Below are 60,948 nucleotides of genomic sequence, written 5' to 3'. Positions count from 1 at the left end.
TCATTAAATGTTTGTTGAATGAATGATTAATTAATGTTAAAACTGTAATTGTTTCATTGATTTACTCATTTGTTTCCCACATCGCCCCCACGTGAATGTAATCTTCGTGAAGACTGGGATCGTGTGCATTTTGTTCACTACAATACCCCCAACCTTTGGACAGGGCTGTAAAAGTGACAAGTGCAAATTGATGTTAAAGGAAGGGGAGGGGCACTAAACTGACTGAAGGGGCTAAGGGAACCTTCACAGATAAAACGACCTCTAAACTGGAAAAGAAACAGGGTAGAAACTAAAAAGACGTAGAAGGACTAGAGTTCAAACAGAAGAAATCTCGCGAGGTGTTGGGCAGCCAAGATGGCTCTGTCACTTGCCGCCACACTTAATATGGCGACCAGGGAGCGTTCCAGGAGGAAATCACGCGAGAGTTGCATCACCGCTACAGTCTGTGAATTGAGCCGGGGGTGTGGAGCAGCCAAGATGGAGCCGGCGGTCGGCAGTCCCGGCCTGCTGATCATGAACAACAAGCAGCCCCAGCCGCCGCCACCTCCGCCGCCCGCAGCGGCGCAGCCTCCAACTGGGGCACCGCGGACCGCCGGGAGCCTCGTGCCCGGGGGCAAAGCCCGAGAGTTCAACCGCAACCAGCGCAAAGACTCGGAGGTCAGGAGCTTCGGGGGGCGAGGCTAACACCAGGCAGGCGGCGGCAGGGGGTCCGGGCCCGGGGCCACTTTCGGGTCCAGGCTGGGTTTCCCGGAGGGTTCGGCAGGGGAGTTGTCATTTACAGCGAAAGGTGCAGGAAGCAAGGCTGGCATTCCCCGAGGCCGGAGGCGTGAAGGCGGGGTCCCCGCCCGGAGCTTGGCAGACCGGGAGAACCTCCCCGAGCCACTGTCGGCTCGTTTGCTCCTCTGCGGCCGGGGCTGTGAGCGCGACCTCCGGGTCCCAGCCCCTGGGGAATCCACCCCCTGCCTCATTTCGGGGTGAAGAGTCAGTGGTCTGCGTGCGCTCCAGAGGGCGGGGCGGCTGCACCCCCAGACCCCCTAGTCATCTCCGGCTTCTGGTCGCGTGGGTTCCGCGGCGGACGGCGTGTGTGGGCAGGGAAGGGACTGGCGAGGGCTGGGAAGGCACCTGGAAGACTGACGGAGCTAATTAGCACTAGTAGTATGCACTGTGCGCCTCGAGGTTGCGAGAGTAGGAGGGGGAGCAGTCCCGTTCACTCTGACCTTAGCCACTGCAGGTTCCGGCCACGGTTTGACAGCGCCCGGTGGTTGGTGTGCCCAGTGCGCCCGATGCTGAACTGTTAAAGATTGGAAATATATATTTAAACATGCGTTAGGGCTCAGCATCCCTCTTCTCTTTCTAGTGGGCTGTTCCTCCCATTCCGTAGACACAGTAGTCTGGAGCTGACTAGTCACCTCACCCCGAGTTAAAGAATTACTCCCACTGCCTCCGTTGTAGAATTCATGAATGAAGACACGCACGTCGCAGCGCTTTAGGGCTTCTTAATCACCTTGTTCCCAGAGCACTTACTGTGAGGTTTTCTTCACCTGAGAGGACACCGAGGCTGATTAGCAGTCAGGTGCTTATTGATGAGAGGGAGAGGGACTTCCTCATTGTCCCGACGTAATGTACCAGGTCATACCAAAGCGTGATGACTCTATCTTTAGACATGTGAAATCAGTTCCTCTCAAGCTTTTGGTTTTTGTTGGCAAGAGCAAACCTCTGATAAAACATCAAAATTTAGCAAGTTACAATTAGATACACTTTGAGCTTGAAGTGAATGACCTGAAAAAGCAATGAAACTGACGTTTTAGTAGCCCTTGCATGGTGGGCTTATTGCACATCAGTGGCGACTTCTTAATAATTTTTCAAGTACGGAGGATTATGAAAGTGGTAGGGGTGAATCCACTTTCATCATGAGAGGAGTCCTAGTTTTAAAATAGTTAAAAAGTTTCCTAAGTGGCCACTAAATGCACTTGCTCTTTCTGCCCTTTAATTTCTATATAGACGCAACACGTGGAAGGTCAGGCAGAGAACACATTTAAGCTGAGAGACCTGCGTAAATCTGTTTTCTTACAGATACTGATGTGGCTCTTTTCTGAGTCATAGCTGAAATCAGTAGGCTGGGAGCATGAGGAATGCCTGCAGGCCAGGGAGGCAGATATTTGATGAGAGTCCACCGTGTGCTACACAGTTTTGATTAGTCCTTAAAAACCTTCAAGATAGATTTGTGTCATCCTCATTCCATAAATGAAGAAACTGAAGCTCAGGAACTTATGAGAGTGTGCACTCTGTTGCGTCGAATAAGTCGTAGAGTTCTTCACGTTATTCACTGTTTGTGGGTATATCGCTTTGTGGGTGGTCTTTGTCTTCCCAAGTAGATTGTAATTAAGTTCGAGGACTACCTTTCTCTTCACCTCTTCTCTTTTCCCAGAACAGGGCTTCCAAGATGGTGTGTTCTCAGTACTCACCTATCCCCAGCAGTAAAAAGATTCTCTTTGTCATAGTCTCTCCTGTGTGTGGGAGGGAACCCATTTCTGTTCAGCCGCTGCCTTCTCTATCAGTTCTCACTGAAATTTGAGAGAAGGGCAGGAAGGCTGAGGGTGTCAATACTCATTTTTTTCTGAGCTATTGGTAGCCCACTAGCCAGAAAGAAATGAGGCTTCCAAAATCTTAGCACCATGTGGAATGGTCATTTCACTGCACAGAGAACATGGAAGCTTCAGTGTTCATTCATCCAACAAGTACTTATTTGAGTATAAGCTATTCATTCATTCAGTCAGTCAGTCATTCATGCCAAGTAGTGTGCTGGGCATTGTGGAATCATTGGTGAGCAAAATGGACAAAACTCCCACTCTCGGGAAACTTGGCAGTCTCATGGAGAGGCAGACACTAAACAGATACACATGCACATATATGATTATGAATTATGATAAGTGCTGTGAAGGAGCAGTGCAAGGTGCTCTGAGAGGGCTTATTAGGGAGACCTGAACTTCCCAGGAGACAAAATACTGTGATACAACATCAGAAAAGTGGAGGCAAGGACGTCCTGTAACACAACAGTGTCTCTGGAAGCATATGTGTTTGTTCCTTTGGAAAACACAGTGATCTTTTGCATAACTCTCCTTTTCTCAGCAGGGCTATTCCGAGTCTCCAGACCTGGAGTTTGAGTATGCTGACACGGACAAGTGGGCTGCAGAGCTCTCAGGTAAAGCACAGGCCTTCGTATTATTTGGGGGTGCTGTTTTTCCTTATTGGTCTTTAATAAAATTAGGAGTGAGTGTCATCTTGGAGTTCATTTTTTCCCCCTAGATAGTCCTAGTGGTGATGTGTATATGTAAAACATGTTAATTATTGGGTTCAGGCCCTTTGTATCTCATAACTTCGGCTTGTCCTTTACTTTTATGAAGCGTCTCTGCATGACCAGCTTACTTGGCTGTGGCCCAGTCCCAGTGTGGACATTGATGTTCCTTGGCCATATGCAATCCCCCTGACAGTGGTCTCTCCTAGAACAGGGGTCCTGAGGAGTGCCAGCAAGTGTGCCTGCATCTGTGCCCATCTGTCGCTGCCACTGCTGCTCACGTGTAATGTGAAGTCAGCCTGAGTTGATTCTCATGCCTCCATAGCTGGAAATGCCTGGCTTTATGCCTAACTGGCATCTGGTTATCGGCTGCAAGGGAAGTCAGCATTCTCTCCTTTGTGCACATCAGAGCACTAAGACCCCGTTAGTAATTAGACAGCACAGTCCAGGAGTCACTGTGACTCAGGGACAGAGCTGGGCCTAGAAGCATACCTTCTCTGCTACATGTGACACCTGCTGTAGGACGTGGACATGGAGACGATGACACTTTGTTCTTGACAGAGCTTTACAGCTATACAGAAGGGCCAGAATTCCTGATGAATCGAAAATGCTTTGAGGAGGACTTCCGGATGCACGGTGAGATGATTCCCCCCACTTCTTGGCTCTTTCAACTTGCGTCATGAGAGCTCTGCAGGGCTTTCCTTAGTCATCCGAATGACTTAAGTCATCCTGGAGTGGCCTGAGAAACCTGCTGAACCATGATTATTCAAGGCCAGATGGGACATTTAGGGTGGGCTTGCAGGTACTCTGGTGGGGCCTTTTCAGAATGTGAGTATCGGGGGAAAAACCTTCATGTGATTCAAATTGCACACAAAAAAGCGGTGTTTCAGGCTGGAAATTCAGATTCACAGGGCAGCAGTGTGACCTCATCCCTTATATAGAGAGTAATTTAGCTTTCTGAGTGTTCTGGTTCTGTGGCAGTCCTGAATTTGATGGGTTAACATGGTGTCCGTCCCACTGTGAGGATTTTTGTGGGCTCCAGTGTAAGTGGTCTCTTGCCCGGCAGTGACAGATAAGAAGTGGACTGAGCTGGACACCAACCAGCACCGCACCCACGCTATGAGGCTCCTGGACGGCTTGGAGGTCACTGCCAGGGAGAAGAGGCTGAAGGTGGCTCGAGCGATCCTCTACGTTGCCCAAGGTCTGAGTGGACACCCAGGGACCCCTGGCACCCACTTCAGTGATGCTGCCCAGTCAGATATGGGCAGGGGCTCAGTGAGCTGTGCCCCGTGTTTGCAGGCACCTTCGGGGAGTGTAGCTCGGAGGCAGAGGTGCAGTCCTGGATGCGCTACAACATCTTTCTGCTCCTGGAGGTGGGCACGTTCAACGCTTTGGTGGAGCTTCTGAACATGGAAATAGAGTGAGTTCTTCTGAGGGGCTAAAGTAGGGAAAGGGCGGCGGAGGGACAGACCTTGCAGAACTGGTTTTGAGAGGGTTATATGCGCCACATGGGGTTCTGTTCTAACCAGCCAGTTTGAATAACGGGAGATGCTCACCCAAACGTTGAAGACCAGTGAGGGGCCTCGCAGGCCGCGAACACCAGAGAGCTCGCCAGACACTGCAGCTCCTGCCCAGGCCCACAGTGCCCCTCAGAAAAATAAAAAGCCTTCTCATTTTGAACCTTCAGACTCCATTGTGTTTGCACCACAGGTTTCCCCGCAGCAGGAAGCCAGGCACAAGTCTGACACGTGGGCTCAAACAAAGCCTGCTGTAGCCTGTGTCTCCACTAGTCCTTTGCTTGGTGAGCAGGTCAGCTGCTGCTCGTCTGAGGAAAACACCATCAAGAATAAAAGCACTCATTGCGTGCTTATATGTCCCAGGCATTGTTCTAAGGACACTACATGTACTAATTCATGTTAATGAGTTAGCTGCTATTACCGTCCCCATTTTGCAGATGAGGAAACTATGGCACCGAGAAGTTGAGTGCCCAGGGGCACATAACTAGTAAGTGTTAGAGCCAAGATTCAAACCTTGGCAGTCTGGTCTTGGGCTTGAGTCCTTATCCACTGGGTCCTGTGGGTTCTTTTGCAATCTAAGCGCATGGCATAGGGTTTTATCCCCCTGTTGGGCGACACTTGTCGGGGGAGCCATTTCTCTTCCTTCCTGGGGGAAGGCACTGACTCTCACATCTCTCCTGCAGCAACAGTGCTGCCTGCAGCAGTGCGGTGAGGAAGCCGGCCATCTCCCTGGCTGATAGCACGGACCTGAGGTGAGGCGAGCAGCAAGTCCGGACTCCCTGAGCTCTAGCTGGAGAGCGAGGGCAGGGCAGGGCATGGGCGGGCACCTTTGGGTTTCCTCGCTGTGTGTGCTCACCCTCTAATTTGCAGGCGTGATGGACTCAGTGTGATCGGTAGGCCCTACTGAGGGCTCTCCCTAGGTGGGGCCCTGGGTTGAGACTCCCAACGGAAATCCAGGGTGAAGATGCTTAACAGAGCCACAGTGAGATGTGGCCTCCTGCCCACACTGCTGCTGGGAAACTCGGTGGAGTGGCATTTTGTATTTGGACAAAGCACATGAGGTGGCTCCTTCTGCTTCTGCCTTTCCGTGCACAGCTTGATACCTGTCTGTGTGGGGTTAGTCCTGACAACTTCATGACGTTTCCTGGCTGTGCCGGAAGTAATAGCAACTGCTAAAGAACAAGAACACCTTCCCATTTTTGTAAGGATTAGAATCTGACTCTTTTTGTGAATTTGGAAGTTTTCAGCTAGATACTGGTGGTGTCCCCACTGTAGTTACGGTCCCTGGCCATCGCCCTGCTTGCTCCTCATTTCCCCTCCATCATGGTAAACACTTCCTTGCTCTCACCTTGATCATCCACTGCTTTGTCTGATCCAACAGGGGCTTCCATAGCTCACGCCTGCCCCTGTGTTTTTCTCATTCCGGGAAGCTCAGGGTAGTAAATGCTTTTGGCCGTTCTTGTTCATATCCATCCATTCAGCAGCCACTTATTAAGCACCTGCTTTGAGCAAGCACTTTGCTAGAAACGGAAGACGATCTGGTCCCAACCTTAGCACCAGAGACAGAGAAGGAAGCACCCACCGCAAGGTGCTCTGTGGGACTCTTGTAGTTTTTTCTACATTACAGCCCTCCCCCCCAGCCAGCCTTGGTGCGCAGGCCTTTCTCGTGTCGTGTGGGATGTGAGGAAGCCAGGGGGTGCTCCCTTGACCCCCCATCCTGCTTCATTATAGCTGGCTTTTGTCGCCAGGGTCTTGCTAAACATCATGTACCTGATTGTGGAGACCGTTCACCAGGAATGTGAGGGTGATAAGGCCGAATGGAGGACAATGCGACAGACCTTCAGGGCTGAGCTGGGTAGGACTCTGGGGATCCTGGCTCAAGGCCCTGCCTGGGAATTGAGGCTGGAGGGCTTTGGGAGGGTCCTGTTCCTACCTGTGGCCCTGATACCTTTGTGTACCCCAGGTTCCCCTCTGTACAACAGCGAGCCATTTGCCATCATGCTATTTGGGATGGTGACCAAATTTTGCAGCGGCCATGCCCCTCACTTCCCCATGAAGAAGGTTCTCTTGCTGCTCTGGAAGACAGTGTTGGTGAGTGCGTCCTTGAAGGGGAATTCCCGTGCTAGGGGACAGGGCAGGAGGGAGCGTTTTCACTGTATATCCTTTTGAGTATTGAATTATATGAATATATAACTGCTTTGGTTAAAAAAAAAGTTCTGAAAGAAGATTCCTGAAAGGTGACGGCAAAAAAAGTGTCACTTTGGCCTCACTGCAGCCAAAGAGGACTTGGCCTTTGAATCAGAATAGACTGTTGGCTCCCTGGCTCCTGGAAGCTGTTTTCTGCATTCATAGGACACGTCTCTCCAGGCAAGCTGCTCTTGAACCTGGAGTTTGCAAAGTGATTTGAGGCAAAATTAGAGCTGGTGTAATTGGGGCCCCCTCAGTCAGATGTCACTTGAAAGAAGAAAGAGTGAGTCCTGTGCCTCCATTTTCCTCAGGGTATGGTGTGAAAGCTGACTCTTTCTCTAGCTAGTGAAGGGGTGGGTCCAGCAGAGTGGGCTGGCTAGCACCCTTGGCTTGGGAGCCGCTGTCAGCAGCCAGGCCCAGGCCAAACCAGGAGCCCTTCCCTCCAGGAGGAGCGACCTGGGGAGACAGCGGAGCTGGGGTCTGGACTCCTGCTCTTGCTGGGACTCACCTTCCCCTCTTTCACAATGGGCCAGCTCTGCGGAGCCAGGGCTCAGTGAGGTTAGGCCTCCTTAGAGTGCTCTACACATTTGACGTTGGCCAGATAAGCTTGTTGATTCCCCACGAAGCCTCACTGAAGCCAGAGAGGAAAGCCGAATTGCTCAGAAACAATGAAACTGAGCAGCCTGAAGTTGCTGAACACTGCTGAGGTTTTGCTTCTGGGGGGATGCTTAGATGAAGGTGGGTTTTTTGTTTGTTTGTTTGGTTTTTAACTTGAACATCCAACAGTGTATTCCCCATTTGACTTTGAAAGACTGGCATGTACAGCTTTTGAAGCATTTGAGTCTCACCTACTTTTCTAGGAACTTGAAGGGTTAAGCTCTTCAGATGGCCTTTGTCTCACTCGAGGAGTCTGTCGTACACACAGAGCTAGGCGTGCCTCTGCACTAGGCTCAGTCAGCCTGCGCATCTCCACTCCTTGCCCCCTGTGCTCCTCTCCCATGTTGATGTCGCTCGTTTCTCCTGGGGGTGCATTCAGTCCCTTGTTGGGAGGTTGTGTGGGTCTCTAAAGATATGGGTCACAGTGTCCCAGATGCTTTTGAGCTTGACACAGACAGGGACCCGCTTATGGACATGTCATCCCGGCTCTGCACCTGTCTGTGACACAGTGCACACTGGGCGGCTTTGAGGAGCTGCAGAGCATGAAGGCCGAGAAGCGTGCCATCCTGGGCCTCCCCCCACTGCCTGAGGACAGCATCAAAGTCATCCGCAACATGAGGGCCGCCTCTCCCCCAGCGTCTGCCTCTGACCTGATCGAGCAGCAGCAGAAACGGGGCCGTCGGGAGCACAAGGTGAGGGCGACAAGGTCCCTACGACTCCTGAGAGTTCTCAAGGTGCACGGGTGCAGTGGCATAGTCACTGGATGAGCCCCAGGTTGTTGGACGGTTGTTGAGGTCTCCCCTGATCAGCAAGTCAGAATGAATGCCTTTAGGGCAGGGACACTGTGTCCCCAGCCCAGGGCCCAGTTTATAGTGGGCACTCAGGATGTGACACTTCGGCAAGGACTGATTTGTCACTTGGGCCCAACCTTGACTTCCTCTCAGGTTTTTCCACTGCTCCTGGCTCTCTTCCTACCACCTTTCTGTGTGATCACTTCTTTAGCCTCCATGCCCCTTTTTATCTAGTTCGTCAGTTGGCACTTGTCTGCTCTCCCGTCCCTCTGCTCTCAGGCTCTGATAAAGCAGGACAACTTGGATGCCTTCAACGAGCGGGATCCCTACAAGGCTGATGACTCTCGAGAGGAGGAAGAAGAGAATGATGACGACAGCAGTCTGGAGGGGGAGACATTCCCCCTTGAGCGGGATGAGGTGATGCCTCCCCCACTACAGCACCCCCAGACTGACAGGCTTACCTGCCCAAAGGGGCTCCCGTGGGCTCCCAAGGTCAGGTGAGTCTCAGACCTCCGCAACACTCTGTGCTCCTGAAACCAGTGTTGTCACATCCCCATGCCTGGCACCGGGCCTGAGTTGTCACGTGAGGTCCTGTGCAGGGCCATGCTGGCCTTGGCTCTGCGATGAGCCTCTCTTAAAGTGCCCAGTGCTGGCCCTGGGGGTGTCAGGGTGCTGGCCTTGCACAGAGAGGCCCTTATATGGCTCTTGAGTCAGTAACGTGGGTTAGCTCTTGGTTGGACATGATACTAGTGAAAGGGAGCGGGAAAAAATTAAAACAAGGACATTTAAGTGAACCCATCTCCACCCACCCTGGGGTTGTATATGATTTTTTTTGCGGTACGCAGGCCTCTCACTGCTGTGGCCTCTCCCGTTGCGGAGCACAGGCTCCGGACGCGCAGGCTCAGCGGCCATGGCTCACGGGCCCAGCCGCTCCGCGGCATGTGGGATCTTCCCGGACCAGGGCACGAACCCGTGTCCCCTGCATCGGCAGGCGGACTCTCAACCACTGCGCCACCAGGGAAGCCCTGTATATGATTTTTGACAGAATATTATAGATTAAGGAAGAATTTCTTTAGAACCATAATTAAGATGTTTGAGATATATGTGCGTGAATCGGTGGATGTCAAGGTTCCTGGATGTATATAAATGGTATCTGTTTGAAAGGGCACCAACTTAAGAAATAGATGGACATGTGAAAAGATATAGGGGTCATTTTCTCGATCCAGGCTAAAGCCCCAGTTTTCAGTCATCTGTGATGGGAATACAAAACAAGTCATCAGAAAATGCAAGCTAGCCTGATTGTCTGAGACAGGACAGTATGACTCATATGAAAAAATCAGTAGCTTACAGCTCTAATTGTAAAAATTGTGAATATCTGAGAAATTCTGTTGTGACAAACTTGTTATTAATATCTGAATAAAGTATGCTTTTAAGTTTGATGTATCACCTTAATCTAATGAATAAACTAGTTACACATTTTTAGATTATTGATCCAACAGCATTATGAAGGACCTTAAAATAGTCTGAAGATTTCAGTTCTTTGTTTTTTTATTTTCTTTTTTCCAAAAAGAAAAACAATTGTGGGAGACTTTTTCTTTTGGCTTCACAGTTTCTGGACATTCTGTGTTTTGTTAACCATGATGACTTGAGATAACATTTAAGAAAGCTGCAGTCTTTTCCTTTGGCAGAGAGAAAGACATCGAGGTGTTCCTCGAGTCCAGCCGCAGCAAGTTCATAGGTTACACTCTGGGCAGGTGAGTGTGATCCGAGTTCCTTTTAAAGAAAGGTAGTGGGGTCACCCTCCCAGCCTTTGGTGTGTGGGGACCCAGGCCTAACACAGGGCCTCTGTTATTCTCCAGTGACACAAACACAGTGGTGGGGCTGCCCAGGCCAATCCACGAAAGCATCAAGACTCTGAAGCAGGTAGGTGGCTTTGGGTGAGTTTTTGGCCTACGTTGGTCCCAAGTGAGTAAAGTGAGACCAGCCCTTTGGGAGAAGCCTTTTTAGACTTCTGTCTGCCTGAAGGAACTGGGGGTGGAGGAATAGGTGGACAGTGGCGGCATCCTTTAAAACAGTTTTTCATGCGTTTTACTTATTTTAACTGAACTTTTGTTTTGGGCACTTACCGGGGGTTCATGAAAGGTTATATTACCTGACAGTTGGGTTTTAAGGGGCTTAGTAAGTAGCCTGCCTTTTCCTTGCCCAACTTCTAAGGCAGTTGAGTTAGGGGAGTAGGCAGAGGGAGATTGAAATGCCAGCTTTATTGCCCATGGAGTGATTGGAGAATGAGGCATGAGAACACAACAACAATAGGTGTCCGGATACCTCACTTCCAGAGTTAGGCAGACTCGCCTACCCAGACCAGGCAGTGCTAGAACCCTGCTGAGCCTGGTCAAGGAGCAGAGGAGTTTACAGGCTTTTCTTTTTTCTGAAGAGAGAAGAGAAAGAGGGGCTGAGACTGTCCTGTTCCTCCTCCTGTACTGGCCAGCCCGGGAGGGGAGGAGTGAGTGTGGGGGGAGGGGCGGGGAGGGGCCAGGAGTGCTCTGTGCACTCGTGTCCCTCCACCTGGGAGGAAGCAGCACGAGTGGGGAAGAGGTGTGGCCCCTAATAGCATGTCTGGAATGTAAATGTTTATATGTTTTTGAAATTTGTGGTACCAAGTGGGCTTCGTGCAGGGGCTTTCTGAGCATTTGAGTCCTTGATTCTGAGTACTTGGGTGCTTGATTCTGCTTTTGTTTTCTTCCTGTCATTGTCACTATCTGCAAAACCCCTTTTCTTCTTTAATTTGCTTTTTTCCTGATCTATTGTGTGCTTTTTTACACTGGTTTTAAGAGGTAGGTGCCCACTTAGAAAAATATTTCAGGTTTGGGATTTTAGTTCGGGATCTGTATGGTGACTTAGCGCTCTTTGAGAAGATGGTGTTTGAGGAAAATTGTGTGGGGTCTTTGCCAGGTGTGGGCATTTGGCCAGAGAATGAGGGGTGTTTTCCCCGGCGCCTCGTTCCCTCTCTCTCCAGCACAAGTACACGTCGATTGCAGAGGTCCAGGCGCAGATGGAGGAGGAGTACCTTCGCTCTCCTCTCTCAGGGGTGAGTTGGAGGCCTTCCTCAGCCGTAGGATCCCAGCTGTTCCCAGCACTGTGCTGGGCCTAGACCGCAAAATGCCCCAGGCCCGCCCTCAAAAAGCTCCCAGTCTGGCTCCCGCTGCAGGGCTGGCGAGTGTCAGGTCCAGGGCTTAAGAGCCCAGACTCTGGGCCAGCCACCTTCCTCTGAATCCATTTAGTGGGTAGCGACCTAGGCAAGGTACTGGCTCTCCTTCCGCTTTCGTTTCCTAGCCTGTTAAATGGGAATGACAATAGTACCTTCTCCATAGAGTTGTAGTAAGGATTAAATGTGTTTTTACAAGTAAAGTGTCTGGCATGTTGTATCATTCAAGGTTTGCTATCATTATCATCATTTACATCCATACTTACAGATTCTCCTCCAGCCAGCCAGCAAGCTGGCTCAGGAGAGCATCGTCAGGACCGGGCTTTGTATTTGTACCTATTACCCATTTTGTTGAAAGGGAGAAGAGGAAGTCGAGCAAGTCCCTGCAGAAACCCTCTACCAAGGCTTGCTCCCCAGCCTGCCGCAGTACATGGTGAGTGCACTTCTCCTGAGTGTTCTGCCATGGGGTCCCCTCCCGACAACACTGGCCTTGAGAGCATGCCCGCCAGTGTCCTTTAACCCCTCCTCCTGCTGCCTGAGCTCCTCCAGAAGGACCACCTCTCAGGGCCTAGTGCTGCCCCTGGCCCCTCTCATCCACACCGTCTCAACAGTCTGCTCCTCCCCAGATTGCGCTGCTGAAGATCCTGCTGGCCGCAGCTCCCACCTCAAAGGCCAAAACGGACTCAATCAACATCCTAGCAGATGTCCTGCCTGAGGAGATGCCGTGAGTATCAAGTCTTGAGTATTGAGTGTGTATGGCTCCTGTGAACGGAGCAGGTCAGGGGCAGAAGGGTAGAGGCGAAAGGGGAAGTGTTTGCCTTTTGGTCCCACTGTTTGCTAGGTTGTTTGCTGTTGTCATTCTTTGTTTTTGTTGTTGCTGCCGCTGCTGTTGTTTTGGCTCAGCTTCTCTGCAGATTAAGTTTAGGGTATTCCTGGCTCAGACGAAAGAAAACGTACTGGGTGAAATACTCAGTTTTACTGCTTGGGGAGGTGGTTAATCTGGTTGGCCTGGATTCTAGTGTAGACTCTGCCGCTGAGTGAATATCTGAGTGAATTGGTGAAAGTCACTTCCTCCTCTGTGAAATGAATCGGACGGTGTTTGACATTTCCCCAAAGGCTCCTTTGAAAGCTATGTGATTGGGACATCCAGGACGTACAGTTTTAGCTTCTGGACAAAACTCAGCCAACAGCTGGACCTGAGCTGCGTGTAGATTCTTTCCTATTTGCCAGTGAACTGGCATGCAGAATATTTTTGAATGTCTCAGGGTGATAGTAAAATCCTTAGGGGTTCTTCCTCCCTGGAGCACTGACCTCATCTTTTTGATGTGAGAGTACGAACTAAGATCACTTTGTGCTTTGAGAAGGACCTGGGCACTTGATCTCCTGCCTGCCTACCAGTACCACCCAGCTCTGAGGCCAGTTCCCTGGTGGGTGGACCCCTTGCGTCTGGTGGTGACAGCCAAGTGAGGGAGGAGGCAGCGTTGGCTAACACCAAAGGGAATGTCATGGAGCACCAGGCCATCGTGATGGTCCTTGGGAAAAAGCCTCCACAGTCAAATATTGATCTCCTCTTATAAAGATTTATAGTGAAAGCTCCTAAATTTGCAAGAAACTGATTTAAGTAAATGCTTCCTAAATTTTTCTGACTCCAAAACCCCTTTTCCCCATAATATGAAACATGTCAATATACTGGTATTCCACAGAACACACTCTGAGGAGCACAGGTTCATATGGTGGCAGAAGCTTAGGGGAGATCTTGAGATGAGAAGTTCAGTTTTGGAGGAAAAGCAAAGAAATAGGCTAAGAATGTGCTTGGGGCATCACAAGGAAGAAATCAATTATGCTGAGCTAGATTGCTTGTTAGGTGGGTGGGTGGAGCTGGGCGTAACCTCTGAGATGTCCGTAGGGTGGGGGTGAGGTGGGAGCTTCGCCCAGAGAAGGCTCAGGAATCCCATCTCTCCTGGGACCACCAGAGAGGAGGGTGCTGCACCTGCTGGGGGCCCACCCGGGTGATTGTGCTTCTAGCACCACAGTGTTGCAGAGCATGAAGCTGGGAGTGGATGTGAACCGCCACAAAGAGGTCATTGTTAAGGCCATTTCTGCAGTCCTGCTGCTGCTGCTCAAGCACTTTAAGTTGAACCACGTCTACCAGGTACCTGCAGCCCCTTCCTTCTGTCCACTGGCCAGGGCCTCAGGCAGTGCTGCTCCTCTAGCCCCAAAGAACAGAGGCCTTGGCCTTCAAACCTCCTTGAGCTCTGCATGAATGTTCTAAGACACAGTCCTCCAGCCAAGGCCTTTTATCCCTGGAGGAAGGAGGGTGAGGTCCCACGGGCATGCTTATATTTCTTCCTGTTGCTTGCAGTTTGAGTATATGGCACAGCACCTGGTGTTTGCCAACTGCATCCCTTTGATCCTGAAATTCTTCAATCAAAACATTATGTCTTACATCACTGCCAAGAACAGGTGATAAGGACCAGGGATCAGGAAGGGGTGGGTATGGCCAGATGGCAGGGCTCCCAGCTGGCCTCTCCCACCGAGTCCATTCAGCACCCACAAGCCAGTGCTCTGCCAGGCGTCAGGACCCAAAGATGAATGAGACATGGTGCCTGCCTGTAGAGAAGGCCAGTTTGTCAAACCTGAGTCTAGCTAGTCTAGTGACAGGTGACTCAGTCTGTCTGTGCCTGGATGGCAGGGTTCTCATCCTGGGCTCCAATACCACCCTCACTGCCCTTCTGTGCCCTTTTTTTTTGAGGGGACTGGCTGGGCGCTTGCTCTCAAAGGAGTTTGGCCCCGTGCACTATAATGTCTTGTCCCCACCCCATCACCTGGCGCCAGCTGTACTTGACATTGGCGGCTCATCAGCGTGATAACACCACAAGCTGAGCTGTTAGCCAGACACAGTCTCCAGTGGCGGCTTGGCATAAATTAATTGCCTTGAGAAGTCCGCCCCCGCTCCAGATTTATTGCTGTGAGGGATAATGTGCTCTCTCCACCCCTTACAAGATTACGAGCTTGTCTCTGGCTACAGAGGGATCTTACAAGCTCACTCGTAGCAGGTATTTCCCCGTCTTAGAGCTGGGGAAAGTGGGGTGGTGCGGACAAGGTCGATGACTGCTTCTGCTCCCACAAGTGAGGGAGGGAGGCCAGGAGCCAGCAGCTGCTCCTCCAGACTCCAGCCCTCGCTCAGGGCGGGTGCCTGGGCTCTCTTGCCCTGTGCAGCATCTCTGTCCTAGACTACCCTCAGTGCGTGGTGCACGAGCTGCCGGAGCTGACTGCCGAGAGTCTGGTGAGTAACTAGCCTCTTCCCCGGCGGTCCCTTTGGTGTGAGGGTTGTGGTGGAGAGCCTGCCTCCCCCTCACAGGGGTAGAGGTTCTTCACAGGTGCGGTCACTGTTAAGTGCCGGGCTTTTGAAGCACTGTAATTGCATAGAAGGGCTGAGGGGCGGACCCTGCAGAGTGGGAAGATTTGGATTTAGGGCTTATTTCAGAAGTGTGGTCTTCAGGTGCTGCCGACCCAGAGCTCACCTGGTTGAGTTGTTTCCCTCTCCCCACACTGGAGCTCTCTGGGGCCACAGCTCCGAGGGAGCCACAGCCCCCAGTATCATGCTCCATGTTTCCTGCAGGAAAATTCTAGGGAGCACCCCTTACCCTCTGCCAGCTTCTGGGATGGAGGTCCCCCTGGGCTGAGGGGAGGAGAGGGTTCCTGGTACACGTGTGGAGAGACTGAGCAGTGCTGACGTCACAGATGGGAGGGCCTTGGAAACTGCGGAGCACCTGCAGCTGTGCAAGAGATGATTGTTCCCGGGTTTTCCCTGTAGGAAGCAGGTGACAATAACCAGTTTTGCTGGAGGAACCTCTTTTCCTGTATTAATCTGCTTCGGATCTTGAACAAGCTGACAAAATGGAAGCATTCGAGGACGATGGTGAGTCAGCGCAGTCAGCAGGCATGAATCTTGGAGCTCAAAGCAGCGTGCCACCTGCTGTCCGGTCCCTTCACGTTAGAGGGCAGGGGTCCCCACCTAACTTTCCTATAGCCACATCCTTGCATTTTAAGGGCTGATCTCTGGTGCCTTGATGAGTTGAACTGGAAGCTGGAAGAGGCTCAGTCATGTGCTGAAACAAATCTACATATATAGAAGGAATTTTCTGTAGCCTCTTAATCTCCGCTGGTTCTCCACCAAGGTTCTGAGAGTCTCCTTAACCCTGAGTCTGTGGACCCCTTTGGGGCGGGGAGGTCCATGAATCCTTTGAAATTGTGTATATGTGCACATAGGGATATTTCTGGTGAAGGAATTCATAGCTTTCTTCAGATTCCAGAATGACCCATAATTAGGATGACCAACCATCCAGCTTTGCCTGGGACTTCCCTGGTTTTAGCAGTGGAAGTGTCCCAAGTCCCAGGAAACCCTTCTGGCCTGGCTCTAATCGTAAGTCCTCCTCTTTGGCAAGCTGACATGCCAAGGATCTGTGTGTCTCACAGATCTGTGTGTCTCGCAGGGGGAAACTGCAGCAGTTGGTCACCCTGCCCCTAACCCCAGAAGGGATAGCAGCATGGTGGTGGTGCAGGTGTTTATTTCTGCCCTCGACGTGGGCCTCCCTTTTAACCCTTCCCAGATGCTGGTGGTGTTCAAGTCAGCCCCCATCCTGAAGCGGGCCCTGAAGGTGAAACAGGCCATGATGCAGCTCTACGTGCTGAAGCTGCTCAAGGTGCAGACCAAGTATCTGGGGCGGCAGTGGCGAAAGAGCAACATGAAGACGATGTCTGCCATCTACCAGAAGGTGCGGCATCGGCTGAACGACGACTGGGCTTACGGCAACGGTGAGGCTCCCCACGAGGCGGGGCGGGGCGGGGGTGGAGGGGCGCGGGGAGGTGACAGCTTTCCCTCTAAGCTTCCCTGAGTAACCTGGCAGAGCCCAGCTCCTGCTTCTGTAGCGTCAGGATGGGAGCCCTGGGAAGGACTTGGAGAAGCTGCCGGGCTTGGCATCTGTGATCATACCCATTCGTCTCTGTGCCTCCCCTTTCCTTCTCCAGAAATGGTCACAAGACTTTCTCTGTCCTCTCGTCCTCTCTCCCCCCTGCAGCTGCCATGGTTCTGGTCACTGAAATTCTCACAGCTCCTGATGGATTCCCTGCCAGTTCCTTTCTCTCCATCAGTGCGTCAGACTTTGCTCTAGTGATCTTTTTAAAATACAGATCCAGTGGTGGTACCTCCCTGAGTAAAATCCTTCATTGGCTTCTGATTTCCCTAAGAATTAGTGCCAAACTCTTAACGTATTTAAGGCCCACACTTTGTCCCTCTGTGTCATCTAATCTGTTCCAGCTTCCCCTCAGCCCAGCTTCCATCACACCTATAGGGCTCTGGGCACAGCCAGTGCACATTGGCCATGCTTTCCCCCAGTTTGTACTCTTTCCCGGCAGCGCACCTCCCCGTACCCCCTAATCGTTCTGCATCTGCATGTGTTCCTCCCCTCCGCACCTTGGCCTCCCTGGCAGAGTGGGTCTTCCCGGTGTCCCCTGAGCATGCTACCCGCACCCTTACAATTCCCGGCCACAGCACCAGGACCGTACGGCTGCATCTGCACTCCCAACGCCCTGAATTTGTGCAGAGCCAAGGTGGCCCACAGCACCTGGTCAGGGAATTGAGAGAACAAGCAGAGGAGGGGACCTGCAGGTTCCTGCCTCTGATCCCAGAGAGCCAGGGAGAGCGTGACTTTGAGAGAAGCACGTTGTACCCCTGGCTTTCCCTCACTGGAGCCACATAAACTGCAGTGTAGCCTCTTTCTCCGTAGCTCTGGCTTTTCGCCTTTGACCTGACTTACCTGTGTGTCTAGGAAAGAAGTCCTGTCAGTTTTCCCGAGGATGGGGCTCGGAGGTTTCCCGCTCCTGGTTGACAGTCAACATTCCAAGCCCAGGCTGGTGTGGCCCTAAGCTGCAGTGAACCCCAGGGGAGCTGCCACAAGGGCTTGGCTCCTAACCATGGCTTCCTGCTTTGTCCTAGATCTTGATGCCCGGCCTTGGGACTTCCAGGCAGAGGAGTGTGCCCTTCGTGCCAACATCGAGCGCTTCAACGCCAGGCGGTACGACCGGGTCCACAGCAACCCCGACTTCCTGCCTGTGGACAACTGCCTGCAAAGTGTCCTGGGCCAGCGGGTGGACCTCCCTGAGGACTTCCAGATGAACTACGACCTCTGGTTAGAAAGGGAGGTCTTCTCCAAGCCCATTTCCTGGGAGGAGCTCCTGCAGTGAGGCTCCTGGGCAAGAGACTGAAAATGAAAGAAGGGGTGATCTCCAGGTACCCCAGGGGCTGTCCTGGTTCCTTGCTGCAGTGCTCCCATCCCCCTCCAGGTGGCAGCACAGCCCCACTGTGCCCTTCCCAGCCAGTGCTGGGTTGGCTGGGGAGTCTGCATCTGACCTCTCATTGATTCCCAGCGTCCTGCTCGTGAGTGGTCATCTCTCTGCTTGGGATCCTCTCTTCCTTCACTCCTCCACGCCCTCCTCTCTTGGACATAGTTGGTTGCAGCTCATTTGTCATTCCACCCAAGGCTGGGAAAACCTGGGATGGGCTGGGAACCTGCTGCATCTGAATTTCAGGGGTCACGCTGACTCTTCCTGAGACACACAGATCCTTGGCATGTCAGCTTGCCAAAGAGGAGGACTTACGATTAGAGCCAGGCCAGAAAGTCAGAATCTTGGTTTTGCTTTGGGGGCTTTCTGATGTCATTCCAGCCTCTTGCTAAGTTTCATCTAGAAGCAATTGCAGAGGCTCCTGCAGCTGCCTCAGCAGTTTGGTTTTGGACGGGGTTGGGACAGGAAGAGAAGCTTCCCTTAACCAGAGGTGCCATTATTTTTTTCTTGGTGTGCAAGGGTCTGTAAATATATATGAATCTGTGCGTGTTCTCTTGTGTCATATTGGGGTTTTTAATGTGTTTGTGTATTCTGTTTACATTAAAAGGAAGCAAAAACAATGCCCATTGCCTTGTCTGCAGGAAATATGGCCCCTGAATATCTCCTCCAGGTCTAGAAAGAGCGTTTTCTTGCCAGCATTGATAGGTCACCCCCTTGTCCCTGCCAAGCTGCCCACCTTTCTCATCTGAGGGGGAAGGGGGGGGAGTTGGCACTTATCCCAAGTGTTCTTTGCCCACATCAGTCTGGTTTTGCTCCCGGGCGCCCAGCCCCAGGGCTCTGGGTTGCTGGAGCTGTAAGTTGTCTGCACCCCTGGGTTAGAGGTATTACAGTAGGCGGCCCAGGTTTCTCTGCATCACACCCCTGAGCTGGACTTAGCCAAACCAATTTCAGTATTAGGGAGGGAGGGGCCCGGTCAGAGAGGGGGTCGACTGTGCTGGACCCTCACTGGGGTAGATGGGAACTGAGAGGAAGCTTAAGTGCCCAGAGCCTGGGGAAGCAGACCTTCAGGAGTCCCAGGAAAGGGGGTGTCGGGAGGCCCAGGAGCCCGCGTGGCTGAGGGAGAAGCAAACACCTTTGTGGTCGGTGTCAGTCTGAGGCTTCTGGAGCCTGCATCTGGCCTTCAGATCCCCGGACGTGTCTGCCTCCGCCTTGCTCGATCTTGACGCTCTGCTTCTGAGGATCTTACCGTTCTGATGCTGAGAAAAGGAGTGTTCCCTTTTAGGAATTGCTTCAAGTTCCCTTATCTTCCCTGTAGGCCACCTGTAGGGGGTTTTAAGTCTCCAAGGGGTCTTGACTAATAAAAGAAACGTATTCTGGGGGAAATCTCCCCTTTGTTGGCTCTTCCGTTCAGTACGTGTCCACTGAGCCTCAGTCCAGGCCCTGAGCTGGGCTTCTAGGACAGGCCTTTATGCGCCAGTGTGATTATGAGCAGCCGGGTAGGAGCCAGCAGTGCGTCCGTATGTAAGTCACACGGCCTAGGAGATGGGAAGTCCCTGTGATTGGCCTTTGCCACAAAGTAACTTGCACAGGACAAGGGACTTTGACACAATTTATGTGTGCACAGTGGATCCTCTGCTGTTTCTTACTAGGGTCAATAGGAAGTACGCATCTTGAGGTGGCAATTTGAGTACGTTGGATTTTCACGTTCTTGCTTGACCACGCAGCCTGGTTTACTGAAGCCGTCTGGCTGAGGCTTTGACCTTCCCATTTTTTGATTTCCCCAAATCTCTCCTCTGAAGCTTCTCTGAAGCTTCACCTTAACTAGAGGTGCCATTTTCTCTCTTGGTTTGCAAATGTCTGTAAATATCTCTATATAACTCTGTGCAGAAAGAACACAGAATATCAAAGCTGCAAGGGCTGTAAAGGTTGGGCAGGTGGATCCCGCATCTGTGGGCCCAGGGGCTGGCCCAGGAGGGGAGCTGCCTTACCATTGCCACAGAGGGTGCTCTGGGCAGACTGGCTGTTTGAAGCCTGGCCTTTGTACAGAAGTACCTCTGGAGCATCAGCCCTGCCATCATACCTTGGAGGCCTGTTCTGGCGGTCCCCGTTCTGGGTGCCCTGAGTGTCCAGGTGAATAGGACACCACACTCTTACTTTCCTTGACAAGCTCACAGTTGATGGAGAGCTGGCCATAAAAGCAAGTAAGAGCAGTAGTGTGCTAGGTACTGAGACAGACATCTTCAGGGCTCCACAGGACCCTTTGCTCCCAGCTGGTGCCCACCTACTGGAGAAGGGACAAGGCGAGGGGAGGCTGCAGTTGTTGAGGGCAAGGCAAGGGGGCTCCAGCATCAGGAACAAGGGCTCCAAGAGCGGACGCTTTGTGCTCATGCTGGGATGAGCCCGTGGCCAAGGCTGGAGCAGGGGTGAGGTATGTTCTCCCTCTGCCGGATACAGGAAATGCCCAGTTCCTGGGGATACTGGGCTCTGTTCCTGTCTGTGACTGCAGAGGGTCTGCACTTAGGGGTTGTAATTCAGGTTGATGTGTAAAGGACTGGGGGAGGCCGGGGATGAAAACGGAATGCCTCTAATGAGAAGCGTTTCCTGATGCTGGACTGAGGCTAGAAGCTGGGACTGAAGGGTGATCTGGCTAGGGCCCTCCTCTCCAGGCCTGGTGTCCGGGCCCCTGCCAGGACTAAGATTTAGGGCTTCTCTGGGTGGGCCTCACAGGAGCAGAGAGGAACCTTACTTAGCAAAGGGAGACCGAGCCTAGCACCTCTCTTAGGTTGAGATTCCAAGTGGGGCCACTTCCCTTTTCTTTTTCAGAGGGGCCGACCAGAGCCCCAGCCTGGCCTTGGGAAAACATCGGGCCTAGGCTGAGGGCTGAGGTTGCCTCTGGAGTGAGGCCATGGGGGCAGGGGCGTCTGGAGACCTGGGGGCTGTCTTAGGGGTGAGACGCCTAGGGTGTGGAGGAGGAGGGGAAGATGGAAGGACGGCTAATGGGAAGCAGGTGGAAGGGCTGCCTGAGTCCCAGCCAGGGGACAGGCTGGCTGGGATGGCCCAGTCAGTGGGAGAACCCGTCAACTCACAGATAATCCTAGGGAACAGGCTCCGGGATGCCCATTCATATTCATTATGTGTGAAGTGGGCGGTTGTAAAGTTAGCTTTCTCTTCATTTAGCTGTCACTAGACAGAAAAATATGAGCTGTGGGCAGATGCCCCTGGATGGGAGCCAGTAGCTGGTCTCTGGCCTCCCTGTGCCCTCCCCCACCAGGGCCTCCCTCCCGCACAGGGCCCGCTCTGGCCTCTGCCTGCCTCTCCTGCCGTTGCTGCATTGATCTCTGATTCAACTTTAGTTTCTTCTCTTGCCTGTCTCTTCCCCACTTCTGCTTCCTTTGCTTTCACAGATTCTTTCCTCTTCCCTCTTTCTAAGCTGTGAGAGAGGGAATCATGGTTTTTCTTGACCATCACTCTGTCTCTGGCACCCAGCACAATACCTAGCACGAGTGGGCACTCAGTATTTGTAGAACAAACTAATCTTTCTCTCTGCATCTCTCTTAACTTTTGTGAGACAAAAAGTCCAAAATTTTGCTGGCCACTCCTTGGGTGAAGAAACTTCTAGTGCAGTTCTCTTAGCCCTGGAATTAGAAGGGTGGGTTTGTACCCCAGTTCATTATTGCCCAGCTGGGCGAAGGTGGTTCTGTTCATCAGCAGTAGCTGGGGCTGCCTCTCCTTCCTGCCCAGACTCTTCCCTTCCTGATGCACATGGGGCTCGCACCTGGACCTCAGAAGCCAGGCCCTCAAATGAAGGGAAGGGAAGAGAAGGAGGACACTGGTTTCCTCTGGGTGATGCTTGGGCCTTGTCACAGTAACTGTCTTGGCCGGCAAATCCGATCTGATGGGTTTGCACTCTCCTTGGGAAGAAGCACGGCCCTGGCCACTGGAATCTTTGTGTGCTTGGGTTTCTCTGGGCCTGGAGGAGGAGGCCCGGGGTCGGGGGAGCTGGGCTGCTAGCTGAGGCTGAGCTGCTCTGAGCAATGTGGTTGTGTTTACTGGGAGGGTGGGAGGGCCAGGCCTGCTTTTTTCCTGCCTTCCAGGAAGATAAGGCAGAAAGCGGGGATGAAGGATAGAATGGGTAATACTCTCAAACCACAAGAAAGAGTCCTGGCTTTCATCTCTGCCCTACAGCTCAGACATGCTCCTGGGCGTCTGGGAGCAGGGAATGGCCACACCCCCACTACTCTGGGGTCCCAGCCTAGGGGAGCTCAGAACCCTCGGTGGGCTCCCCGGACTTCCGTTCCATCTCCCCTCCAGTGTCCGTTCAGCCACAATCTTATTTCAGCTCTCTCACTCCCCTTCCCATGCCACATTTTCCCCTCCAGATGAGCCCAGCAACCCTAGAGCCGGGCTTTTCCCCCTTCCTCCCTGTACCAGCCGAAGCCACAGGGACCCCGAGCAGGTGACAGAGCCAGGCGTGGCACACATTGAGGGCTGGCCGCAGGCCCATCTTCCCCTAGCCTCTAGGATCCCTGCTTGGACCCCGGGCACAGACCAGCCTTAGAGCAACCAAGTGCCAAGCCCTGAGGATACACAATCACCTGGCATAAAAAGTACTGCCACCTTTATTATTATGCTGGGCAGCACATTTCTTACAAAAGTACCTTTACAAAAGTGGGGTTTGGAATCTCAGGGGTTGAGTCTGTGGAAATCTGTTTTATTCTTACCAACAGCCAATGAGTAAACCAAGGGAGCCTAAGGTTTCTATGGCATTGCTCTGGCCTGATCTCATGGAAGAGAATCCAAATATTTGGTGATATCTGGTGGAGTTTCTGCCCCTTGGAGGGGTAAGAGGACTCCATAGCATGTTGCAGGAGGGGGCACATGTTGCAGGTCAAGAGTAGAGACGGCTGAGCAGGGGAGAAGGGGTACCTTTTACGCTGACCTCCAGTTTACAGGCCCTTGTCAGCGCCAGATGCTGGGTGCACGCCCCCTTGTGGTGGGAGGGGGAAGTGAGGCCGGCCCTAGGTTGTCATACAAGACTGGTTTCCCCTAAGAGGCAGGGAGCGCCGCCCAGTTCAACCTGTTTCGTCCTCCCATTTTCCTGCATTCCCTGAATGAAGCGCCAGTTAAGTTGTTTCAGCTGGAGGGATGACAATTAAACTCAGACAAAGTCTGAAGGAAGCAGGGCAGTATCTTTTTCCCTCTGGCCCAGGGTTTGGGGGAGGGGACCCAGTGTGTGGTAGGAAGAGTCCTACCTGCTTTGAAGCCCCTTTTCTCCTGGGCAGCCTCACCTTATTCTAACAGAAAAGATTCTGTAGCTTGTTCCCTGCGGAAGCCTGAGGGTCCCAGCTGCTCTGCCGGGGCCTCCAGGAACCATCTGGGCCTTGGAGGCAGAGGTGTGTCCTCTCTGGCATCCAGGCCGGGGTGGGGTGGGAGCAGCTGGAAACAGAAACGGGGTTGGGCAGCTCAGTCTGCATGTCCACGTGACAGATCATGTGGTCCAGTTCAGCAGGCTGGGTGGCTCCTTGGACTTCACCCTGAGTGAGATGAGGCTTGGAGACTTATAGTCACCATCCGGGGAGGGCTCAAAGCTGGGGCCCCCTAGGGCAGGGGAAAAGCCATGGATGGAGTAGATGCCAGGGTGGGCTCCAGGAGAGGCTGGTACCCCCATGAAGCCAGCCACATTCCCATGAGAGTGGGAGTATGGAGACATGCATGGGGAGGGGATGCCCTCTGGAGACATGAGGCAGGGCCCCCTGGGGCTCCCAGACCCTGGACTGGGCCACAGGGAGTTCTGCAGCTGAAAAGAGAGAAAGAAAAAGAAAACCCATGAATCAGGAGCCTGGGGGGCCCTCCTTACCTAGGGACTCTCTCTTTGCCCTTACGGCTCCAGAAACTTTACAAGAAAACTCCACTTGGTCCAGGTCTAGAATCTGCTCCCTCCTGCCCCCAACACTTGCAGTGGCATCTCAGAAGGCCCCTGCCATTACATCTCAAAATGAGATTTCCTCTGGTGATTCCTTTGTACCAACTGCTCTGCATACACCATTCATGAGACTGGTAAGAGCCCATTTTGCAGAGGAAGAAGTGATTTACCCACAATCACTTGGAGCCCTAATGCTGCTCCAGGTCTCCCTGGGACCGCAGTTCACACTCTTGCCGGCTTCCCCACGGAATTGCCAGGCCCCGAGTCTGGGTGGGGAGGGATCTCACCTGGGGATGGCTGTCGGTTCGGGGCAGCATGGAGATGTCATAGGCAGACGTGAAGGGGTTCCGCCCCTCCTGGATCTTCCCATAACGCTCACGCTTCCGCCACTTGGCTCTGCGGTTCTGAAACCAGACCTGGGGGCAGGTTGGGAGAGGTTGAGGGGGTGATAAAGCAGCCCTGAGGCGTGGAGCCCAGCGGGGAGACAGCTGATGGTTGCATCCTCTTGTGGGGTGGTGGGGAGCCGGCTCCAGGCTGGAGGATCTCGAGTTGCAGGAGCTTATAAATTCACATCATCCTCAGGGCCAGCGAGGGAGCTGGGATGGGGCCTAAGAGAGGCCCAAGCCCAGAGCGGGTTTATTGGCCCCATAGGCCCTCCCCCGCTCCCGGGCTGAGTCACTCTCTGGTTCTCCAGCCTGGCTGTGTCGGGTAAGGGTATCGTTGGGGTCCGTGGCCTCAGAGGCCCTGGACCAGTACACATATGCTGGGTGTCTAGCCCCCCTGCCTCATCTCTTTCCCAGTGTTCCCACCTTACCGCATCTGAGAAATCTTAAAGATATTTCTGTTTGGGTCCTGCTTCTGCTTAAACTCTCAGAGGCTCCCTGGAGACCTCGGCCGAGAGCCCAGCTCCTTCACAAGGCCCCTTGGCACTGACCCTGCCCCTCCCCACAGCCTCATCTCCTGTCAGGCAACAACACTCAGTTCTTCTCAATTCTTCTTAGCTGCCTCTCACCCCAGCTCGCCTTTAAAACACTGCTCTCTTACTCCTCCTGCCTTTGCCCACGTTTTCCCTGCCTGCGCTACCCATCCCCACCACACACATACATCTGAGCTGGGCATCCTCCACTGGACTTCCTAAATACGCCAGCATTGCTCTCGTTATACTTACCACATCCCACTACCATTATCTGGTTTGGAATCCGCCTTTCCCATTCATTTGTGAGCTCTTGGCGGGTGGGGTGGCATACCTGTGTGCTGTGCACATATCTGGGGTGGATTTGTCATCTGGTATGTGCCCTATGTGTGTTGGTGCATGTATTGTGTGTTTCTATCATTTAATAAACTTTTATGTGTCAGGCTCTAGGCTAGACATTGGCAATATCAAAACCAAACCAAACCCCCCAAATCCTCCTGCTTTCCAGGGATTTAGCTGGGAGCCACAACAAAAGAAGCTGCGAGTGTGTAAAAGTACCCCTACCTGAGTCCCTCACTCCCCACACCGCCTCTCATGCAGGCAGGATCCCAGAGCAGGCCTGGGGCAAGGCTGAGGAAGGACCCACAACCGGCTCTCCTTTGCCTACTCTCCCTTCCCTGCAGGAGATGAAAGAGCCTGGAGTTGCTGATCACTTTTCTGGGAATTCTTCCCTGTCACCACCCCGCTCTCCCCTCCTCGCTCTGAACCTGCCCCCTGCACTGTCCCGTGTGTGGTCCCCTTATTCCTCCCAACGGGGTGAGGTCTATGGGTGGTGTCATGTGTCTGCCAAGCATCCCTACTCTTGGGCTTCAATCATCACTGAAGCTTCTAGACTAGGTCTGGGGGGCCTTGTGGCCACGCCTCCACGCTTTTAGGGTTGAAAAGGCCTAGAAGAGCAGTGGGGGAAGTGTGCTTCGCTTCCCCAAAGCAGCTGCACCGGGGCAGCTATTCAGAGTCCCCCCCACCCTCACTAAGGCCTGCTGGGGTGTCTGGATAGGTGACATTTGGACTTCTACAGCTTATGTGGTCTGGGGTTACCTTGAATGCTGGGCCTCTTACCCTGATGGCCCCAGGCCCTGAGGAGCCCTGAGGAACAGTTCTGGAAGTCTGGTTTGGGTTCCACCTGGTAGGAACACGGAAGCAGGAAGACCCAGCAGAGGAGGGGAAACAGCCCAACTCCCTCTGATCCTATGTTGAATCCAGCTGTAGGGCCTTCTCTGCTAGGCTGCAGCTGGCCTCTTTATAGACTGACTGCTGGTTCCCATATTCTGCCAGAGCTGGCCCCTGCCCCAGTGCCCTCAGAGCCTCTGGAGGGGCCCCACCCAGATTGTGAGTCTCCTCTGCCGGGAGAGGGACTGTCCTCTGCTTAGAGGTCACCTCCTCACCTTTCCCAGGAGGCCCAGACCCAAGCCTTCTCCCGGTGCCTCTTATTTGGCATCAGGGAGCCTGCAGGTTCAAGCAGGTTCAGAGCAAGGCAGCAGTGACCATCTTCCTCTTGGGCCAGACGCTTACTGAAGCCTCCTTTTCCATCCCCGCCTCCTGTCTGCCACCTTCATGTTCTTGCTCGCTTCCAGCATGCCTTGGACATGGATTCCCTTCCCTTCATCCTTTCCCAGCATTCCTCCATCCTCCCACCCCATCCACACAGGCTGGGCTCCACCCTAGTGAAGCTGGCAACAGCCCCATCCCGCCCCGGGGCCTGATTTCTGTTGGGGAAGAGTTTGTTGTGGGCAGGGGCTCCCGGACAGGCTCTCCCAACCACAGTCTGGGAGTGGGCAGGACTGAGGTCACTGGTTCAGGATGGCTTTAAGCATCACTGATCCTGAGACCCCCCGGCAGGGACCCTCCCCACTCTGGGCAGCTACCTTGGGAGAAGCCCGGATTCGTGTTTTAGCATTTCACGTCTTCCAAAATGCACACATCTGTGATCCTCAAAGATACTCCTTATGTAGGTAGTACTATCATTCCCTTTTCTTAAATTGGGAAACCAAGACAGAGATTCAGTGACATGCCCCAAGTCACCTGGTCAGCTAGAAGTGGCAGAGTTAGGACTCCCATACAGGTCTTTTGACTCCAGGAGCCTGTCACCCCCATCCCATGCAGGAGCCTCAACTTGGGCCGCGAGCCTGTGGCTGCAACAGAGCAGGGCGTGGAGGGGAGCCCAGGAGGGCCGACGGGGGCAGGCCGACTGTGTGTGGAACCAGCGTCCACCTCTCCCAGCCCCTCCGGGCCCGGCTTATGGTCTGGACGGTTGAGGCAGACAGAGAGCCCTGTGGCCGGGGTGCCCTCACCTGTACCCGGGCCTCGGTGAGGTCCGTGCGCAGAGCCAGCTGCTCCCGGGCATACACATCAGGGTAGTGGGTTTTCTGGAAGACTTTCTCCAGCTCCTCCAGCTGGAACGTGCTGAAGGTCGTGCGGTTACGGCGCTTCTTGCTCTTGTTCTTGGCCAACTCCATGGAGTCAGGGAGTCCCGGGGACAGAGGGACACGCAGGCTGGCCAAGCAGGGGCCTGGGGAGCCTGGCAAGTTAGAGGGCCCGTCTCGGGGGCCCCCTCGGCAGTCCAAGGGCAGCTGGGGGAAGCTGGCAGCTTTGGAGGCCTTCTCCTCAGCTGCAATGGAAAACACAAAAAGGAGGATGGAAACCGAACCGGGGGGTTTTGTGGGTGGAATAGAGGGAGGGGGAAGAACGTTGACGCTTCAGTCCCCGCCTCCCCCTTCCTTTTTCCTCCCGTCCTCCTGGCAGCCACCCTTCAAGGGAGCCTGGCATTCGGAGGCCTGCCTGCTGAGCCTCCAGCTGGGGAGGGGGCCCTGGGGAGCCATGTGCTCTGTGGTCTGGGTGGATCTGCTGGGGACGGAGGGGGGTTCATTTCGGGGAAGTATTCTGTGGTGGCGCGTCCCACAGGGTGTGGAGGTACCAGGAGGGATGCCACGGCAGGGCCTAGCACAGGGGCGGGAAGTGGGGGTGGCCTCCTTGACCCTGACTCTGCAGGCCTTGGCTCCCATGCCCGTGCCTCTGCTCCAGGACTGGGTAGGGACAGGGATGCTCAGACCACCTTTGGCCGATCTGGCTGGGCCTTATTCTCTGAACCCCGAGTCTCAGGACAATGTCAAGTCCCCCTGCCCTGGGGTATGAAAGGCAAGATGGGGCAAAGAAGCTTCAAGAAGGATTGTCAAATTCCTCTGAAAATACTGATGTTTGGGCAAGGACTTAAGCTCCAGCATTAGAGAGCAGGAGATAGAGACAGGCTATGCTCGGAAAAGGAGAGGTAGGGGACAGTGGAAACAGGGCACGGTTCCATAGCCCATCGTTCTTGTCATCGTCTGCCCCTCCCCTCCCCAGGAGTTTCTGACCGCTCCCCCACTGCCCACGATTAACAAGCAGCCCCACTCTGACGTGCTAGCCCTCACTCAGGAAACTTGATGGAGCTCTGCCACAACTGGGGCATGGTGAAAAATAGGTCACCCTGATCACCCCGCCCTCTCCCTCTGGCAAGGACCCCCAGCAGCGTCGCCATGAAATCTCTTCTTAACAGTCCTCTGGGATGGCAGAAGCAGCGCCACAAAGATGCCCCACTGATTCACACAGCCTCTTCCCTGGCCCCAGGCCCATCCCCAGGGGGGGCCTGGCCCCCAGGAGGCCCAGTGACCCGGCACCAAGAGGCAGTTTCTTTCCCAGGACTTACAGCTGGGGGGGTGGGGGCGGGGGTGGGGATAGAACTGGAGAGATGGGCTCTGGGGTTCTGGGTCTGACGAGTCCCTGTCTGCCTGTGGAGGACAAGTTGGGCAAGGTCCCCCCGAGCTGGAAGGTGGTGGGTGACCTCCCAGGACCACCCAGGCCGTGAAATAAGCTACGCTTCCTGAGTGTGTCCTGGAGGCCGGGGAGAGTCAGGTAGGGCCTGCTCTCAGGCCAGTGCATAGTGACAGCCCAGACACCAGGCTTCTTTCATAATTCAGGTGGAGCATAGGTGGGGAAAATGCTTCAGTCCCTGACTTCTATTCCTGGGCAACACATTTTGGTTCTGGGGTAGTTCCACCTGGTAGGACCTGAGGAAGGAGGACTCAATGGAAGTTAAACCAAATAATTTTAAATGGTCGGGAAGACCAGGGAGACTGGGAGGGGGCACTGTACACACAGCAGGCCTGAGAGGGAGGGCTCTCGGTATCTTGGATTCAGAGGGAGGGACAGCTGGACTCCAGGCAGAAAAGGGCGAGGGTGGCTCAGGGACGGGGTCAGAGGAGCACTGATGTCACTGCAGAGGGCTCCCCAAAGCTCTGGGGCTGGCTCATCTGCCTCTTGGGCCCTCAGTGACTATCTCAGTAGGATCTGCCCAGATTGGAAGTGATCAGACCTGGAGCTCTGGGACTTGCCCTCTTGACCTTAAGCCACCTAGCTACCAGGGTAAAGGATGAAAATGCAGCAGGCCGTCTCAGAATAGCTATCCAAAAACAGAGCCAAGCCTGCTGGCCTCCTGGGACATGGCCTCCCAGGACTGCCCATTCTGCAGCCCTCTCAGACGCCCACAGAACTTCTTCCCTTTTCACTGCCATTGTCCTGGAACCTCCATCCGCCTGGAGGACTCCAGTGTAAGGGCAGCAGTCCCCCACTTTGGAGACAGGGGCACGCCTCATAGAACACCAAGCGGCCTCCCGAGGAGCAAGGCCCGGAAGAGAAAAGAGATGGAGGTGGGCTAAGCGAAGGGCAGCGATCAAAGAAAGGCAGAGCAGGAACAGAAGCCAGCAGCTTGAATCTAAGCTTATCAGGGGAAAGGTGCACTGTAAGCCCGGTGCATGTTTAAGATGTGCACAGGCTCTGTACAGGAGTCACTTGCACCTGGTGGGGACACTGGGTGATTAAGAGGGTAGTGCTTCCGTTGGAGACAGGAAGCCTTGGAGCTCAGCACTGGGGTGTCCGTGGCCTGCACAACCGCAGAACCACAGCAGCAGTCTGTTGGGCCTGAAAGACAAGAACCAGCAGAGCTCTGTCCCTGACTGGGCTCTCACACCCCGGGCACTCCCCCACGCGGGGGGCTGCCAGAGCCCCTACTAGCGGCTGCCTCGAAGCCTTGTCAGCTCGGGAGCCGCACGGCTCGGGCTGCCTACCGGGAGCCCCACTGGCCCCATGGATGGCGTCCATCGACGCCGCAGGACCAGCCATCCGGCTTTCAGCTTTCGCGGCAGCCTTGCTCCGCGCGCGACCTTTCCCAAGCGACCCGCAGAGCGCTCTGAAGCCTGCGCTTCCGCTGCTCCGGCTGAATATCCGAAGCTGGTGTGGACCTACACGCCGTTTGTAAACCCCCAGTGGGGCCTTGGTGCTCTCCCTCGAGGTTCCCAGCCTTGCCCTAGAGGCCTCAGCGGGGGCCAACGGCTGAGGACTCTTCTCGAAGTCCGCGGCCGGCCCGGAGACCGCGGTCAGCCCGGTTATCCGGCTCAGGGCCTCAGCGGCGGCGGGCGCGTTCCGAGATCAAGAAGCCAAGCTAGGGGACAGACCCCGGCAGAGCAGGAAGGAACAGCCAGGCACTTCTCCGTCCGTCTAAGCAGCCACGCGCTGAGGGCGCGAAGATGGCTGGCGCCGCCAGGACGCGACCGCGGTGCAGACCAGGGCTGGGCGCTCTCCGCACAGGGCGGCCAAGGGCTGGAGAGGAGCGCCGTGCCAGGCTCTCGAGCGCGCAATTGCCCGGCCTCGCAAGGATCGCGCAGCAGATGGGCGCAGCTGCGCGCTCACTGGTCTGAACTGGAAACGCTCGGAGCTCGTTATTTTAAAAGCCAAGAAACTAAGCGGGCTCCCCCTTTGACCAGCATTTCCCACCAAGCAGACCGCGGGCCCCAGTCCCCGAGGCTGTCCCTCCCTAGCAGCCCAGCTCTGCCACAGGGACGCAGGCCACCCGCCCGCCTGCCGAGTTCAGGCCAGGGCACTGAGGAATCCAGTGGCGGCCGGGGTCTCTACCCAGACTCGGCTCGCACCCGCCGCACCTCCTTTTCGTTTGGTCTGTCCTCTGCTCAGCTGGAATCGTTAATTTCCTTCTCCCACTTGTTCCCATTTTGCTATTTTCTACTCTTTTAGGATGTCCTTTTTTTCTTTCGTATTGTCTGCTGCTTCTCTCTTCCTCCGTTCCCTCCTTCTCCATTTACCCGCTTCGTTCGATCCTCCCCTTGCTTTCTTTTTTTCATTCGTTCATTTATTCCTTTCCGTTCTGCCCAGTTCGCCGACCGCCTTTTAGCTCTCCTTCTTTCCTCTCTCCTCTGTTGTTTTGTCCAATTTCCTTTTCCCTCTTTTTGGTGGTTGTTTACACTTTTTGGTTTTCTTTCCACGCATTTCGTTGTGAACACCCTCGCCGTCGCTAGATTCCTCCCCGCCCGCTCGTTCTGCTCCAGCGCTCTCCGTAGTTTGCTCGGCGCTGGGGCCGGGGCCGGTCGCGATCCTGGCGGTCAGTGCGGGATCCGTCGTGCCCAGCAGGGACTCGGACCTGCAGGGTGGGTCCTGCCGGACGCGGCGCACCAAGCCAGGCCGGGTACCTGTCCCCGGCGGTGCTCACGGCGCTGCGCGGCCGCCGCCGTCTGTCTGGGATCAGAGGAGCCAGGCCAACTGCTTCTCATTAAGTCCCAACTGTGGTTTTTATCAGGAGAGCCTCTTTCAAAGGGCACAGACACGAAGCTCCGCGGACTCGCTCATTTCCTCCGCTGACCCCCACACACCTCCCAGCCCTCCCCTACACATTCCCACCGCCCCGACTGGGCGAAGGCCCGAGCTGCCTGGCCTCTCCGAGGAGGCCCGCGAGGCGCCAGCGGGGCGGAGGCGGGTTGCAGCCGATCTCGGAGGATCCAGCTCTGGGCCTAAGCTGCGGGATGCGGCAGCAAAGATGAGGCGGGCGCGGGCACCGACATTTCCACAGGTCAGCCGGTGCAGCGGGCGGCGGCGGGGTTGCGAACCCGCCCGCCAGGCCCCGGAGTTCAGGCGCGTTCTTGGGAGACGGCGCGGTCCAACTGGCCTTAGTGAATAGGGCACTGGCCCAGGAGCCGGAGGCACCCAGGGGTTAGGCCCGCTCCCGACGGCCCCGCGGTGACGATCCAGTGCGAGGAAGCCAAGACTGCGAGAAGGGCGGCCATCGCCGTGCATAACGACGGGGAGGCCAGGTTAGTCTGGGAAATAAGAACACAGTTATTCCGTATTGAGAACGGCCCCGGCACTGCGGCACTAGCCGCGGCCACTGCGCCGAGCGCCTAAGGCGCAGGCAGCAGCGCCTTTCCCGGGGAGACCAGGCCGCAGCCCTCGGCTGAGTCCCGGCTTGGCCACTGTAGGTCGGGGCCAGCCTCAGGGCCCTCAGCGGGCGCCAGACACAAAAGCTGCGCTTCTCTCCCCGTATGCGGGCCAAGAGTTAAGTGTGGCGCCCGGGTCCTGGGCCCGGTCCGGGCTTCTGGGTCGGTGTCAGTTCCGGCCAAGCACGATCTCTCTTTCCCGGTTCCGGCCGCCTTCGGGCCCGAGTGGGCCCCGGGCCGTCGCCACTCCACCCTCTCTCGACCTCCCGCCTCCCATTCCCGCCACCAGAGGCACGCGTGGCTCTGCCTCCCGCACCGCGCTGGCTTTCGCCCGGCCGGGACCAGCACCGGTCCGGCTTCAGAGGGAGCCGCGGCGAAGGGCGAGAGAGGTAAAAAGTTAAGAGTAGGCGAGCGGGAGAGGGAAGAGGGGAGGCCCCTGCGGGCCCGGGGATGGAAGACGGAGAGCTGCTAGGGGCTGCGCGCTACGCCCCGCGCCGCGCTTTACCTTCCGCGGGGCCCTCGTAGAAGTGGCCGCCGTTGAGCGCCGGGCTGGGGCCGAGGTCCTGCAGGTACTTGGCGGGCGGCTTGGCCGGCTCCGGGAGGTAGGGCTCCAGGGGCCCGCAGGCCGGAAAGCGGGTCAGCCGCGGGCCGCGGGGTGGCGCAGGGTGCAGGTGAGGCGCGGCGGCCGGGGTCCCCTGGGGGCCCGGAGGCTCATCCCCGGCGGCCGCGTAGGGGCGAGGCCCGGGCCCCACGCCGAAAGGCGCGCAGCTCTCCGGGTCCATGCCGGCTCGGGGCACACAGGCCGCCGGGGGCTCCGGGGCTCGCGCTGCCCGCGCGGCCTGTGAGCGCCCGCCAAGGGGGAGGGACCTGGGCGCGGGGGCGCGGAGCCCCCGGGAGCGGCGCGCGCCGCGGGGGGCGGGGGACAGGGGAGGGGGCCGCACTCTGACTTAATGCTGGAACCATCCACGTCACGTGCGGCCCCGCGCGGATTAACCCCTCGGAGCCCGGGAGCCCCCTGATTCACTCCAGTCGCGGTATCAGAAGCAGTTGGAGAGGGGGAGGAAACCACCCCCTCTCAAGGGCAGGGTCCTTTTTGTCTGCCCATCTTGGTGAGTCCCTTGTTTAGAGCAGCACCCTTGGCCCTGATATCTGGCCTGGAGGCTCTTGACCCTGGAGGGGTGAGGCAGTTCAAGGGTAGAGACCACCTCCACCCACAACAAATACTTTTAGGCCTGGTCTCCTGACATTAGCCTGGGATAATGGCCAGGCAGCAGGTAGGAGCTGGGCTGGGACTTTATCTAACTCTCTTTACTGGGAGTTGGAAAAACTTGCCTCCAGCAAAAACACCTCCGTTAGAGAGCTCTTGTTTCGGGGAGAGGAGGGGAGAGGAGTCACTGGGAGTGTTGTGTGGAAACAGCTCTTATCTGGCAATGGGGGCTGGGAGCTGGGCACGATCATTATTTAGCTGTGGAGCCTTGAACTAGCCACTTAGTGTCCTCATCTGACTGTGGAGGTTGGACAGAACCAATCCTCATAGTCTTTCTGTATATTCCTGGTGGGTTTCAGAAGCAGAGGCAGGGCCAGAGCAGACAGGGGGTCTCCCAGAGGCAGCTCAGGACTGAACAGAGTCCAGCAGAGGTTACCTTAGGAGCAGGTGGAGGAATATCTAGAGGGTTTTGTGTTTGAACAGCAGGCAGGGAGTGAATGCCTTTTAGTGGGCAAATGATCTGGAAGTGCCTGGGGAACCACTGGAGAGAGGCTGTCTGCAGCTCAGACCTTGGGGCTCTGCTGCCCCAGGCCTGCCACCTTGGAAGGAGGCCAAGGTGGGAGCTCCATCTCCTGAGAGTTGGGTCTCCCTAGCCCAGAGGAAGCAGAGGACTAAAGCAGTAGCTTAGAATTTCCAAAAAGTGAAACAGCCTCCACCCTACCCAAGATCTGGGAAGAAACACCCAAGGGCCCTAGGACCCTGCTTACTTCAGTGGATTGAGGAGTCCCTAGGTCTGGTTACACTGATTTTTATTTTCAGTGCCTCCAGAGGCTAGCAAGAGGGGTGGGGAGTCAAACATCATTTGTATTTCATTTGAATTCTCAATTTTTAAAGGAATCCAAGGGCCCTGGTGTGAACACCTCCCTCTTCCGCTGGGGGCTTAGAGGGGGTTTCTTGGCTGTCCTCAGCCAGAGTTGGGCTGTAAATCAAGGCCAAACAGGAACCAGAAGCCTTGCATCTCACGAGTAGTCATTAAGCCATTATTAAACATACCGTAACTTCTCTGAAGCCTTATTGGTTTAAACACCACATTGGAGGCATTATGGCCATTAGGGCCCCTAATCACAGACTGCAGACTGGGGTAGTGAGATGGGAGCACCTGGGGCTGCTATTTCCAGCCAAGAGGGAGGCTTAGCTTGGAATTAAGCTTCCTCTCTGGCCTCACCAGGGAGATCCATACTCTAGGATCCAGTGGGTCCAGCTCTGGGCAACCAACTTGTATCGATCACTTTTGCCCATTAATAAGGGTTTTTCAATAGTTATTGGGTTAGTAAGTCAACTATACCTCAATTTAAAAAATAACAGATATTGGGGTAGGGCTGTAGATATTGTTGACTTTTTTAGGAGCACGTTAATATCAATTCAGGACACCTCTTCCGTTTAACAAAGTAATCAAGCAGTTTACTGTGGAAGATGGAAGTATGACACAGGAAAAACATCATCAACAGTCTAAACAAGGCAGCTTAGCTTAAATGCCAAGTGTTTTGCCTCCGGTGATAACCGTTCTGAGGCTCAGTTTACTCGTCATAAAAATGGGCCACACACATGCATGAGGGATATTTGAGAAGCACTTATTTTGATGGCTGTGATGAACTGTGTTCATTTAAGAGATCATCATTATCATTAAGAGATCCAGAAACTGCAGCCCAGAGTTCTGGGTTACATCACTGAATTGGTGGAAGGCTCCTGACCCCAGATGGAAGGGGCCAGAATCTGGGGCTGAACAGAGAGCCCTAGGGACCCGCACCCCTTCCCGAGCCCAGAAGTTCCTCCTGCCATTCTCCAGCTCTTTCAACAGAACCAATTTCCATGCTGAGATGGTGTTGCCAATTGCACTGAGGTGGCAGGAAATTACAGATTACATTTAGGTTGGGTTAGGTAGATGGGGTTGCCCCTCTGGGAGGGTTTTCTTCCAGGACCATGCAAAACAGAGCACTGAGAGGAGCCTTTCCTTCTCTCCTTTTAAACCACTAGTGCAAACTCTTACCTTTATCCGTATATGGTCTGGGCAGGTGCATAGGAAAAACAAAAATGCAACCTCAGAGTTATTAAGTTTTCCCTTCTTAGGAGGGCTGAGGGATCATGAAGTATAGGGGCCCTCCTTTTACAGATAAAAACAACAGCTAACACAGAGTATGTACAGTGTGCCAGCACTGTCTAATGTATTCTCTCTATACTGATTTACTTAACCCTCACAACAACCCCAGGAAGGAGGCACAGTTATTATCCCCATTTTACAGAGAGAGACTGAGGCCACAGAAGGGAGCCATCTGTCTAGCGTGGATACAGCCACTTAGTAGCAGAACCTAAATTTACGCTCAGATCCATGGTTTCCCACCTGACACCACCTGTCTCTCAGTCGTTCTTCAGCTAACGTAACAAAGCTGGAATCGTTCGATGCACACCCTCCTTCTCCCAGAGGAAGGTCAGAACTTCTTCCTGAGAGGGAATTTGAGGCCAGAGTGGATGGGGACAGTTGGTCCAAGATGGAGCCGTACTGCTGCCTTTCTGATCACCAAGTGACAGTTTATTGAGACTCGCCATACCCAGCTGTGGTGGCCAGGACAGTAGGTGGAGAGTGGTTTCTGCTAAGCTGAGACCAAATGCAACAGGGCATCTAACACCTGAGAGGTTTTACGACCCACCAACACAGCCAGATGTGGGGCAGAGTTTTAAGAGAATCTGTGAGTTCACCATTCGTGCTATTTAATAACCAGCTGAATTACAATAGCCTTTTGTCACTGATGTAGTGTCCAAAGACTCAGTGAGATGAGCTGATAGGATGATCCAGACAATTCTGGGTCCTATCATGTAAAAAAAAAATGTCTCCACCTGCTGAGGAAAACCTACTTTTAAAATGGGAATGAAGGACTATCCTGGTGGTGCAGTGGTTAAGAATCCACCTGCCAATGCAGGGGACACGGGTTTGAGCCCTGGCCCGGGAAGATCCCACATGCCGCGGAGCGACTAAGCCCCTGCACAACTACTGGGCCTGTGCTCTAGGGCCCACGAGCCACAACTACTGAGTCTGTGTGCCACAACTACTGAAGCCCGCGTGCCTAAAGCCCGTGCTCCACAACAAGAGAAGCCACCGCAGTGAGAAGCCCGCGTACAGCAACAAAGACCCAACGCAGCCAAAAAATAAATTAAAAAAAAAAAAAAGGAAATGATACTTATTGGCTGTTTCTAGGCAACTGTTTTACAGTGACTGATTGTTTCATTCATTCATTCATTTAATAGGAGGACCTATTATGTGACAGGCATCTGCTGGCAGTGGGATACAGCAGAGAGCAAGACAGACATGACCCCTGCTTTCGTGGAGTGTAAACTTTGCTGCAATGGAAATGTCTCCTCCACAATGAAAGAAAAAATCGTCATTTGGATGTGAATGAGAATGGAATCTGGTCTCCAGAGCAGAGTTCCTGGCTTCTAGGCTCGACTGTAAGGTCAGTTCTTGAATTAGGGAAACATCAGTCCCAACTTCAGCTTTCCTTTCCTTTTCCCCTTCTCTCAGCCTACACCACACGAAGGCGAATGTGCTCCTTTCTCTCCCAGTGGATGTCCAAACGCGGTCAGAACAACGGGAAAGATGGAACCTCAGATCTGACATTTGTTTGACATATACAAAACTTCCTTCCAGACAGGAAAAACTCAGTTGCTTTTTTTTTTTTTTTTTTTTCTTTGAAGGCAAGACAGTCAGTATTACCCTTGTCCTGTTTAGACTTTGAAATCCTAAATTGATCCCTATGAAAATTCTGGGTCGGGGAGCCCAAGTAGATTGTTTCTCATTAGTGACATTCTTCCTGGAAGGTCAGGCTAAGGAATGGTAAATAAACCTGCAGATCCGGTACTTCCTCCTCATCCATGATATTTAAAAGAAAGAAAGGAAGGGCGGGGGGAAGAAAGCAGTAGCTTTGTGCTGTGGGTACCCAGAATCCTTGGCTTTCATTCGGACAATCCAGGCTGAAGTCTGTGCTTCGGAGTAAAATTTCTGGGCAGTTAGGGAGCTATTTTTTCTCTTCTGTTGATTTGATCTCTTTCACTGAGAGAGCCAGTTAACCTGTCTGTACCTCAGTTTCTCCCCTGGAAAATTGAGAGGGATGATTCTGTAGTTCAGCTTTTCTGGAATGAATGAAACAGTATTCATAGAGATGTTTCTTGAGCCTGAGTCCCCCCGAACCTGTATTTGTCTGCTCATTTTCTCCACCCACCTCCCTCGTGTCGGGTTGGAATGGGGGCAGGGGCCAGAGAGGTGGAGCTATGTCTGGGATGTGGCGGTGTCCCAAGGGTCTGGTTTGCCCTGATGTGTGCCTTGCTGCCTTTGAGTGGAGGTGAATGGGTTCTGAGGCAAGTGCTGGCACGGACCAGGGGAAGTCATTTTGTGAGGGTGTTTTTGATAAACTCTTTCTTGGTGTGAAACAGAGGGGGGCAGGTTTAGACTTCTTGGCAATTTTCACACTTTGATCAATCGGTTTTATGTATTCGTTTAGTCATCAAGCATTTGTTGAATGCCTGCATGTGCCAGACAGTGGGGCTGTGCGGTCGGGATAGACTCAGAGACACAGACCACTTTTTCTCAGGGCTTTTCCACACCAGCAAGGAGAGACACAGAGCGACAGACACGTATATAGCAGGGTATGTTGTGCTGAGGCAGGAGAGCACAGGGGGCTATGGGGGCCATGAGACGGGCACTTTCCCAGCCTTGGGCTGGGGGCAGCTGGCCATGGAACACTTTCAGGTTGAACCCTGAAAGTTGAGTGAGGGTCAACCAGGGGAAGGTGTATGGAGACGGCAGGGAGAGGGGGCATTCCAGAGAGAACAGCCCAGAGGTGAGAAAGAGGAAGCCAAGTTTGGGGAACTTGGATTTTTTGAATATTGCTGGGGCCTGGGCGGGCAGAGAGTTTGGGGAGGGGGGGTGGGAGGAAGTCCACAGGAATCAAGGGAAGGTCTGGGGGGAGGGCAGGCTGGCCCCTCAGGTGTCAGTCCCTACCATCTGCCAAGCCCAGCTGCAAGTGCTGGACTCGCTAGTGGGAGACGTAGAGGAGGAAGCCCCAGTCCCTAAAGGCCTCCCTAAGCTAAGGCGGGAATGCAGGAGCCACACCCAGAGGGCGAATATTAAGAAAACAGGAAAACAACAGCAACAAAAAAGCACACCTGCTCCCCGGAGCCATGAGGTGGAGAGCTGAGCGGAGGGGCAGAGGAGCTGAGGGATGTGGGCGGACAGGTGGTCTGCAAGGCCTCGTGGGGCAGGGCTCTTACCGGGAATGCTGGTCAGGGCACCCCTTGAACTCATTTCAGCAGGAAATCCATTGGTTCCAGAGTGTAGATTCCAGATTTGTTATTTTACAGGGCTAACAAGTATGTAATTATCACATTTGGGGCCCTTCAAAGGAAATGCAAACACACACCACTGAACACCCTTAGAAATGAGAGCAGAACCCACCCCACAGTTCTGGATGGAGCTCACCACCATGTCACACATACATCCACTCCAGCCCAGGGTCTGCTCCTGCGCTGGAGGAAGAGAGAATATGAAGGCCGGGCCTGCACCTTACAAGGCACTGGGAGAAAAGCAAGTGAAGAGGGTGGAAGGGCCTCTGCCCAGCCTCTTCTGGAGTCTCCTGGGAAGGAGAGGGAGCAGGATTGGTAACAATAATAGTATCCACCACTCACAGAGCAGCTACAGTGTGCCAGGCACACGCCGTCTCCTGTCCTCTCTAACTGTGTTACAGAGTCGGTATTAATATTCCCATTTGACAGAATGAAGAAGCTGAGATTGGTCTGTGTATTCGTTATCTAATGCTGCATAACAAACCACTCCAAAACTTAGTGGCTTAAAACAGCAATAGTCAGTGACTGTGGCTCAGGGATTCAGGAGCATCTTGGCCGAGTGGTCTGTCTTGAGGTGCCTCGTGACCCCAGGTCAGACATTGGCCAGGCTACGGAGGATTTGCTTCCAAGGTGGCCCGCTCACATGGTTGGCTGGTTGGTGTTGACTGTTGACGGGAGGCCTCAGTTCAGCCCCATGTGGGCCTTTCCACGTGGCTGCCTCATCACCTGGCATCTGGCTTGCCCCACAGAGAATGAACCAAGAGACGAAGGTAGAAGCTGAGATGCCGTTTATGGCCCAGCCTCGGAACTCACACACCATTACTGCTGCCATATTCTACTGGCCACACAAATCAGTCCTGACTTTGTGTAGGAGAGGATCCCACACTGCGGCTCCTTGGGCGCCACCGTGTATCCCACCATTGCTGAGTGCTGCTCGGATCCCAACCCAAGTCGCCTGACCCCGAAGGCAAGGCTCTAATGTCAGATGTTGGGTCAGGAGGAGTGGCTGCATTGATGGGTTAAGAAGGGGACTTCACGGGGCATGATGGGGTGCCTGGCAGGCAAGTGGCAAAGCCCACTGGGCAGTGAGAGCCACGTTGCCTGTCCTGAGGGAGACTGGGGAGATCCCCAAAGGGGACCATACATGTTTTGTGCACTCTGGGTGTTCAGCTGTCACAGCAGGCAAACTCCTAGGGGGCTCCCTCAGTACAGTGAGCTGATATCAGGGCTCCACGGGGGGCCCTTTGTTCACACGGGTGGAGGAAGGAAGCAGACTCACCTTTCATCTGAGAAGGGTATTCAGATTCCCTGTTTGCCTCGCTGTCAGCTTAGCAGAGGGAACCCTGGCCTTAGAGCTTGAGCTGAGCGATGGGGAGGGGAAATAGTGTTGAGAGCCCATTGTGAGGTCGGTCTGAACTCGGCACTCTACATTTTACAATTTCATATCATCTGCTCTGGAGGTAACTATTATTACTTGTACTTTACAGATGACAATATAGAACTCAGAGAAATGAAGTAAGTGGCCCAAGATGTCACATACTTCCTAAATGACAGAACCAGGAGGCCCCCAGGCAGGTGGCCCGGTCACCTTGCACCATCTCCAGCAGGCACACTGCCTGAGTCTTCAAAGACAGACAAGGGCTGCACCTGCCCCAGCCATTCAGTGGATCTGAGCATTCGGTGAGGCAGAGACCGTGCTGGGCAGAATTGCGGGCCGGGGGGATGCACCCCGACTCCAAAGCCGGAGTGGGTCCTTCTTCTAAGATTTTTTCTCCTGGGGAGCTGAGATTTGGACACGTGAACAGTAGTCCTCTAAGATAACTGCTAAGGGTGAGACAGGCTGCCCTTGCTGAGGAACAGATGTGAGCAGGGAGGGGCTGCTGCACTCCCAGGTCACTTCCAGGTGCAGAAGGACACCACTCGGTGGCCATGAGCACATTAGCACTGAGCCCTGGACTCCCAGCTGCACACCCTGAGGACCAAGGCAAAGGATCATTCCCCCTCTCAGGGAATCCTGGGAGATCTCTGAGCAGCCCAGGAAAATGTGAAGGGCCAGGAAAATGTGGGCCGATGGAGAGGAGGGTAGCTGCTGAGCGTGGGTCGAGTGGGCAGGACGCGTCTGGGCACAGGGAGCTCGACTGCCTCCCGCAGGGGGTTTTGTGAAGGAGTAGCAGACATGACGACACATAGGCTGGGCAGCCAGAAGGTGGCACATACACGATATGGCGCCTACTTTCTTTTGGGCAGTGGGGAGGGTATTGAGAGGCACTTGGAGCAAGGCCAGGCCCATAATAAGTGTTAGTATTATTACCGTTGTCATCGTTGTTGTTGTTATTCAGCAGGAGAATGAGAGCTGTGCTTTGGGAATATGATTTTGGTAGCTTGAGCAGAATAATAATAGTAATGATGGTACCTGACATTTATTGAACACTTACTGTGAGCCAGGTCTTTTAAGTACATTGTCTTATGTAATTCCTTATGAGGCAGGTACCATCATTTCTCCAGATGAGAAAACTAGGGCACACAGAGCGTAAGTAACTTGCCCAGAGTAGCCAGGGGACAGACGAGAAAGGGACATAGTCAGCATATAGGAAAGTGGTCCAGACGTGAGGTGACTAAGGCCTGACTGGGGTGTGGCCGAGGAAATGAAGAGGGACGGCTGAAAGGAAGAGGTAGTTAGTGGGAAGGAGTGACCAGACTTATTGTCACATGGGTGGTGGGGTGTATGGATGACCCGCAGCCCAGAGAACGGGGGCTGCAGAGACAGGGCACAGAGACATGGCTTCGGGGGACATTTTGAACCTCTGAGCCAGATTTCCATCCTGAAAGGGGTCCTTCACTCAGTCAGTACACGTTGTCAACTGTAAAGCCAGTGCATCTCCAAAGCCCCAGGCTACCCGCTGGACATTGGGGATCTCCTTAAGGGGCAGAGGGAGGAGGGCACCGAGTGGACTTCCTGGGCTCTGGAACCCTGTGATCAGTGCCATCCTGGTGACAGCACGGGGCATCCCAGGTGCTGAGTGAGAGTGGGCCTGGCTACTGACTCTCTTGCTCTTCAAAGAGCCCTGGCTGCGAGGCTGCAGGGGCTGTCGGAGGCAGGGAGCCCAGCCCTGAGGATGATTCCTGGGAAGCAAGCAGGATGCTTGAGGTGGGGGGAGAGCAGCGGAGGAGACCTTGTTCTGAGTCGAAACCTTGGTCCCTTTAAGTGGGTGGAGAGGGCCCGAGCCCTCAGCTGCGGGAGAGGTGGTTCCCTCCACCGAGCTCCCAAACTTCAGGACTGAGATGACAGTGATGATTTTAGAAGCAGCTCCGCCCTTTGGGGCTGGGGGCGCTCTGCCAGGCCTGGGGAGGGGGCATGGGGGCGAGGTGCCCGGGTTGTTAGTCCGCTGTGGGCGCCTGAGGCTCTGCTGGTGGAGTGTGCGTGCACGTGTGGAGTACGGTGGCTGGGTCTCCCTATTCGGGAAGATGCCGCGAAGCCCTGCGTTTGCTCTGGGGGCCCCTTGCAGCATAAGTAGGCAAGCCCTGGATTTCTTGGGGTCCTCAGAGGGGAGAGTATCTATAAGCACACACAGACCCCAGGGCATCTGGGGAAAGGCAGCTCTGTAGGCACATTCACACCAGATCCATTGGACAAAGAGACCGGATATTTTGCTGTTTGATAAACTTCGTAAAACAGTGGAGCTGAGTGATTTTGCTGCTGCCTGAATGGAAGTATTCTAAGAACCCATGCCAAGAAGATAAATAAGGCCGTGGCTCCAGGAGAGGAGCTGAAACAAATGTGCGGCGAGAGGTACATCAAAGTAAAACTAGTTCTCCTGACGACCGGGGTTCTCTGTGTGACGGAGTGTGCGCATGTGTGTGTCGGGCCAAGTGTTTGGCAGATACTAGGCTACATCGAGGGGCCTGAAGATGTACCCTGGGCTCTTGCCAACCCCTCTGAAGGCCTGCTTGAGATTTAGCTAGGATTAGGCCCAGCCCTGCTTGGTACAAAGGGAAAGAAGCATTAGAGCCACTATTGGAGATTCAGGCCCTGCAGTCAGCCAGCTGGGGTTAATTCAAACTGGAATATGTGTACTGAGAGGGCAGGGATTCCTCAGTGGGCAGGGTGACCAGTCCCTGTTGGCCAGTGAAAGATTTATCCTGCACTGATGACAGGGGATACAAGCTTGAGTGTGAAAACATCAGCCCTCTCTTATGTGGCTCCAAAGACCTCAAGGGATGAGGGGGAGATACAGGGGCATGGAGATAGAACAGAGTGTTAGATCTGGATGCGAGTTTAAACAGCATCTGGCCCAAAGGTTATCAAAGTATGGTCCTCAGGCCAGCAGCAGTAGCATCTAGGAACTTGTGAGAAAGCAGATTATTGGTGCTCCGTGAGACCTACTAAGTCAGAAACTCTTGGGGTGGAGCCAGCAATTTCTGTTTTAACATTTTTTTTCCGGGTGATACAGATGCAGACTAAAGCTTGAGAATCACTGATCTAGGTTGTCATCTTCATTTAGAAATGAGGGAACTGAGGCCTGAAGAGGGAACTTTTGCCGGGAACAGAGAGCTAATTAGGACACAGCCACTCTCCCCCTCACCCATATGGTCTCAGCTGTTTATCTTGCAAATAACACGGGGGGATTTTAATAAGTTTTTTCTTAGAGGCAATTGTTATGTATTTATATATTTTCCATTTGTTAATAAACCATTTAGATCAGCAGTGTCGCTGGGGCCCAAACCTTGGAGTTATTGGTTGTAAAGTTTAGGCTCGGGGAAATGGACTCTCCTTCCAGTTTGGCCCCAAGTCCAGGCAGCCAGGTCCCATTCCTGCAGCGGCCCCCAAGTCACCAGCACCTTCTTCCCCTGTCTATCCCCAGTTGCCTTCTCTGTAACTGCACCACCAGCCCCATAGGCTCCCTCTATGTGTGGATGTTTTGGTCAATAATCCCTCCCTCAATTTGCAGGGCCAAGCAAGGGTGGACGTGGTGGGATTAGTTTCGCCCACTGGCCTTCTCTGCCTTCCTGAGAAGACCTGCCTCTGCTTCCGGCTCTCACAGTGGGCCCAGCATGTTTCCAATATTGCATCAGTGTTTTCCCCAACAGAGTAACGCTTTAATGGGGCAGATTTGTTCTCTGTACGGGAAACATGTGGGCCCTTGTCAGACGCCGTGGGAGCAAGTTGCCCTCCACCATGGCCATCGGGTCACCTCTTGGGGCTCCCGTACCTGTGCTCAGGAGAAGGGCAATTTCCTAGATCCGGTGGTGTGAGGAGGATGAGGGGCCCTTCGAGACTTTGGGGTGAGTAACTCCTCTAAAAGAGCAGAACCATGACAGATAGCCTGTTTACAGCAGCCCAGATTCCTGGGAAATTCATACAAAAATTCTGTTGTGGTCTAAATTTCCTAGCAAAAGAGGAAGGAACCAGTTTGCTTTGTCCAGTGTAAACTGGACCTTACTGAAGGATTTTCAATGGGAGTGGTGTGGGGTAGGAAGGGAGAAACCCACTCCCTTCCTCCTCCAAAGGCCTAGATAGAGATGGTTTGCAAGAGGGTGAGGGGAGGAAGCCCCAGGGAAGGACAGAGTCCCTGGCCTCTCTTGTTAGAGAGCCCTCCCCGGCCCCAAACATTAATGGGAACTTGACTTTCTTTTCCCGAGCCTGGGATTCTTTCCTGAGCCCTGAAATCTCTGAAGCTGGCATTTCTCACCTTCAGGGAGCTGTGACACCCAGGGATGTTTTATCTGATTCACCAACCTTCTCCTCTGCTTTTCCTGCCAATCAGGGGTCCATAACCTGCAGTTAAATAATTAAAGTTAATTAAAGTTTATTTCATTTTGAGCATTTCACAAAGCCCTGGAGATAATTGGAGTTTCCCTAGAGTGCTGCAAAACCAGGTTTGGAAATCTCAGATCAAGAGGACATTGGGCAATGGATGATGGAGACAAAGGAGGAGAAAAGAGAGCAAGAGGTGGGGGGGGGTGGGGCGAGGCAGAACCTTTTGTTTCCACTGGGTCTCCTGTGTGGGCTGGAGGGCTCTAGTTAGTTAAACGGTGATTCAGTCCAAAAATGGTTGATTCCGTTCTGATGTACGGGGAACACAGATAGAAAAGACACAGCCAAGGAGCGACGGAAAGAAACAAAGAGAGGGGCTCTCCGGGTCCCCCAACACAGCCACTGGCAGTATCATCCCAGGAAGAGACCTCTATTCTCGACTCCCTCGGTCCCCCAACCGTAGGGATTTTAGGGAAGCCCCTCTTTACAAATGCAAAGTCTGCTGATTTGAATTAGGCCCCTGAAAACTTGCCTCCTGCCCCGGAAGATTTATTTTATTAAGTGGTCCACACCTGAAAGTAATTGAGTGTCTCGGCATGGGTACAGGGGCTGCGGAGGAAGAACGGAGTGGCGGCGGCGGCGGCGGCGGCGGCGGCGGCTCCCAGTTCCTCTCAGGCCCCATGCTCTGCGCCTCTCCGAGCCCCGGTCTCTCCGCCGCGCCTCAACCCTGCTCTGCCTCCCGCGCCTCCCAACCCTGCTCTGCTTTCTCTCTCTGCGGAGAAAGCGGCCTGGCGCGCGAGTGGGAGTAAGGAGGGATACGTGGGGCGATCGGGAGTTGCGTGTGAAGGTGGGTAGGTGGCTGCGCCCAGCGTCGCCCTCGCGCCGACGTGCCATCGGGCCCGCTGACCCCGGTGCCCTAGTCCCAACCGCGCGCCCTGGCCAGCCCTTAGACATTGTCGCGCTGGCACAGGAGTCCCCGCCCAAAGAAGGAATAGGAGAGAGATTGAAATAGATAAAAGCATTCGAAGTTTAATGTCAGCATCAAATCTCTATAAAACCAGATCAAAGAGAACAGGCGCTTGGTTTCTTCCGGGATCGCCGGGGGCCTTGGGGCTCAGGGGGCCCCGGGGGTTGAGCCCGCGGCCGCCCGGCGCGTTCTTCTCTCCACCCGGGGCCGAGGATTCCAGCACCGCATCCCGGGGCCTGAGCCCGGCCGGGGCGCACGCGAGCGGAACCGGGGCGGCGCCCGTGAACTTGGGGCCTGGTGAATTAAGAGCGGCACGCAGGTTGTCCGCCGCGCGTCGAGGTTCTCCGAGAGCCGAGCTGGAGGCGGCGGGCAGAGGAAACGCGCGAGCCGGGAGCGCGGCGCGCGGGGCCCGCGACCCGCGACGGGCAGACGGCAGGACGGGAGGGTGGCAGACAGGAGGGCGGGTGTCGGCTGCTCCGAACCCGCCGTTGCAGCTCTCGTCCCGCTCTCTTCCGGGCCGCGGGCCGCAGGCCGTGGCGAGCGGCCCGGCAGCTAATTGCCACTTTCCGTCGGTTGTGCGCGCCGAGCCGCGCCGGCTCCCGCGTCTTCCCTGGGTTCCTGCGGCGCGGACTGTGCGTTTGCTTTCGTTTTCTCCGTTCCGTTCTTCCATAAACATACGTGTGTTTCCCTTTGCGTCCCCAAAACGATTCTTCTAAGGTGAATGACCAAATGGAGTTTTCTTCTCGTGCTTAGTCACCGGCAACTTTTGCAGGGTGGAATGAAACTGCCCGGTGTTTCCAATGAGACGTGCAAATTGAGCTCTTTTCTAATTATAAACCTGCAATCTCATAGCGGCTTCAAAGTTACGACCACAAGAAATATGAATGAAGATAAACCCTCACATCTTGAGGATAAATATGGAGAACTTTATTAGTAGCAAAATTATAGTCTCTTTCTCTCACTCCACATAAAAAAGAATTGTAAATTACCGACGTTCTCTGCCTGTATCAATTTTATGTGCTGTAGCATTCCACCCCTCCGGACATAAATTTACATGTCTGCAGAGCCTGCTCATAGGTAAAACCACATGTCTATTTTGTGTGCCTGTGTGTGCTGGCACAGTAATTTTGCCGCCATGGACAGTTCATGGCGATGGACGTTGGGACAAGAGTCATTCGATGAGCATATGCATGGAGCACTCTTTGTGTTTGGACCCCCGGGAGAAACACCCAGGACTCATAATGGTAAATACACCAGCCAGAGAGGATTTCCTCTCATACATAGCCTGAGATGACAGGAAATCCACAAGCAGAAAAAGGGCAGAAAAATTACAGAGAGGCTGAAGAAAAGAGGTTGTTGCTGTGAAAAAGAAAAAGGAAGAGAGAGAGAGAGACAGAGAGAGACAGAGAAAGAAAGAGAATGAGAGAGACAGAGAGAGAGAGAAAGAAAGAAAAAGAAAGAAAAGACAAAATGTAAAGAGACAGATGCAGTGCTGAAAGACAAAAGGGATAGAAATTCACAACAAAGGGAGGGAAATGTCACAAAAAGACAGATTTTGAGAGGGAAACAGGGAAAAGGAGAGAGGTAGAACACTGTTAGGACAAGAAATATATAAAGAGAGATGGAAGGAGAAGAGGGACAGATGGAAGGAGAAAGAGTAGGCACAAAAAGATGTAGAAGAAAGGCATCAAGAAGGATGGAGAGACAAAGAGCGGAGCCCAGAATGGGGGTGGGGTGGGCTGGAGAGGAGAAGATAGAAGCCTTGGAAGCTGGGAGCCTTCCCAGGGCTAGGCGCCTCCCCAGGGCCTCACTTCTCAGATTTCCTCAATGCAAGGGAAATCCAGGGAAGCCTTTGTGGGCGCCGTTTGTTTGCTCCAGACCCAGATCTGATGATGCTGTTGATTTGGTTTTTAAACAGTGGGTTTGCAGCCTTCTGGGCTGGGGCAGGGGTCTGCTAGCCATCCTTAAACCTGCAGATTGGATTGAATTTCGACCACTTTGATGGTCCTGTAATCGTCTCCCAGTTTTCCAATTTCCAATCCCCTCCACCCGGCTGGGGGTTGAAAAGGAACTTTAAAGACGCCTTTGATAACGTCTCACGGTTACATATTTCCATAACAATTTTCTTTACCAGATCGTTATGTCTGATGCAGCCCCAGATGTTCTGGGGGAGAAAAAGGGAACCAGTCCCCCTGTCCCAGCCTGTCAGGCACTGGAGACAGGCGTGGGGAGGCGAACTCAAGTGCCTCAGGACCCAGGACACTCCAGCCCTTCTCTCCTCTTGTGGCCCCTTCCTCCAGCTCTTCCTTGGCCACATTTTTCGAATCTCTCTCAGGGCCAGGGCCCCATCCTCTGCACACAGCTCAGGCACTAGTGCGGCTCTAGGTGTCTCTTTTCCACCCAAACCTGCCTATTTTGGATCCCCTTCCATGCTCTCTGCTTGGTGACGGTTTGTGAAGTGAAGAAACCACTCCATGCTCGTGTCTCAGTAGGTCAAATTGATTCCAGGTGCCTTTCTTGAGAACTTTAACGGGCCTTTCTGGAGACACAGTGTCCTTAGGAGTATCAGGAGACTTCCTTCTTCCTCAAACAAATGTATTGAATATTACTGTTTGAAGGCACTGAGATGGAAGCAAATGTCAATCAAACGTGTCCTACCCTTAAGGAGTGCAGCGTCTGCACTGTTGGGGAAAGGAGACATGTATGCAAATAACTTGGGCTGAGGGCTGAGTGAGTGTGAAGAATGCAGGAAAGAGGTGTAATAAAGTGGCCCCAGCGTTCAAAGGCAGCAAGATGACTCTGGCTGGAGACATCTGGGAAGGCTTCACGGAGGAGGTAGCATCTGCTCTGGGTCCTGGAGGACATGCAGGGTTAGACTGCGTGGTAATGCGGAACAGTAGGCACTGTGGTAGGCTGATGGGGGAGACATTTGGAGGCAGAGGCGCTTTTTGGTGCCCTCTCTCCAAATCAGACCTGGGCAGTTATTAGAGCAAGCTTCTCTCATTCAATTCATTTCACCCAACATTTGTTGAAACCGGGCACTGAACTGGGCATGTGCTGGGCACTGGGGTATAGGAGTGAAGGAGACAGGTTTCTGCCGTCCTGGTATAGATCGATCATGTTGCTATAGATCATGTTGCACAGAATTCTAAGGGGCTACTCAGGGCCGTTGGGGCAGTGAAAGGGAGGCCAAGCAGCCAGCAGCCAGGGCAGTTCCACTTTTTATATCCCGGGGTTCCTGTGAAATTTCCTGTAGAAGAAGAGCGGGGCTCTACCGCTTGAAAAGAAAGAAAATCCCTAGTTCATAGGTACTTATGAATTATGAAAAATAACTAAGTGAATAGTTAACTAAATGAAAGCATGAGTGTATGTTTGCCAAAGACTGTGATAATCCAATTCTGGACACCTAAGTTTTGATTTAAAAGATCCAAGGTCCCTTCTGTGCTTTCACTGTCTGTCTGTGGTCTGTGGATAGAGTGTGCATCAGGTCCCAGGCTGCTGTTTTCTCTGAAGTTGTCTTCCCACATCCTGCTCTTTTCTCCCACTCCTCAGCTGGTTGGGAGTGGCTAGGTTCCAGCTATTCCTAGAACACTCAAAGGGTCTTATCCTAGTGATATCCCAAGACCCGGCTCCCCAAATGGGGGGCACAGTGGGCTGAACTCAGCCAGTCAGAAATCCTACCCCTTGCTTTTTGTTGTATCTCATGAGTTGCAATATGACAAAACGCCACCAGGGGGCAGGACAGAAACATGGGGTGCCGCTCTCTAAGGGCATTGTCCATGGACAGTGTGGAGAGTCCATAGCCCATCTAAGCATTGCCCTTCAGGGTAGACTAAGATGAGTGCACATAGCCCCTGCCTGCAAGAAGCTTACAGTCCCGCGGTGACTTCAGTAATATAGTTCCCTACTCCTTAAGTTGGCAGAGGAGTCAGTCGGAGTTGTAGCTGGAACCCCTAGCCTCTTCCAGCACCGCCCCCTACCCCAGCAGTCCCTGCTGTGCCCCAGAGGCCTCGTCTCCGCTCAGGGTCCCCACTGGTTTCTCCAGCTGCAAGAACCAAGGCCAAGGGAGCCTCATCTTGCCTCTGCCTTCCCGTAATGACCCCAGACATACGTGGGGTACATTGACTATTGCGGACTCCTTGCGGGTGGGACCCCTGAGGGAACAGGATGCTGGAGCCCGAGGCTAAGACCTCGCAGCTAGGGGAAAACAAGCCAGCTCTGGTCCCCCTCATCCAGGGCACCACCTTCCCCTAACCTAGGCTGGCGTCTGCCTACAGGCCTGCCGTGTGTCCTCTTCCCCCTTCCCAGCTGAGAGGGGTGGGTGCCCTCTGTGCTGGGTCAGGAAGAATGTCGCTCAAAGACTAGGTGGGCCCGTGTGCGTAGGTGCGTGTGCTTGTGGGCTGGTGTGGGTGAGAGGCTGTGGGCATTCACCGGTCGCCGAGGTGTCCCCACTTCCAGCCTGCCCTCGTTGCCTTAACCCCTCAAGCCGAAGACATGTATTCAGCACCTGTCCCGCTCAGGGCCCAGGGCCAGCTCAGTGGGAGCTGGAGCCATGAACTAGACGCAGTCCCCATGTTCGGGGGCCTGAGCTGTAAGGGAGGCCCAGTCTGCGGGCTTCAATGGCCAGGTCATGCCTGTCCTTTCACTGCTGAGCAAATAATGACATTTCATTATTTGTTGCGTGGATAAAGGGAGGGGGAGAAGTAAGAAGACATTCCAACAGGGTGGCATGGTGAGTGCCTAGGCAGGACTGCTCCTCGAGGGACCAACCATACAGGTTTTAAACCGGGAAGTCTTGTCTCTCAGGAAGCCCTTCGGTCACAGGCAAACCTGGAGGGTTGGCCACCCTAGCTTCTGCCCCCCCCAACCCCTCGGGAAAGGGCCAAGCAGCTGGTTCCTCCTTGGCTCTCCTCTAGTCTCCCACCCCTTTCTCCTTTTCCCCCCACCCAGCAGGGTCTCCTCTTAGGTCTCCTGGGTCTTACCCTGCCCCAGCCATGACCCCCCAGCCTGACCTCCAGGGCTACCCACTTCCCTTTCCCTCGGCCATTCCTGATAAGGAGACTAGAAGCAGGTTTGCCCTTTCACCTCTGCATATCTCTCCACGGAGCCCCCGGGTCCCCACATCCTATGTCACATCCTCCAAGTCCTGCAGCTCCCCCAGGCTGCAGGTTTTAGGTGGGAGAGGACTGCGGGGATGAGGGGGCTGCAAAGGCCACAGCCCTTGGGACACGAGCCTCTCCCTATCCTGGCTGAGGACGGTCCAGGCGCCTGCTCCCAGGACACAAGAGCTGCTGGGCAGGATGGCTGAGCTGACCGAGTCCTGCGCTGCATTTTGACTGACATTCTTGGTGGAATTGGCCGGATGTTTCTCCTTCACAAGAGACACAGCCTCGGGCAAGACAGCTGTGCCTCCCTCAGCCCAGCCACGCAGCTGGGGGTGCTGAGAACCCAGGACCCACAATTCCTACTTTTGGGATAACATCACTGGGCCAAGAGGTCTCCAGGGAAGGGGTGTGGTGGCTTCTTTGGGGCCCTAAGAGGCCAGCACGACTCGCATCTGAATATCTTCTGTTCTTGTTCTGCCTGAGCTCCGTTCTCTACCTGGGTCTATGGACCGCACGTGGACACTGTCATCTGACTTGGGCAGGCAATGCGGTGCAGGGACCACCTGATACACAGAGTTACCTGAGGTCTGGCCTGCTCAAGGCCCTGAGTCATGCCCAAACCCACTCCTTATTTTTGGTAAGTGCATCATTTGGTAAGTGCATCATTTGGGGACGTTTTGGTCCAGAACTTCAATCCCCATGAATTAGGAGTGTGATCAGATGCAGCTGTTATTTAAAGGGCACATAATCTTTGCTGATTCAGAAGGCATTTCGTAAGTTTGCAGCGTTTGGGGAAATAACATTGGTAACATCAAATTCGTGGCCTTGAGATGGTGAGAATTCTCTATGCGGAGAATTTTTGCCTTTGGTGAAATCTAGCCACAGCAAATACCAAAAGCAACATGGAAGAGAAAAAGTTATCCACCTGCAGCCTGACAGGGCTATAAAGGGAAAGGAAGATGCTGTCGCCCTTGATCTCGGGTGATTACGAGCTTTGTGTATGAATATGAGGCTCAGGGCTCTTATTTCCATTTCTTTTTTTTTTTTTTATAAACTTATTTTATTTATTTATTTATTGGCTGCATTGGGTCTTCGTTGCTGCGTGCGGGCTTTCTCTAGTTGCGGTGAGCGGGGGCTACTCTTCGTTGCGGTGTGCAGGCTTCTCATTGCGGTGGCTTCTCTTGTTGCGGAGCACGGGCTCTAGGCGCGCGGGTTCCAGTAGTTGTGGTGCACGGGCTCAGTAGTTGTGGCTCGTGGGCTCTAGAGCGCAGGCTCAGCAGTTGTGGCCCACGGGCCTAGTTGCTCCGCGGCATGTGGGATCTTCCCGGACCGGGGCTTGAACCCGTGTCCCTTGCATTGGCAGGCGGATTCTTAACCACTGCACCATCAGGGATGCCCTCTTATTTTCATTTCTGCATCTTTTATAGCCATGGTTTTTCAGGCTGTAGTCATATGAGTAGCACCTTCGTCATTTTGGCCACATATGAGTGCCACTTGTACTGTTAACATTTTTCTTTAAATTAACTGACTACACACACACACACACACACACACACACACACATGCATGCACACATACACACGAATATCTTTCAAAAGGACATTGTACATTCTTAACTCCAAATGGGACACCAGTAGCACTTGTCTTAAACAGAGGGTAGCCAGAAAAATAAATAAAACTAAAGCATAGGATGTGATTACATTGTAGCTAGAGTTGCCTTTGGAAGGCTTTGAGTCTAAGATTTGCTTTCTTCCCTTAAACAGGAATGTCAGCAAGTGTTAGAGGCAGTTAAAGTCCCATCGGCCACAGTTTTAGTGACCAGATGCAGCTGTTACTCAAAGGTCACATTGTGATCAGGTCCGAGAGAGAACTGGACTGGAATGATTATTTCACTGTCTCTTCAGGGCACCATATAAGATTGTCTCCAGTTCTGCCCAGAGCCCTGAGTGGTTCTGTCCAGGAGGTATTTTTCTCTGGCCACTGGCCCAAAGCATCCCTCTCAGCTGATTTCCTGAGCACACCTTTCCTGGAGCTCCTGCCATCAGAGGTCTGCTCACCTGCCCACTGGGAGAGGACTGATGGAGTTGCTGGAGACAAGGGGTGCCCGTCTCCCCTTCTCTGATGTTGCGTAGAATATTCCAGCCTTAATGAGACAAACCTAGAAAGAATGTTTCCACTTTTCTTAGCAGAGCTACAGGCAGTTTTCCATGACTATGAGAAAACCCCAAGCGTGAGAACAGGCAGGGCATTTGAACTCGACTTCCTGCTGCTGCCGATTCCCAGTGGTATTTTCCACTCTTCCCGCTCCCTTGAGTTCTAGACTGGTATGTCCAGCTGCCCGTGTGTCCTCTCCACTTGCAAGCCTAAAAGGCGTCTCAACAAAGCAGAACTCTCCGCTGCGCCGCAAACCAGCTTCTCTCGCAGGCGCCCCCCCCTCAGCTACAGGCACTGCCCCTCCCCGGTTGCTCAGGCCAAAGACCCACGTGACCCCTTTCCTCACACCCCAGATCCAGTCCATCCCTCATCCTGTTGGCTCCACCTTCCCAAAGTATGCAGAAGCCAATGACTCTCCCCACCCCCTCTGCCCCGAACCTGGTCTCCCTGCTCCTGCCCGTTCTCCACACACCAAGGCCAAGCGTGATCTTTGGAAGTGAGAGGCCTGATTGTATCACCACTCAGCTCAGACTCCTCCAGTGGCTTCTCCTGGCACTCGGAACCGAACTCAAACTCCTCCCGTGACCCGGGCCCTGGGTCCTTCCTTCTTCACTGCACCCTCCGCCCTGGGTTTGTCACGCTCCAGCAGTGCTGGCTTCATTCTACTTCTCCAACACCCCACCAACCCCGGGGCCTCGGCACCTCCTGTTCTCTCTGCCAGGAGCGCTCACTCCTGATCCCCACAGGGCTCCAGCTTTGCTCCTTCCCTTTGTTCAGGTCTCCACGGAACTGGCACCCCCTTTGGGAGATGGCCTGACCTCTCTGAGATGGTACCTTCCCTTTATGCTGCTTTCTTTTTCCTCACGGCATTTACCACCGTTGACATCGCTTGCCTGAGAAAGTCCGTTTCTCTTTCGCTTTTCAGAGATAATTTCACGGGATACAGAATTCTTTCAGCACGTTGAATATTTCACTCCCCTTTCATCTTGTCTGTATGATGAAGTGTCTGAGGAGAAGTCTGATGTAATTCTTACCTTGTTCCTCTGTGGGAAGCATTCTTTTTCCTTCTGACTTCTTTCAAGATCTGCTATTTGTCTTGATTTTCTGCTATTTCAGTGTGTTGGGGCTTTGTGTAGATTTTTTGGTATTTATCCTGCTTGCTGTCCTCTGCTGATGCTGTATTATATGTTTATTTGATTATTTCTGTCCTGTCTCCCACATGAGAATGTGAATTCATGAGGACAGGGACTTTGTCTAATTCACTGCTTTTTTCCGCTGTCTGGAATAGTTTTGGAGGCTAGTGTCATTCACTAAATATTTCTTGAGTGATGAATGAGTAATCAAATATAGAGCCTCTAATAAGTTTGTGTAAGAAAGCAGTATCATGTAATGTAATTCATACTATGAAATGTCACTTTATGTTTTCTTAATTTGAGGTTGTTTCATCTATTTTTATATTTCAGCATGAAGTTGGCAGCTGCACTTTCTTGGAATAATATTCATAACAATGACTAGCACTTACCGAGCGATGACTACATGGCAAACACTTTGATGGGCTTCGCATGTATTAACTCGGTTAACCCTCACAAGAACGCTTTAAAGTAAGTATAATCATTATCCTCATTTAGAGATGAGGAAACTGAGGCACAGAGAGGTTAAGTAATTTGTTCAAAGTCACACAGATACCAAGAAGTGGAGCTAGAGTTTGAACTCATGAAGCGTGGCCCCAAGTCCATGAGCTTCCATGAATCTAATGTCCGCCTTCTGTCTCTATTTGCTCTCTTCATTGAGGTATCACTTATGTGGGCCAAGTGTACTAACCAAGAGTACAAATCAGCAAATTTCCATGTACTCCCGGATCTGGAGCTACTACTGGCCTAGTGCCCCCCAGGCCTCCTGGTGTCGCTTTGATTCAGTTCCCCACAAAGTAACCCTTAGTCTAACCTCTATCACTAACTGATATTGGGAAAAACTGTCTTTTATCCTCTTTAGTTTTTTTAAAAAGTGTTAAAATACTTTCCTTTTGTCTGTTCTTTAATATCCTTAGTTGATTAAATGAAAAGTAAGAACACTGAATAATAATTTCAAGCAAGTTAGACACCACCCCCTACCTTGCCCCACCCGGCACTGCTCTCAGGTGCCTTCCTGAGTCTCCTAGATTGAGGGGGAGAGAGGCCTTTCCAAGAAAATTCTGCGTGTTTGTCACTGTGTCAGGCCTACGGCAGGTATTTAAAACACCTGCTGATGGGTGGACAGATGGATTGGTCATCTGCAGAGATGCTCTATCCCTGCCCTTGAGGGGTTCCTGGAGAGAGACCTGTCTTTGTCGGGGGTGAAGGCTCCAAGCTGCCAGCTGGTAAGGTCGGAGGCTGCCAGCCTGGTACCAGGACCTGTCCATCACCTTCTGGGGTCCCCTGGCTGGACTCCCACACTGCCACCCTGTACTCAGATGGCTAGAATCCCCCTCAGACCTATAGCTGACTCCCCTGCTCCAGCCCCGTCTAACGCCTGCTCAGAACTCACCGACTTCACAATCCCTAGCCTCCCCGCTCCCGGGGCCCTTCCCCGAGTGTCAGCAGCAATTTCCTGGCAGGCCTGGTGACAGTAGCCTGAGCCAGCCCAGGGGAAACCCAATGCCATGGTGTCAGCAGCGGGTGTCCCTTGGTGTCTGGGGAATGGGGCTGAGACTGTGCAGAGCTGAGCCGCCCGAGGGGGTGGAAGGGCTACGACCACCCTGCCCCCACGGCTCCCTGTTCCTTCCATACTCAGTGCAGGCATCTGTGCCCACTTGCCCTGCACCCAAGGACCCTGGCAAAGACACCTCTTTCCTGCTTCACAACTGGATCAGGGCTAAAAAGTCACCCACATGCTGGAGACAGTGCCTGGGGTGACAATGCCTGGCTCTGGGCCGGCACACGTCCTTTCTAATCTTGCTCCGCATTCAGAGAGATGACTGCATCCCAGGCCCCATGGATGGCCAAGTCCGTGCCTTCTGCCTCTGCTTTTACCTTGTTGCTGGGTCTGTGCACGACACCCACCTTTTCTGTTGTCCAGAATTCTCGTTAGGGGAGGACTGGGTCTCCTCTCTCCTCCGTATCCCCCTCAGTAGAGTTATTTTCCGAGGACCGGTCCTTGAGTGTGGAGACTGCTCGTATTTTGTTTAGTCTAATTGCCTCTTAACACACTTGGATACTTATGAATTCTTCTATTCTAAATTTAACCGATGTGGCACTATTGTATGCACCGTTTTCCTGGATCATGTGTGCGTCCCCTGCCCTTGGCACAGAGCAGGGGCTAAGTGGAGGCTGGCTGCATTGGACTAGATCCACTTGACCTACAGAGGGGTGGGGAGACTCACGGTGGAAGGACGGCTCTCAGCCTGGTCCCAGCCTGGCGGGGCTGGGAGATGCATCCAAAGGCGTGGGCCAGTGGGCATTCATTTGGTTTGGGCCTAAGTCTTGGCTACTGTCCGGCTAAGCTCTTGTCTCATGGCCAGCAGACCCTTGGTGGTTGTTACTAGAACTTCTCTCATGTGGGCTGACTGAACAGGTGCCTCTCCCCGACCCCCTTCAGGCCTCTGCCTGGAGCAGAGCTGCAGACTCAGTGCTTGAGACTGGCCAGTCTCTTTCCCGGGAGCTCAGTCACCCTTCCCGGAGCCGTGGAATGTTGCCCTTGGGATTCATCTTAGAGGTTGCCTGAAAGTCCCATCTCCTCCTCTGTCTCTCCCTCCACAAGAGGAAACTGAGGCTGAAAGTGCGGTAATTTGCTCAGGCTTGCCCAGCCATTTGAGATTCTATGGCCCAAATGTCCCCACCCGAAGTCCCTGCTGACCCAGGCTGTAATATGTCCCATGCTCCACATGTATTAAGCACTCGCAGCGCGCAGAGGTCTGAACTGTGCCTCAGGCTAGGTAAGACTGTCTCCAAATAAAATAATAACAGTTGTTCCCAAACTTGTGGATTTTATGGACCAATTAAAAATTAAGGGGATGGACATAGGTTTGACAATTATAATTTTGCCAAGAATAGGTTTTCTAGAAGTCCTACGTCCATCATGTTTTGTAACAAGAAAGAAGAACATTTTAAATCAGAAAAGAGACGATATTTCAAATTTAAAAGCTGACTAAATGCTACCATATACAGAATTCATTATCGATTTTTCTCTTTCGCCGCTGACTGGTAAAAACATCATCGTGGACAAAAGCCCTTCCTTGGACCCGAATTAGAAGACCCAGTTCTGTCCCAAGGAGCCCATGCTTTGGTCTAAGGGGGGGTGGGGATTGGCCCAGAGGTCCAGCTATCACCTCATAGTCGTCTCCGGGCAAGGGTGGCCCAAAGTGTTGGAGTGTGACTGGGGCATGGGCAGAGCCAGTCCAGGCCTTTCTCCTGGTGCTCGGAAGGCCGGGGAGCAGGAGGGGTCTGGGCAGGGCCTCTGGGGGTTCTGCCCGTAACTGTCTGATGTTATTGTTTCCATCTGGAGGCTTTGACCTGAGAACTAGCCGAGGCCGTTCCATTCATGGGGGTTGGAGCACTGGCTGGATATCCCGAGCCTTCGGTGATTGTACCAGCTTCTTCTCTCCTCGGCTGTGTGACCTTGGACCAGTCCCTGAACCTGTCTGGGCCGCTTTCCTTGGCTCACAGGGCAAATGTGAGGATAGCCACTCGGATAGCAAGTGTACAGCTGTGTAGCCACAGGAGCTTTTTAAAAAGCATTTGCTCCAGGATCCCAGAGCACCCACTGGCTCGACTTCCGAGCCCTTCCTCTACACCGCACAGCCTCCAGGTCTTCATCAAACCTGAAATCTGCCCAGTTATGGCATTATTTTTCCAGCCTCTTGCTCCTTCAGGCCTTGATTCCCTCAAGCTGACCCTGACACCTCGCAATTTCCACTGGGTTCTGCGTGTTTGACTCACCGTCAGCACCTGTCCCCTCTGGTGCTGGCACCTCTGGCATGAAGCTTGAGTCCAGACACCATTGCTCAGACTCCGTGGTGGCCCCTGACAGGGGTTTTTCCTGCCATTGGGTGGTGGAGACCACGGTTGACTCTCCCTCACCTCTTTCCCATCATCCCTCATTCCAAGGGCCAGGAGGAAGCCTCTTCTCTGGAAAAAGCGGCTCCCCGTTGGCTCTTCTGGGCTCCAGGGGGCTCCCCCAGCCTCACAGCATCCTCCCCTCCTGCCTCACACCAGTGCCAGCACGGGAACTGTAGGCTGCCAGCCCTCTGCACTCTTAGGGAAAACCTGTGTCTTTCCCTCCCTCCTTCCTATCCTTTTCATCCTCCCTCAGCCCCCAGCCCCCTGGCCCCCCAGGTCCTCTCCCGCTCAGCCCTTATCTGCCCCAGCATCTGACCTGCAGATGCACTCACTGCTCGGCGTGCTCCTGACCCTGGGATGGCATCACCGCCCAGCCTGCCTGCCCCGGGGCCAGCTCCGGCCTGCTCTCCTTCCCTTTAAAAGCCCCCATGTCTTGAAGCTGATTAAAACAAACACAGCTCGTATTTTTGTTCTTAATCCAATTGTGCACTGGGCTAGGGTCGGGGAGGGAGGATAGGATGACAAAAGCACATTCCTCGCCATGCCAGGGGGGGAGAGCCAGACCAGGTACCCGCCAAGAAGTCCCCAGCAGCCGGGGAGGCCATGCGTCCAAGTGGGGTGCTGTCCAGCAATAGTGGATGGACCCCTCCCTGAGCAGGATTCAGCGGCTGCTCCCCGGGCAGGTCAGGAGGAGGGACAAGTTCTCCAGGCCTTCCCAGAAGGGGAACGAGAGGCCCTTCTGGGAGCAGAGTGGCCAGCTGGGGGGCAAGGGCTCCAAATAGAGGCCTTTATTCTCTCTAGTCTGGAAATGAGACATAATCCTCTTGTCTCAGCCGACCCCTGTGACATCCCTGCTCAGCACTTGGCCTTGGAGTTCCTCGGGACACACAGACCCAGACACACACTGTGGACACCTTCCCCTGGTGGGCTAGGCCCATAGGCCCCTAAGGACTCTGTTACTGTCTGCGCCAGAGATGATGCCTCCATCACCCTGAATTTCCTGATGAAGGGACCACTTGCTGTAGAGCATGGAGAGGAGGGAGGGCCCAGTGATGGTGCAGGTGGTGCGTACAGAGTCCGGAGGCCAGGTGCCCGGGCTTGAATCTTACTCTGCTGCTTACTAGTTACGCAGGCAAGTTATTTCATCTCTTTGCCCTTCAGTTTCATCATTTGTAAAACGGGGTAGTAACAGCAGTACCTGCCTCCTAGGGGTGTGAGCTGGGAACACAAACACAAACACTCAGCCCTGTACTGTATACTATACTAAATATACCATCTGTATTTGGCATATACTATACTGTATTCTGGTACTCTACTATATACCGCTACCATAAGAAATCTTCATCATCGTTATTATTGAAGGCAGGTGGAGGTAATCCTAGATCAGTCATCTACTAGCTGTGTGGTTCTAAGCAAATCATGCCTGTTCTCTGAGCCTCAGTTTGGCACCTGTAAAATGGGAACAGACTCAACCTCAGAGAATGATGAAGTTTAAACGTAATAATAACCACGAAAGTGCTGTGTTTATTGAATCTTAAAAATTATGTGATTTCGTTGTTAAATGAGACCTTAAGGGACAGTCTTGTCCAAGAGAGGAGGGAATAAGATGGGTAGATCAAATAAAAAAGATAGAAAGGGAAAGAGGAGAAAGAAAAGGTGAATACAAAGTGGAAGGGTCCAGAGAATGAGCATAGGGGTGAGACTAATGAAAAGGAAAAGGGGAGAATGAGGAGGGAGAGGAAAAACTAACAACAGCCGCCCCAGAAATAGCAGAGAAGGAGCTTGATAGAGAAGACAGTCAAGAAAGGAGGGGCAGGGAGCAGGATGGAGAGGGGACACAGGCAGGCCTCAGTGAGGGGTCTCGGGGTCTGCCTTGGGAGCCTGGAGGGCTGGGCTTCCTCCTTGGCTGAGGTCTCCAGGCAGGAGAAGCAGGGAGACCCCGGGAGCAGGTGGAGACCCTGGCCGTTTCTTCCTCTCCACCAGGCTTCTGTCAGCTCCCAGGCTGCCCCACCCCATCCCCACTGCCTATGCACTGAGCCAGAGAGATCTCTGCACCGAGTAGGATCAGAGGCCCAGGTGGGGAAAACTCTCCCGGGCTCTTCTGTGAGGCTGCTGGGGTGAAGCTCTAGCTCTACGTTGGAGAGATGCTTAATCATCTTTCCCCCAAATCCTTAGATGTCTATAGCTTCAGTCTTTCAGGGCTAAACAAGATCTTAAAAATCAATTGTTTGAATGCTAGTGTGAACAGCTCACCTGCCTGGCCAACTCCAGAATGGGCTGAATACCTCTTAGGATAAGGCCCTCCCTGTCCTTCAGAGGAGTTTGCTGGGCCCCTTCCAAGACTGACCCACAGTTACTGTGACTGCAAATCAGTCAGTTGATCAATACCAACTTTGTGCGACCTTAGTTTGAGCCCCATGTGAAGGACAGAGGGGCCAATCAGAGGGCCACGCTGGCGCATTGAGGGTGGGTGACCAGCTTGGCTTTGCGGAGGCATCCTCGCCTCCCAGGTTCAGGGCTGTCTCATTCTCCTTCCCTGCCCCATGGTCACTTGCCTTGGGCTGTGACAATTGCCCACACCACAGCTAGAAACCACGATGCATCAGTAGGTCAGGGAGAGGAGGACTAGAAATGGCCCGTAAAAGTCTCGGGCTCCCCATAAATGCAGAGCAGGGCTTTGAAAGCCCAAAGCACTTTTATGTGCTAGTTAAAGGGCCTTCCTGTTGTGTCGCCAGGATTTACAGGGAGGTGGGTGGGGGAATGGGGTGAGGTGAGGCCAAGTACAGCCTCCACCGACTGACACTCCCCAGGCTTTTCAGAGCTTCAACCCTCTGGGTCCCACAGGAGAAGGGAGGAAGTGGAGGGCTTAGCGACTTCTCAGCTGTCACACTCCATTTACCAAGCCGGCGCTGTGAGGCTCTTCCTCGGTTCTTTGAGATCCTGAACCAGCTCGCTGGGGCAGTGGTGACCAAGGCAGGGACATATTCCAGGCCGGCAATGCCCACAGCCAGGGGGAAGGAAGCCCTGGAAACATAGGCAGAGGCCAGGCTATCCGTGTGGTTTTCAAACACGTAGCAGTAGGACAATCCAAATGGCTTCATTTGGAGAGTTTGTTCCATGGCCCATCTTGCCATGCCCTGCGTCTGATGCCAGCGTTAAGGGATCACGGGGAGAGCGCTGGGCATCTGCC

General features: G+C 53.6%; 2 protein-coding genes across 3 annotated transcripts; one reads left to right on the top strand and one right to left on the bottom strand.

Moving 5' to 3' along the window:
* Nucleotides 1-464: 464 nt before the first annotated feature.
* On the top strand, nt 465-18,609 carry STRIP1 (striatin interacting protein 1). 2 transcript variants are annotated; one of them, XM_082834774.1, is made up of 21 exons: nt 465-657; nt 3,133-3,202; nt 3,857-3,931; nt 4,368-4,496; nt 4,595-4,715; nt 5,496-5,564; nt 6,561-6,667; nt 6,776-6,903; nt 8,166-8,348; nt 8,727-8,944; nt 10,136-10,201; nt 10,307-10,370; nt 11,464-11,535; nt 12,011-12,085; nt 12,279-12,376; nt 13,678-13,804; nt 14,015-14,115; nt 14,872-14,938; nt 15,470-15,574; nt 16,266-16,470; nt 17,651-18,609. In XM_082834774.1, the coding sequence occupies exons 1-21, from the start codon at nt 478-480 to the stop codon at nt 17,896-17,898; spliced, it is 2,508 nt and encodes an 835-aa protein (XP_082690900.1). In that variant the 5' UTR covers nt 465-477; the 3' UTR covers nt 17,899-18,609. The 2 variants fall into 2 exon arrangements, with proteins under 2 accessions (XP_082690900.1, XP_082690899.1); XM_082834773.1 differs by having other exon boundaries at nt 4,362-4,496.
* Nucleotides 18,610-23,485: 4,876 nt separating this feature from the next.
* Nucleotides 23,486-32,928, bottom strand: ALX3 (ALX homeobox 3; the record flags this gene model as incomplete). Its single annotated transcript, XM_082832800.1, has 4 exons — nt 23,486-23,794; nt 24,208-24,336; nt 27,185-27,501; nt 32,652-32,928. The coding sequence occupies 4 exons, from the start codon at nt 32,926-32,928 to the stop codon at nt 23,486-23,488; spliced, it is 1,032 nt and encodes a 343-aa protein (XP_082688926.1).
* Nucleotides 32,929-60,948: the final 28,020 nt, after the last annotated feature.

This window comes from Leucopleurus acutus (assembly GCF_964270905.1).
Source record: "Leucopleurus acutus genome assembly, chromosome: 2".
NCBI classification, from domain to species: Eukaryota; Metazoa; Chordata; class Mammalia; order Artiodactyla; family Delphinidae; genus Leucopleurus; species Leucopleurus acutus.
The sequence above is the reverse complement of the archived record's forward strand: the minus strand, read 5'-3'. Positions and strand labels throughout refer to the sequence as shown.

Bases quoted from the DNA above. Each gene is read 5' to 3' on its own strand.
- STRIP1 (XM_082834773.1), top strand. From the start codon at position 478: ATGGAGCCGGCGGTCGGCAGTCCCGGCCTGCTGATCATGAACAACAAG. The intron at 3,932-4,361 runs GTGAGATGATTC...CTTGCCCGGCAG, and splicing joins GGAGGACTTCCGGATGCACG to TGACAGATAAGAAGTGGACT. The intron at 8,349-8,726 runs GTGAGGGCGACA...CTCTGCTCTCAG, and splicing joins GGGGCCGTCGGGAGCACAAG to GCTCTGATAAAGCAGGACAA.